Below are 72,089 nucleotides of genomic sequence, written 5' to 3'. Positions count from 1 at the left end.
ACGTACAGTAGTATGTAGAGAAGAGTAAACTATTCTACACACTGTCTAGACTTAGACCTGCGATGAAGTTCATTTGACCAAAACGCTTCTTCAATACATTTAGCTGTAAGTAGTCTCTCATAGCCAGACAACGATTCCACAATCTCTGAATGCAAATACGGTAGTCTGTAACTACACCTCCAAGGAAATATATTTTATATTATATATAATATATTTATTTATTTCTTGTTTCCATTTCTGCTAAGCAGCAAGGTACATGCTTAGATGATTTCGATTTATATTAGGATAAATTTGCGTAACTGTAAAGCCAAAGGAGAGGCTTCACTTCCGCTTTTGTGCTTGCTCATGATCAGATTGTTGAGGCAACAGTCTGGCCACGTGAGACTAAGCTGTAAGTGAAGTTTTGGCTGTTCATTCCTTCCTACTAAGGTGTGCAAAAATACTTTATTTACTTAGGATAAGGGTACAGAATAGAAATATGGCTAGAATGAAGGTATTAATGGATAGAAAGAAAGTATTTGATAAAGATTTCTATGAGGGGTTGTTCTCATTCTGTGGAACTGACTCACTGGCTCAAGTACAAACATGACTCATGTTGGTAGTTGGTGACATTTCTGAAGAGTCACCTGCTTAGTTTATGGTGAGAGAACCATGATACCCATATGTCTTTTCTTATCTGTCACTGATGCAGTGTAATGACATGTGTATGGGACAACCCATTTAGAAGGAAGAAAAGAGAGAGAAATGTCTTCTTGTCTTCTTCCAAATAAGGTAGTACCGGTAAATGAAAAAAAGGCTTATTTACTTGTCAGTCATGTCCCATAAATGTCCCACTGATTTAGGGGTTTCACAGAGGCTCAGTGGTTAGCACTATTGCCTCACCAACTCATAAGATTTATGTATTGTTTATTTAGACTACGCCTATTCAATTGGGTAATTGATTTAAATCTGTTGTTACCACTGTAAGATCAGGACACAGACTCACATCTCGTGTGTGTGACTGTGTGTGCGTGTGTGTGTGAAATCATAGCATGGCTTTGTATCGAGCTTGCGCATTCAAATCTAACTTTCACAGCAGATGTTTACAAGTGGCTCCTGTGTGAGGATGCATGGCATGCTAAACCCTGTAAACCAAATGACAGCTCAGCTCTGTACTTAAGACCATTTTAGGACTGTTGAGTTTTCCCTCGCTCGCTAGAAAATTTGCAGGAATGGAACTGTTGTTGATGTTTTATTGTGTGTTGTGTGTGTGTGTGTGTGTGTGTGTGTGTGTGTGTGTGTGTGTGTGTGTGTGTGTGTGTGTGTGTGTGTGTGTGTGTGTGTGATGCAAGGAATGTGTTGTGCGATCATAAATTGGACAGCCATTTGCTACAATATCTATGAAACAGTAGTCCCACAAAGATTGTACATTCAAAGAATGTTTTCAAAAGACTCCATTCCTGCCCATTTAAAGTAAAATACAATGGCGGAGATTTCACAGCAAAATGGGGTTAGCAGTGCTTTGAAATATTTTAGGTGCTCAAAAGTAAAAAACACCAGGGTAGCATGGATGCTGCGTTTGAAAATAGCTTAGTGTGGATGTAGGCCAGGAAGGACCTAGGCCTTTTTATGTGGGGTTCCTGCTACCACAATAGACAAGCATGTTGGGAACCTACATCTGCCAGTGTCAAGTAATAGTTAGGATGGGCCAACGACATGTATCCTACCGTCCTGTCGCAACAAGATGTCAGCTTGAAGATCAGCTATTTTTTGTGACTTTAGTGGTGTAGACTGGGGGAAAAGGAGCCGTTCTGCTATAGATCCTTGGGGGGACACCGCTCAACAAAGTGTATATATAGTTTAAGTCATTTGTAAATGCAGAATAAGTGAGAATTTAGAATCAAATTTGATTGAATGTAGAGATAAGCAGGTGTGCAGAATGTGGACAAGATGTGTAGTATGAGCCTGATTGAATGGACTGATGTGAAGCTACAGCAGGGACGTGTGGAGAGTGTTAGTGAGGCAGGGGCTGAAATTCCGTAAGAGGGCACTTTTGGAAGAAAATGGCTGATCTACAAGCTCTCAACGCGTCGCAGCATGACTCGTTGAGAGCTTGTAGATCAGCTATTTTCTTCCAAAAGCGACCCCGCACTCGTTGGCTACTGGAAATGCGGCGATGACATGGATTTCTAAACAAATTCTTTCAATGCAAAATGCTGCGTTCAAGATCAGGAGAGTTCAGAAAAAAGCAATTCTTGGGTATGGTATGGCATGGAAAGGAGAGGAGGGTATTTGCATTTCTTTCACCGACGGGTAAAAGGGCAGGGGCTGAAGCCCCCTTTGATGTCTATGTGTGCACGTGCCTGAGCTACAGTATGGATGCCATAGTTATACAGTCTGTATAACAGTCATTTAAATAAATGGATGCAATGGAATATGAAAATGCTACACAAATTGATGTAATGGTAGAATTTATATCTATATTACCGGTACTTTAAATTGCTGTACGAATCTGTACTCTCAGAACAATCCAAATCGCATTTATATTACATTTATTCAGTACAATGTGGATGGAATGTTGATGTAACACAGATGTTTTGGCTTTAAACCCTTTCTTCGGTATACTCTTTGTGTTAAAATATCATTAAGACCGCTTAAATCCTATATACTTATTTGATTTTAATGTTCACTTATGACCCAGAATAGGGACGCTACGCTTCATTTTATTAACTCTTCTGGTATTATTTGCGTCTTTCACAACAAGACACAAGCCCTGCCGTGTTGGTTGTGATGAGACAGGTCAAAGCACACTCCCGTGGATTTAATCTTGGAGTTGAAATACCATCAAGAGTGGGAAATTTCAGTAACATGCCAGAAAAACCCACTGACTAACTGCAGTACTGTGACATATTGTTCATTTTGCTAGTCTTCGTCTGTTTGGTCTATCCACCTGAAAGCAGAATCATGATTTTCAGTGACTAGCCTCTGACGTTATGCAGTGAGTAGGCATTCCATGGAATGGAATTGATGGAGATGGAATTCCCAGGAAAAACATGGAGGATTTTGTTAGACCTGCCAGTTGTTTCACTACGAGCAGCGGTTGTGATTCGTTTCTGTCATTCCGCCCTGAAGTGATCCCAGTCTCTCTCTCCACCCCTGACTCCACAAAACCTGTTGGTCTGGTTTCAGCAGCTCGGGTTTCACAAACGAGGACTGTAGTCATCGTCATGATAGTCTTCAACACTCAACACTGATTAATACTAACAATGATCTCTTGTCCTGTATTCTGAATACGTCAGGCCCATCCTTTAGATGTTGCTGGTTGAATGAAAGCCTATCTAGTCTGGAGAAAAAGGAAGAAAGACTTTTAACCATTCATTGGTTCAGTTAGCCATTAACAAGCCTGAGTGGTGTTAGGAATGTGATTCAATGGAACAGGCCAAAGGCACAGCAGTGACCCCAGATGTCGGTCTCTGTAAATTTGCACCTAAATACATTGCTTACGTGTAAATTTTAGGGGCTTGAGGCTACATGGAACCCAACAGGTCCATGCTTAATGAATGAGAGGCATCTCTTTATTTCAGTGGAAGTCGACTAGACTTCCACTGAAATAAAGAAGTCATATCAGCCCTATTACTCGATACTTTGTCGAGTGTTATTTGAAATCTCATAGTGATTTTACTGTGTAGCTGCCACATCTTGTATCGAATCGAATGAGCAGATCGATTCGATCTGCTCCTTCTAGCTTTTATAGTCAACATTTTTGTTTTAATGCTGCACTATGCAAGATTTTAAAACAAACTAATTCCTTTTTCTTTTTTTAAATCACCCATTGTTAAAATTCTGTACATTTATTGCAATGAGCTTCAGTGGTCATGTGCTGACCAGTGGCACATTACCGGTATGTCAAAACGGATAACTCCCTCTGCCACTTGGGGTCGCCAACAACATACAGTACCCAAACTGTGAAAAATACAGTGTAGCTTTGAGGTTGTTTTTACTATTTTCATTATCATGAACTGGCTCGGATGAAACACAACAGTGCTGCTTCCCAACATGGTGCATCAACAACGGCCACATCATGGAAGAATAACTGGTTCATCTAATCTATAAACATGTCAGTGTTGCTCAAGAGACACCACTTCCTTGAGACACCACCCATGTGTGTCTGTCACCACGCCAGGACAAACTGAAGTGCCACAACGCCGGGGGGTACACACACACACACACACACACACACACACACACACACACACACACACACACACACACACACATCTATCAAACATTAGACAGATCTATTTATGGACTACTCAAAAGTAGGCAGGTTTCTAAATTTATTTTGTATTTTTTAGCACAGTATAAAAACAGTACAATAAACAACAAATATAGAAAAGGGAAAGTGCTAGGATGAGGCAAAAAGCCCAAGGGGCTTATAAAACATCCATAACATGATTGTAAACAAGAAATATAGAATTTCCAAAATACATGATTGCCGTAAATATGAAACAAAACAAAAAATTAAGTGATCTGTTCAACTAAATAGGTTCTAAGCTTGTGTTTGAAATGATTATTTTAAGTAAAATTTGATGAGCTTGCTTTATAGATCTTTCATAGCTGGGTCCCCCTGGATCTGATAGAGAACTGACTAGTATAGATCCCTGGGGGACCCCACATGTTAAAGTGGCACTCTCAACCTACCATTAATGATGACAAATTGTTGACTGTTATGAATACAATTAAAAGATAAGTCAAGGAAAATTCTCAAAGCATATTCATGAATTCATTATGAATTGTATCAACAAAGGTGCCTTTGGGCTCATGTTATGGTAAAATATGATTTTTAGAACCAGCTAAATTATTATTAATGTGTAGGACGGGTCACAATAATCAGTTTTGTTTGCAGCGATAGGTTTACTCGAGTACGATATCTAGCCTAAAGTATATGTGGTTCTGTCTGCTAAAAGGGAATAAAACGAATTAATGTATTCTTTTTTTCTGTATGTATTTTAGCGGTTTACCCATTTGAAGTCACAGTTCACACTACTAATTACTTAAGACTACTCTTTGAAAACAAAACCCCTGAAAAGACTAAAAAGTAAATTAGAGATAAGTGTATTGGTGAGACTGTCGCTAAACTCCCAGACTTAAATGCAAGATTTTTGATGACGGTGTGATATGTACGAGATCATCATATACACTTTAATATGGTCCAGCGTAAATGTAAATGTCATGTTGTTCATCCCATCATCAGACCACTGTATGGCTCCCAAGAAGTCTGGACCATGTCGCGGTTCCTTCCCTCGGTGGCACTACAACGCTGCCTCAGAGCAGTGTGAACAGTTCAAGTTTGGAGGCTGCAGACCAAACAACAACAACTACCTGTCCAGCCAAGAGTGTGTCACTGCCTGCTCTGGCTCCGGTAGGTCATCAGCTCGTCGTCTTATACTGGACTTTGTTATGGTTTTCAAGTATTTCTTTGAGAAAAATCTGTTGGATTTGTACTATTTATCCACCATAAATAATCCACAGAGCATTCAGGCTAATCTTCTACAGTATATTTTATTATTTTCCATTTGTATGAATCATGCTTACGTTCTCATTCAGATATAATCAATGTAGCTGTAGTAGTATCTTAAAATCACTATTACAGTGAATCAACCAATAGCTGGATCAAAATTCACTGCAGTATATTCTTGTTTTATAGAATATATATACACTCATAATGGAGTCAGCAAATTAGAACTGCAGAAAACGTTGGATGTTGTGCTGTGTCCATTTCAGAAAAAGGAGGTGAAAAAACCGGAAGAGGATTGGTACCTGGCAAAAGTAGGTGATTTCTGTTAAGTAAATGATGATTGCATACAAATGTGTGTGAACATGAGATGGAATCAGAGGACCCGGATCCAACTAGTCTGGCTCCAGCCCCTGAGTCACTAGCCATGCCCATTAAAAAAACATTTAAAAAAAAAAAAGTGTTCTTGCGATTCAGGGTCTAGTGACTGTCTATGGCTATGTTAGCCTCGGTTGAAAATCTGCGGTTTACGGCCAATCAGCACCGTTTCAACTTGATGACGTCAACAACAGCGCTGGACCATACATAAACAGACATGGCAGTAAATTGCGACCGTATCAATCTGACTATTAAATCGCCTTATGTTAAAACATTTATTTTTTACAAAACGACCCAGCTGGTCCCTGGCTGCCTGGTTTGGTTCCCTGCTGGCGGGACCTTTTGATGAATTATCATTCCCCTACTCTCTTGATGCATTTCCTGTCTCTCTCCACTTAATGCAGGCTTCTAAATGTGCCCACCTCCAACCCCTTTACATTACATTTATTGACATTGTAACAGATACCACAGTCTAAATTTCTCAATGGAAGAGTAGAGCGGAGACGGGCTGCTTTACTAGTTATATTGTATTATCATGCAATATTTAGTTATTGGTTAAAATGCTTTATTTATTTAGTGTGAATGGAACTGACAAAAACCCGCCTTGTAGGGCTGCAAGCAACTATGATCTTTTTAAAGATTATTCGATTAACCATAAAAGTAATTGAAAGAATAATCTGTATTAAGTTAAGTACTTAATGTTATTTTATACTTTGTCGCACAAGTGTTGTGCAACAATAGTGAAAATAACAGCTTTATAAGCTTGTAGTTTATTTCACTATTATATAATTTTCTTTTTCAACTTAAAAAAAAATGACACAATACGGATAGATTATTAATCCATTGTTGCCCCTAATCATAACCATTCACAACAACACTGTTTCTGTGTTACAGAAGAACTATGTGGGACTCCATGCACTGATGAACAGTTCACCTGCGCCAATGGCTGTTGTCTGGTCAAGGGTTTGGAGTGTGACCAGGAACAACAATGCAGTGACGGTTCAGACGAGGCAAAGTGCCAAGACTGTGAGTGGTGTCTATGCAAACTATAAGATTAATTTTCATACTGGTTCACTGCTAACGTAAATGCAGCGATGGTTTTTGATAGCAATGGAAATGTTTTCTTCGAAAGACTTGTCTAACCTAACTTCTGTTTCTCATGCCTTCATCAGTGGACAAGAATTTTAGAATTCTGCTGCAAATCCCAGTCGACGAGCAAAAAGGTGAATTTGAAAATGTTCTTTAAGATTGAAATGTTTGTTTCACAGCTGCTGAAGTGATTGTCTATCACTGACAGAAAAGAGAAAACTGGTTCTAAAGGAAATTAGAAATGCAAAATCTTTGGATAGATATAAAGTCCAAACCTATGGTATTTATTATCCTTAGCATTATTTTGGCCGTATCATCCCCTATGCTTCTTTAACATGTATTTATGTACAGCGTATGAATGTACATTTTAGTGTTGTGTGACACTTCCTTTTTGTTATTTTTTTGTCTTTTAGCCATTACAAAGATATTTTACTTAATTGCTATATAAATAAGAAATTAACATAACCACTTAAGTCTGACATCATATGACGAAAATAGCAGATCTACGAGCTCACAACACGCTGCAAATGTGTTGTGAGCTTATGATCTGCTATTTTTGCTGTGCAACACTGGTTTACAACACATGTATAACGTATAAGCATAGGCTACTGAGAATTGTCACCTATAATGATATGCCCAAAATAGGGACACCAGTTTTAAGTAGTTAAATGTTTCTCTTCCCCACAGTTCGCTGCACAGATCCGCCCCACACAGGTAGCTGCAGGGACAGTGTGACGAAGTGGTACTACAACCCCATTCATCTGGATTGCTTCCGCTTCAACTACGGAGGCTGCAGAGGCAACGAGAACCGCTTCGACGATGAGGCGTTATGTTTGAAAACCTGCAGAGGAGTAACACGTGGGTTGACCTCTATAATATAACAAGGAAAATCTAACAAGACAAAAACGGTAAAATTACATTTTTGAGGGGCGCTAGCCCCTCCTATATCCAGCTTTGAGGGTCTGTGTAAACACAAACATTGAAGACAAAAGTGTGTAAACACAAACATTGAAGACAAAAGTAAGGACTCAAATTGTGATTGGCAAGAATTAGATGATGTATGATGATAAGAGTGCCCCTCACTTCAGACGGGTGTGAGTTTTTAAATTGTTTTAACTGATGTTGAAATAACTGAATCCAATATGTTTTATCTCTGACTTTTAGAAAAGGACATATTTGCAAGAAAGGAAGAGTTTGAACGGCGAGAGGGTAACGGCGAGATGGGTGAGTAATTTCATGACACCATAACTCTGGAAAATGAGGCTATTGTCTCTGTAGAATGGTTTTCTTTAAGTGACATCCTAACAATGACTCTTTTAAAAGTCATTTTCTGCTCCATGAGATTTTACGTGCTGTGGGCCATTGTTGGTCAGAGGTACTGCTATGGAAGTTTGGAACCAGGTCTCCCTTTTCACATTGAGGCACTGAATGCAGCAGATGGTATACTATATTGATCTGTAGTTGTCCATCTAAACTTGACATTTTTCGCTAACCAAAACACTAGTTAAAGTTTTTACTAAACATACATACTTCATGACACAATTACTCTGTCTAACTTTTTGTTTTGATGTTGACAATAACTTTTAGTTGGCCTTAGGTGGAGTTTCATCTATAAAATAAACCTTTATCACGTATCTTCCTTATTTGACCTTAGTAAAGACTGAACAGTGAGGGTTATAACTGATTGGTATGAAAAAAACATTTTCTATTTAATTTTACCCAGGTATCTAACTACATGTCTGGCATTTGTAACAAACCAAACAGCTTGATAATAAAGTAGTTACACAAATACAAACTCAAGGTTGAGAACTCAGCATTATACATGTTGATCAAAATGTTTTTCCATTGTTTTTGTGACCAAATAATTTTATGGGTATATGAAAAACAACGTATCCCTGTGATACACCTGCCCTTGGTTACACCTGCCATTGGTTGGATAACCTCCTCGTGCACAATGTATATTTTCACTCTCTCCGTCAGGTATCATAATTGCAGCCGCTGTCCTGGGACTGGCCATCCTCATCCTGCTCTGTGTTTTGGCCTACTGCTGCCTGAAGGGAAAGAAGAGGCAGCCGCAGCGCCAGCGAGTGGCCATGAACGGCTCCCAGGTCACCACCATGGAGGACACAGAGCGCCTGGTCTACAACAGCACCACCAAGCCCATCTGACCACCTCCCTCCCAAACCCTCCATGGAGGACACAGAGCGCCTGGTCTACAACAGCACCACCAAGCCCATCTGACCACCTCCCTCCCAAACCCTCCATGGAGGACACAGAGCGCCTGGTCTACAACAGCACCACCAAGCCCATCTGACCACCTCCCTCCCACCATGGAGGACACAGAGCGCCTGGTCTACAACAGCACCACCAAGCCCATCTGACCACCTCCCTCCCAAACCCTCCATGGAGGACACAGAGCGCCTGGTCTACAACAGCACCACCAAGCCCATCTGACCACCTCCCTCCCAAACCCTCCATGGCCCTTAACCCCTGACCTCTCAACGCTCTCAGTTAAGGGTGTCGTATGAACTCAATATCTCAGTAACGCATTCAAACTTCAAAGGGAGGGGGAAAAGACAACAACGTTCACCTCTCATATTTGAAGGTTAAGCGAGTTAGCTAAAGGGGAAAGATGGTCTGTTTTTATTTTATTTTGCATACGTTCTAATCTGCTTTATCGTTTTTTAACATGAAGCATGTTTTTAAACCAGTGTATGCTTTTGGAATCCTCAAACTGTGGAATGGCACTGATCTCATCACAGTGGTCTGTCAGAAGTGGTCAATAACTCAATACTCAGGCAACGGCATGTATGTGAAGTGACCATTCCATCCTTTTTGACAATTGGGTCCTTTGTCACATTTTCCTTATTGTAATCTGATGCTTCTAAAAACATAAACACACTTACCACACCTCAAAATAACTACTCTGATGTTGGTGTTACCACTTTTGTAAATTGGGTCCATTCTGCCATATGCCACATGTCAAAAAGAATGATGTGGTCATTTCCTATAACTACTTTAACCCTGGCTTCCCTATGTTGGGGTCATTGTAGCCGAACATAAAATATCGTTTTTGAAAATTGCTAGATCTATAAGCTTACAGTGTGTCGCATCGCAACGCATTGTGTGAGCACGTAGACCCACTATTTCTCTAAGCTAAGGAAAAAAAAGTGAAGAAAAAAAGATTTTAAAAATGATTTGAACATGTTTTATTTTTTTGTTTATTTTTAAGTGCTTAAGTGTGATTACAGTGAAATGCCACTGGATGTCACATATTATATATCAGAATTTGAGTTTGTATTTGTGAACATAACTACTTTATTATTTCAGTTGCCTTATGTGTACATATAAGAGAGTTGATCAGTGTATTTTCAGCTTCAGAGCAGAATCACACCACAACGGGTTATGTGTTCTACACAGTAAAATACTGAGTGTTAGTTTAAGTTTAGTTTAACACTAGGGAGTTGTAAATGCTACAGAATATCTACTGGTATTTGACCTCAAAGTCAAATTTTCACATTTTTACTAAAGGAAAAAAAAGTGTTTGAATACTTAAATTGAAGGTTGCTCAGTTTTAACTTCCCAATGTCTTGCTACTGTCACTTTTTCACACAGTTTGTTTCTTTCACATTTTATTACACATTGTAGTGTGGCTTGTTGGAGCATGTACATAGTGTTTGAATTTTGAGGAAGTTGTGTTATTTTAGTTTATTTTTAATGTGTTTTGAACAGTTTGACTCTCAAACATACAGGTGTAAATGATTCCTTAATTAAGATCGTCATCTTAACATTTGAAACATTTATACCTTTGTACATAGTGTTTTTATGTTCCATGAGGACTGCTAAATAAAAAGAATACTGACAGAATGTGTGTTTTTCCATCAGGTGATATTTTGTGCTTAGTTCCTAGTACAATATGTGATACTATAGATATCTGGCTAGTAGTGAGTTTGCCCTGGGCACAGTATTTATGTTTAACAGTGCACGGTCGGTAGTAGCCTGGCTAATAAGCCAGACCGAATTATTAGCCAGGCTAGATCGGTAGTGCTAGTAGGTCCTGGGTTCGATTCCCTCTGTGGGCGTGTTCCTTCCTCTGATGTGTCATCAGTGCCCATACCCGAGGCAGGGTTGGCAAAAGGGCCTTTATGTGTGGAGTTTGCATTTTTTCCCTGTGTCCCCTAGGGCAGCGGTTCCCAAAGTGGGGTCCGCGGACCCCTAGGGGTACGCGACGCATAGCCAGGGGGTACCCCAAGCCCCCTCAAAAAAAAAAAAAAATGAATGAATCATGGTGTGTGTGTGATATGAAATGTCCAGTACCTCCCCAGTGCCTCCCCAAGTGCCACCCCAGTGTCTGCCCTGCAGTGTCTGCCCAGTGCCTCCCCAGTGTCCGCCATGGTGCCTCCCCAGTGTCTGCCCAGTGGCTCCCCAGTGCCTCCCCAGTGTCCCCTCAGTGCTGCCCCAGTGCCTCCCCAGTGTCCCCCTGAGTGCCTCCCCAGTGTCCCCCCAGTGTCCCCTCAGTGTCCCCCTGAGTGCCTGCCCAGTGTCTCCCCAATGTCTCCCCAGTGGCTGCAGTTTCTCCCCAGTGCCTTCCCAGTGACTCCCCAGTGTCCCCCTGAGTGCCTCCCCAATGTCTCCCCAGTGGCTGCAGTTTCTCCCCAGTGCCTCCCCAGTGCCTTCCCAGTGCCTCCCCAGTGTCCCCTCAGTGCCTCCCCAGTGCCTTCCCAGTGCCTCCCCAGTGTCCCCTCAGTGTCCCCCTGAGTGCCTGCCCAGTGTCTCCCCAGTGTCTCCCCAGTGTCTCCCCAATGTCTCCCCAGTGGCTGCAGTTTCTCCTCAGTGCCTTCCCAGTGCCTCCCCAGTGCCTTCCCAGTGCCTCCCCAGTGTCCCCTCAGTGCCTCCCCAGTGTCCCCCTCAGTGCCTCCCCAGTGTCCCCCCAGTGTCTCCCCAGTGCCTCCCCAGTGTCTCCCCAGTGTCCCCTCAGTGCCTTCCCAGTGCCTCCCCAGTGTCCCCTCAGTGCCTTCCCAGTGCCTCCCCAGTGTCTCCCCAGTGTTCCCTCAGTGCCTTCCCAGTGCCTCCCCAGTGTCCCCTCAGACCCTTCCCAGTGCCTCCCCAGTGTCCCCCTGAGTGCCTCCCCAGTGCCTCCCCAGTGCCCAGCCGAGTGCCTCCCCAGTGTCCCCCTGAGTGCCTCCCCAGTGCCTCCCCAGTGTCCCCCTGAGTGCCTCCCCATGCTCCCCAGTGTCTCCCCAGTATCTCCCCAGTGCCTCCCCAGTGCCTGCCCAGTGTCCCTCAGTGTCCCCCCAGTGTCTCCAATAGCAATACAAGAGCAATAATACAAATTAATTAATTATTGAATCAAATTAATTAATTAATCAAAATGTTCGACGCAAGAAGCCCCCCCTGCGGCCTGCGCCCAGCACCATGCCAAAGCTTTTTCCTGCAGGAAACACTGCGTGTGGTTGTAAATATATTGTTATCTGTGTTGCGAGGATGAGGGGGTACCTGGAAAAATATCTACCCCAAAAGGGGTACCTGGTCCAAAAAAGTTTGGGAACCCCTGCCCTAGGGTAGGTACCCTCACAAATGCATACCCTGGTCAGCCTGATGGAGGGGAAAATAACTGGTTGGAATAACGTGTTCCTTCCACGCGCTGTCCGCCCAGGGAAATTCCCCCCTGTCAGGTGAAAAGAAGCAGCTTGGACTCCTCATGCATAGAAGGCAGCATGAGGTCAGTCCGCTGCCCCCCCAGGTTGGCAGAGGAAGTGTAGCGCCCAGGATTACATTGGATAATTGACACTGGGTGAAAAAATGGGTTGCAAAATCGTGGGATAAAAAGAAAAAAAACGCAAGACCTGTCCAAGTTTATCACCATAGACATTGATTAGCTTGGCATCAATATACTGTATGAAGAATGCAACACCTGCTCTGATTAAAAATTTAATCAATTTGTTTGGAAAAATAACATAATGAATATGATATTTCTCAGAAAAAAAAATCAATGGACCAGTAACCGAGTAACGGTATCAGACAAGTCTTCATTCATTGTCACCAACCAAATGAAAACAAGGGAACATTGACATTCCCATTTGTCACCAGCAGATGGTGACATGGGTTCACTACCTCTGCACTAGAAGCGCATGCGGCCGCATGACCGAAATGGACCAAATGGAATTCAGGGCTGTAGATTTTTTTTGTTGAGTTTGTTCTCTTAAACTCATATTTCAGTAAAACGATTGATATGGCACACATCTGTGATATATGTCTATTTTGAATTTTCTGTGTTTTAGGTGCAGCCTAGCAGAGCAGTCTTTCAGACCTCAACACTCGCATGCATAATTCCACCAAACAGACTATAGCATATTGTTCTCTCCATCACTTGAGATGATCACAAAAGACAGCGGCACGGCGTGGAGCAAAGGCATCCTTTCCTATTCAATCAGCAAGTCATAAATTAGCATCAACCCAATTGATTCACTCGAGCTTTTTGTGAGTTGCCCTTTTAACTGACCTGCCCCTCATAAATGTACAATTGGTAGAATGATAATTTGTTACTTTGGTTCACAAGCCTGTCCGATTTTGAAGCCTATGCTCAAAGGAGGAGAGCATGTTAAATAAAAAAATAAAATAAACAAGTTTAGGATAATGTATAGCCTACCCATGTAAACTTGGTTTACTGAATGTCAGAAAAACAGGACATATATGGCAAACTTTGCAAAGCAATTGTACTGGAGAATTAAAGTAAACTAATGACTGACACAATTTGATTGAAATTGAATCAAGATTAATAAAATCACAATGGAGTTTGCTGGTGATTTGACGATTGTCAGTCTCCTCCAGGACAAATGGTGAGCCATCAATCATAATTATGGTCCAATATCGACCATCACCATGTCATAAAATAGTGTGATCGATGACTGATGAGACGAGTCATAGTTGTGTGCTGTCTAAAACAAAACAAACCAATAGACTTTAGCCTTAATAACATACCTGTGGGGGGAAAGAAAGACATTGATCCTGGATGACAAAATCACTTTTTATGCCAACACAATCCATCTGCAGATATTATTTATTTAACACATTTATTTTAACACAAAGCTCTGACTGTAGGTCTACTATATTTGCTGTACTAAATTTCAGAGGCAAATGTTATACTACTTATACAAGTTTGTAGATGTGCAATTTTCAATCATTTTAGTACTTTTACTCTTGGTACTTTAAGTACATTTTGATGCCAATTATTTTGTACTTTTTACTCGAGTAACATTTTGAACACAGGCCTTTTAATTACTTTTTTTTAAAACTGTAATTGATGATTTCCGGTTTTTCATATAAGTGTTTTTTTTTTAACGTCTTTTACTTTAAAGGAGCATTCAGTGATTTGTGTGATTGCCAGGCTTACTTATCTGCAAGGCCAACAAACAGCACACACACCAAGGCCCGCCCCCGCTCGATCATGATTGGCGGAAGGCCCCTCTCTATCCTGATTGGATGAAGGCTGGGCCACCTAGCCAAAAACGAATTATGGTTTTTTTGACCCCCAGCTGGGTTAACTGGGGACAGGAAGGAACTCCTTATATGGTCAGCACACTCTAAGTAGGGATGATTATCACAACAAAACAAAAAAAAGGCAGAGGTGAAATCACTGAATATACCTTTAAATGTTCTGATGAATTGAAAATGGAGGTCCCTGATGTAAACGATTCCTGGTTTCATCCTCGTAGCAGTTTTTGTATTGACTTGTGCTTTCGTTTGAAATTAGCTCTGGTCCATAGCTCTAATGCCTTCTTTAATGCAACGGCAGCCAGAGCAGTAAGAAGGCTATGGACCAGAGCTAGTTTGAAATGTAGTTACTAGATAGCCCTGATCCATAGCTCTAATGCGTTGCATTTAGTTTATAAATGAAACGCATTAGAGCTATGGACCAGAGCTAGTTACTAGAGTACATTACATTCTACATACTAGAATACATAATGTAGGCCTACATTACATTACATTACATTAGGTCTAGTACATTATGTATTCTACTGTGAATACAAATTTCAATCAATCAATCAATCAATCAATCAATCTATATTGTGGTATTGCAAAAAAAAGAAAACTGAATTACAGTAGGCTACTTCTTCTACCACTGACAGTGGCCATTGGATTTAACTAGCCTAAGATTAAGACTCTCGTAGAGGTATTTTTCGATTCTGACGTCTACTCTCTACAGATGTCAGAATCGAAAACTACCTCTACGAGTGTCTAAATCTTAGCCTAGGATTTAACTATCCAATCCAATCTAATAGCAAAGTCTACGTTGGCTCTCTGCGCACAGGGCTGTGCGTTCCAGAAGTAGGCGGTCTTTGTCCATCACTTGTCTCACTCAACCTAAGCAAGCCCAGGCGTTGCGTGCGTGTGTGCCTGTGTGGGACTGTGGATGTTTTGGGACGCTAGTACGAGCTGATGATATTCCGTGAGATGATTCTCGGAGACTTTACAACTATGTGAAATGAAGCAACTAACGGAGTAAACCTCAATCTTTTTGACGAGACCTACAGGAAGAAGAAAAAACTACTGTGTGTGTGTGTGTGCGAGATCTTGGGAACTAAACGGGACGGGACTTGGGAATTTTGGTAAGTGCGCTTCTGCTTTGAACTGAAGAAAGTGAATTTATACTACGATGATGTTTTGGCGTTTTCTTAGTTCCAGGTATAGACTTTTTTTGTTTTGTTTTTTGTTTTTACCACATAATGTACTTAACTTGGTTATCTATCTCACTTTGCACAGTTCTCGATTTAACGCGCGTGTTGATTTGTTACTCGTGAAATCAGTTGAATTGACCCACTCCACATTTTGGACCCACTCACATGTCAAGAAAACAACACACTGAAAGAAAACATCTGTGATGGATAGAGTTTTAAAGATGTCACATGGTGCATCTCGATTTCAAATGACATTGTCATTGAGCCCATGGGACTCTTTACAGAGTTCCCATTCTTGTGCGTTCTTCTCATTTCCCCGGGGACCACCTCATTCCCAGGACCACGGCTCTGCCTCTTCAACAGCGTTGTGTTCATTTGCATTGCATGCCTGACTGGTACCTTGAGTGCAAATTTCAGATGTCCTTTTTGAAGAAAAAATAAATAACCCTGCACATTCCCTCTCTCATAGTAGAGTCATCACCGGGGGTAAAGAATCTCTGGCAGGGCCATGAGTTTCAGGCTGATAAGTGTTGTTTGTTCTTTGAAAGAAAACAACTCTCTGCTGGGTGAACTTTGATCAGCTGCACTGGCATCTGCTGACTTTAGACACAAGTTTTCCTGGTTTAGGTTGGAGAGCAGAGTAGACTATACTGTACAGTGTACAAACTGTACATGCAAGACATAAATAAACCTGTGATGTTTTGACACTGATGCAGCTTGAATCATTTATCTATTTCCCATTTTGGATACATGTGCCATCTTCTTCCAGCATACTTCACATAACAGACCTATATGTTTATTTTCTGATGACTCTGAGCATACCTGCTAGATCGGGTAATGCTCTAAATTTAGGCCGTTCCTTGGTCAGTGAATTTCCCAATCTATTGGGAAACAATGGTGCTGTTGGTGCAGTCAGGCAACTGCTAATTTCATCATTTGACCCGTCAGACAATAACACCCAAGTCCATAATTTGACCCTTCGGACAATAACTCTAAGCCCATCACTTTGACCTTTCATCAGTTGACATTTCAGACCATAACATCTTAAGTGCAGTCCAGTCAAACCTTCCCAGATGGAACACAACTCTCTTCCAGGTGGTCTGGGTGGGGAGGAAGCTGCTCTTGGCTCTCTGAGAAGCGAGAGACGCAGAGTTGGCACACTTACTGCTTCACACTACACAGTCAAATCCTGAGTGTTAACTTAACGCTGAAACAGGGTCCATTTGTAGACCCTCGGAGTTAAACAAACGCATGCTTTTTTCAGTGTAGTCTTTGGTATGTACCGGTTTGTATGTTTGTAACTCCACTGCCAGTCTGCTCCCAGTCTCACTGTAGTTGTTGATGAGCAGATAGAACTCTGCTGCAGACAGCATGGAGTGTCCCAAGCACTTGAATTCAATAATTGCACCTGCAAATACATCCAGAAAAGTGTTATCTTTAGAATGGCAACTGGCCCAAATTGCCAGTATTTAACCCATTAAGACCGGAGGCTGATTCTACAAATGCCTTCTAAATCTGTTGTTCAGTTTTCTCAGACTTTCAAAAATGTTAAAAAATTGCAGATATACAAGGTCACAGCGCAGCTTATATGCTATTTTTGAATACGCAAAAGCAAACATCTTAAATGACACGGTTTTCATGCTTTCACGGTTTTAATGGGTTAAAAGAATAGTTGCAAATTGTTAGTTTGCGCTTAATTGTATATGAAGGAATAATGTAATGTGATATAATGCTGTTCAGAATACATCATGCCATTTTTATTGACTCCAACGTCAAAGCACAGCAATCCCAGAATCCACCAATGTGTAACAAAAAAAGAGTCATGTGACTTTGCACACATGACCCTGAAGTTTCAACTTTTACAGCTAGGATTACACTGGCAAGGTTGGAGGTCAACTTCAAAGGTAAACAAAGCTGGAAAACATTGGTTTAGTTTGAGTTTGTGCTTTAATGTGTACACACTTTCAACCGTGTCCCTATTTTGGGCATGTCATCATTATGGGAAAAAAAAACTTCAATAATGTTCAAAAACATCCAAAATAGCTGATCTACAAGCTCACAACATGTCACACTGTGACACGTGAGACACCTGTGACACGTGTATATCGGGTATTTTTACAATTGTGGAAAAAATGTGGTTTAAGGGGTTATGTTTGTGCACTCTGGAGACTAGAGACTGGAGGTTAGAGTGAGTGTTTGTTCCTCCAACACATTGTTGACAGATGAGCCTTCAAACTTGACATGAAGGCAAACGCCACGTAATGCACCTTTAAGTGGGCACGCGCCAGATCTATTTCTGAAAACTTGCCCTCTAATTTTAAACCAGCCACCATCTCCTCTCCCCTCCTCACATTTCAGCAGATAATGGAGGACCACTCAGACACTCGTTCTGTACCACGCACACTCTATTGGACGGTGAAGTCTTCACTTGTCGTTACTCAATTATGGTGGCGATTTTCACTTGCCAGGTATGCATTTCCAACATGCCTTTAGTCTTATATGGTTGCAGGTCGTTGGTGGTGAGGTGAAAATTACCCTGCGTTCTCTGCCACAGCGGGAAATAATTATACCGCCATTAGGGCCATTTTGGCTGTGGTGCTTGTACGCGCGCACTGTGCGGGTACAGCTCTTTGTTTGTCTTCACAGCTCTCTGGTAATCCAGAGGAAAGGACTGCTTAAGATCAACCCAGCTAGGCAGCAAAATGCAATTGTGAGGATAAAAAGACTAAACTCATATGTTGTTGTCTTGTCTTGTGGGAAGTGTCACAGGTTTTGAGCCGTGCTATTCTAGGGGCCGTTTGGATTTGATTGAAGCGGAGGGAGAGCGTCTGGTTTATTGTATTCCCGAGTGAATGAGAAGCTGTTAGTCACTTAAACTAAAGGCCCCAATGTCAGGGACAAACTGCAGGAGTAATGTGGGAAAGAAGGCACCAAGAGAAAGGCTGTTTGTCAGAGTATTTTCTACTGGGGTAGTTCAGGGGTAAGAGGGTACGAAGGAGGTCATGCAGTATAAACATGGCCCCCAATGTTGAAATAATAAAGGCTCTCTGTCTCCAGCCCCTCGGACCTCTGCCTGCCATTCGCATGTTGGCTTTTTATTTTCACTTTCAGAGGGTCCCTGCTGACTGATGGGGTCTGGACGAAATGCCACACCATCATGTTGGAAGACGTCCCACAAGGCTTTGGTCGCATTTCCACCGAATCACCCCACCGGGTCTTGTTGGGGGTAGACGGTGCATGCATGCATGGGCAAAGACAATGTCGTGTGGTGTGTGTGTGACTGTGTGTGTGTGTGAGAGAGATGGAGAGCACAATTTCTCTTGAGTATTTTTAACTCCTATTTAACGGTTCATCAGCTGCTTCCACTCAAGTTAACGTTGGCAATTTGCGTGTGTGTTTGTGTGATGCTCACTAAAAGTGTCGTTGACTTATAGAGTCGGCTAGAACCGGGGTTCCTAAACCTTTCCATGCCAAGGTCCCCCAAATAGCCATAGCCTCTAGCTAAAATATTAATAATATATTGTTTTATTTTATTTTTTTAAGCACTTTCACAGACACCAGCACGAGAATAAAAATGTTCATGGTTCAAATCCAGATAATGTTGATTGGCAGCAGACTTGTATATGGCCATAATGAGGTCATATCCTTCCTGTCCTGTCTGTGACCCCTCTATCCCTTCCTGGAGAGACAGAGACAGAGTGGCATGATGTCTGCCCAGCCCAGGAGCACAACTCCTCTCACTTTCTGCTGTCTGCATGGAGCAGTGAGTGAGGACCCACTTCATGGTTTCACTTCCTTGATGGACTGCCAAGTTAACGGTGAAAAACAATCCAGATAAGTCATCACTCCCAGAGGAACAGGGTGTGTGTGTGTGTGTGTGTGTGCGCACATTACTACAAGCTCGCTCGCCTGTGGCGCGCTCACGTCTAATGCCACACATCTATGGGTGAAACACACACAAACCGTACAACAAAGGACTGACAGCGATTTATCTTTGGCCACTGACAACGCAGAGTTAAAGGCGGTGACGTATCACGACCACCAAGCACAGGCGTAAACGCCACCTCCACATAAGTCACAGTCTATGTCGTGGCCAACCAAACCGTGCACAAAGTGTGCTCTTCTCAATTGTGTATATTTATAGATACTTGTAAGGGTCAAATGTCCCCACGGGTAAAAAAAAGATTAGTATTAGGCATTTAGAGGTTAGGGTTGGAGATACACCTGATTTATGATTACTTGTGTACCAATGTCAAGCACCAAAAATGGAAGATCTGTAAACTAACAATATGTCGCAGATGCGACGTGTTGTGAGCTTGAAGATCTGCTATAACTCCACTAAGTAGAACTCTCGCTTTATGCTGGGTTAGGGTAAAAAATAGCCTTTATACAATTGCCGTCCTAAAATCTTGATGTCCTCACAAGTATAGTAATATGTGTGTGCATGACTGCACGCGTGTGTGTATCAGGTGGGTGATACTTTCTTTTCACACATTTGTGGTGGCGATGACTCAACCTTGAATTTCCTCAGCGTTTTCATGAGTCCGATATCTTGACCAACATCTGTCTTCCTTAATCGTCTGCTTGTTGTTGTTTTGAAACAAAAGCTCTCTGACGGAATTCCCGGTTCAGAGACGTCGCCTGGATCAGCTTTAATCCAGACGGTTTAGAGGAACAAGGAAAAGTTGTATCTCTCCATCTGATAGGGACACAGGAGAAGTGATCCATTGCAGTCTTTAGTTTAGCAGCCAGAAGATTGGCTCTTGTAACATCTGTCATCTATTAAGGAGGTCCATTCCCATACGGGAGGTTCATGTTGCGGCTAACGTAATCATCAGCTGTGGTGGGAAACAAATGCTCTCCATTTGGGTGGAAAGGGCTGCTGGCTCCAGCACAGGTGGCTGACTAGACTACTCCACATGAATGTCAGCCTGTATCGCAGTGTTTTCCTTAGGACTTTGAACATAACCTTGCTGCTTCACTCTCCTCCTTAGGAAAACACAGATTTTTGGAATTGCCATTGCTCAGCAAACTGGACATGAGGGATAATGAGTTAGAATGGTTGAAGTCTGTCCATATGTTGAAAGTTACTCTGCTTTATACTGGGTCCTTGCAGTGAGACATTTTCACAAATCTTTAACCACTTTAAACCTGGCATCCCTAATGTTGGGCATGTCATGATAGGTGAAAATAAGCAGATCTACAAGCTCGCAGCGTAACAAGATGTGTCACATTGTGAGCTTGTAAATTGGCTATTTTTGCTATTCGTCGTGCGATGAACTGTTTAGCTGCCTGCCATAGCTGAATGGGTAGAGAGGCCGTCAGGGAAACAGAGGGTCTCGCGGCCTGGCTCCTGGTCCTTGTTGAAGTGTCCCTGAGCAAAACACTTAACCCTTTATTGCTCCCCGGATGCTACCCCCGTAGCACGGCGCCCACTGCTCCTAATTGCTAGAATGGGTTAAATTTCCCAAAGGAGCGGGGAATATTATTATATTATTAGTAGGACTTAAAGGACAACTTTAGTTTTTTTTCAACCAAGGTTCATGTTTTAGGTTGTCATTAGAGAAAGTAAAAGATGAGTGTTAATTTTCTTTTCTTTTTTTAGGGATTTTAGCTGTTTTTGACAGGGGGGCGGGGGCATTTTATTATTTACTATAGTCCTACTAGACCCCAAGAAATTATATCTGGCCAGAAAAGATCACGGGATCTACTGAATGTGTCAAACTGGCATATTGAGCCCCATGTTCGAAAATATATACATTTACATCTACAATAACAATTCAGAGCAGAGCGACCTACAATTTGCAAGGTCTGAGTAAGGGGCATTTGTTAACCAACAACAATAACATCAGCAGTGATTGAGGAACTGTCGACCTTTTGAGAACCCTTGTTTTTCAGCCTGGCCACTCACTGTCCAGAAAGATAATGGCATAGTTCTGGTCTGGGTATTCAGCAGGGATAGTTGTGGGGATTTGACTAGTTCAAAGCATGCCCTTTGACCTCAACACCCTCCCCACTGTGTGTACAGGCTCTCCGCAAACCACTTGGAAATCAATGGGCCTCACTTGGAGAATGAGCGTCAGGGAAGGCTTCACTGTGTAAGAATGTCATTCTAGTAGTTCTTCATTGACAGAGCCCAAGAAAGACTCTGGCTCAGTTGGCTCACAACATAATTTTCCTTTCACGGTAAAATTCAGAGTGTTAAATCGCTGAGAGTGTAAATGCTCTCGGCGTTAAATTAATGCCCTGGATTTCACAGTGTATTTTCTTTTGACGTTGCATTGAGAAAACCGATGGTGCCTCACAAGTTATGCCCTTGTTTAAGATGGATAAATGATAATAACTGTGTTCCTTGGCTACTTGAGCCTCCTGACTTAGCACACATCCTTTCCTCTGGTGCGGTCCACAGCTGCAGGCAACCAGCTCAGTGATCACGATGTGCACATCCATCCAACCCTGTGAGTGTCTGTCTGTCTCCCCCCCACCCCAGCTCGCTCTTCCTGTTCATCTTAATTGACAAACCTGCCCTTGGCAGCGAGCTTTGCTTGGCCTGGAGTCCGGGACCAGAAGAAGTACACTACTCAGATTTACTTAAGTACAACAGTAGCGGTGTGAGAATATACTAAAGTCTTAATTAGTAAAAACCTTTTTACATCGTGACGCGACGCATTGTGAGCTTGTACATTGTCTATTTTCCAAATCTAAATCTGCAAGGTGACTTGTCGTGGAGTAAAAAGTACAATACATTTGCCTCTGAGATGTAGTAGAGAAGAAGTAATAAAGAAAAAAAAATGGGAATACTCAAGTAAAGTAAAAGTACCTCAATATCTTACTCAAGTACAGCACTTGAGTAACAAATATACTTAATTACTTTCCACCACTGTCCAGGACGACTGGGTTGGCTGTCAGCTCGGGACAGTGGCCACTGGCCAGCGGTGCACTCGGGAACAATGCCCGTCTTAATCCGCCAAGAATTCCCGCTCCTCTGATGTGCCTGGCCCGAGTATGGGACTGTTTGAAAGGCTGCAGGCTCACTTGGAATCACAGGAGACAAGTTCTCAGGCACAGTCCTCTGTGTTCATTTGCTGTAAAGAGGCCAGAGAGGGAGAAAAAAAACGTGACGGACTGTGTGAGCGCTTTGGTTTGCTCTGCTGTGACACTCGCTGGACGTGGAGATATTAAAGAAGCCGTGCCAGGCAGCCGATGAGCATGAACGTTTCAGCCTCATCTGACATATCGATGATGGGAAAGTTCCGTCAAAGTAACGCAAAATGAACTACTGAAAGTGCTTGTTACATAATACATGTTCTTATCTTTTTCAGAATCAAGCCTTTCTTTCTCGTATATTATTTTAGCGGACCTTGTATTGTACTGTATTGCCCTGTGTTTGTATTCAATCAATCTATATTTGATTTAGTCTTATGGAATCCGTTTTCTTTTTTTAAATTATATGCCAAGCATTTTTATAAAGCACAGGTTATTTCATCTATTTGTTGTGCGAAGTTGCATGGATTCTTTTGGATTCATTTACCCTGTGAGGACAGCTGTTTCAGTAAAGGTCTGGGTTTCCGAGGCTACTGTTTCAGTGACTTTAAGCTTTTTGTAGTACGACAAAAGTGAAAATAGCGGATCTACAACCTCACAACGTGTCGCGTTGCAACACATTGTTACCTTTCAGATCTACAATTATTTTCTATAGAGACACAGTGTAATAATGGTTTGATCAGTCTCAAACGCCTGCCGTCTATGGCCCCAGGGTCCTATATGTCGGCATGTGTCTGGCTGGCAGCACAAGCTAGCGAGTAGCTATGCAAGCAGTGGAATGAGAAGAATTTCCCATTTCAATACAGATAAGACCTGGATAGTTTTAACTTCACTTCAGCAAAGTGGGCTTTGCGGAAAGTATTCGACTTTTAAGGCGACCTCCAAAACGTATGACGCACAAGACATGAGAACTATGACTCGCCTAATAAGAGGTTTTATTATTAACTAACGGCATTGTTTCTGTGACTGCGTTTTCACAACTCTTATGTGTGAAAGATCAATATTGCTGCAATGTATGTACAGTAAACTCTGATATGGAGTGTTTTTCAACACTTAATGTTTGTTTTTTGTCCCGTCAGCTCCAGAGGCCAGAGTGCCATGCCAGAGGAGTCGCACCGTGCTCTCCACCAGCGCCCAATGGGGGAAGGTAAGACCCTTATCTTAGAGATTAAGAACACAGTCATGCCTCTCACTGCAGTCCTTTACTAAGTACACCTGAGAAATGGCCAGACGTGCATTAACACATTATCTTTGGTGAGTTCTTTCTCATGGATGGAACTGTGCTCTCTTGCTTGAACGTGTATGTGGTGCTATAAAGTGGTCAACATGTTGATTCCAGCAGCTGAAGTGCAGCAGAGGTAAGTGGAAACGTGCTGGAAGTGAGAGTACAGAGGAAATCCAGCGTTTCTTTAAGGGTAAGAAGCGGTGAGCAGTGGAACGTCCCTCCTACGTCTTCTAGGCTGGTAGAGAGGCTCTTTGTGTGGCTATGGAAGTGGGCCAGTCCCCGCCCCCCCCTCCTTTAAACAGCTGAAAACTCAGTGTACCCAGACATAAAAACCGAAAAGTGTTGAAATCCCCAACAAATCCATCGTGCAACAACTCCCTGTACGCTGGGGGGCACTCGCTCAAATTACATATTATTTCACTGTTCATTATCTTCAGCATCAGAGGTCCACTGCAGCATTGACACAGTGCCTCTTTGTATCTGCATGTCCACATTGTGCCTCTCCACCCCCACCACCGCCCCTTCCTATCCCTCTCTCTCTCTCTCTCTGGCCCTTCTCTCTCTACTGAACACATTTGGCGCTTGACTTCCACTTTGGCTGGAGAATACCGATGTGTCAATGGTTCCCTTTTTCCTTTTCCGCCCGTCCCTTTGATTCAGCCGTGGCCAAAAGAGGCCGCTGGCTGGGGGGAAAACGTGTGCCGCCCTCGTGAAGATTTGTGTTTCTCCGTCCGTCAAAAGGTCGCATAGCTTCTCAGGGTGCATGTTCTCACAGCTCGTTTCCAAACTCCAAGCTCGCCTGACATCTTTACTCAAGACATTTTTGGATTGCTTTGTTTGTGGACCAGTTGGAGTTGGGTCAGTGTTGGTTAAATCTGTAAGATTCATGTCCTACCCGCGATTCAAATCCGGGTATCCTGTGCAAGTGCAGAAATGTAAACCACTGAGCTCATAGAGCATGTCTGATTGCTCAGGAGAGAGAATGCATTTTTTTGCCCCCGGGAAGTTCCACATCAGAATTTCTCAATATAAGAGCAGGCCAGGGAGACCAAATTCATGTACAACCACAGTGATTGTACATGCTCTACCATGCAGATTAGGCAAAGTAAAGTTTTATTCACTAAAAAATGTTATGGAATGCAGCTTTAAACTCTCAGTCAGGGCAGCTGGAATGCTGTGTCCACATGAGGTGGTGAGTTGATGTAGTTTAAAGAGGCAGGAGGAATGCATGCGTTAAGGGGAAGCCTCAGCTCTGTGTCAAGGTAAACAATTAAAGAGACTATCTAGTTCCACCTCACCTCAGGGAGTCACAAGAGCCAGAGGGTTTGTGAAGTGACCGCGCCATTGAAACAGAACCCAGGGGGCATTCTCGATGCGTGTAATGTCACTGTGGTAGGCATGATGTAAACATTTTAGCGCTGCTACATGACGCACCCACCTCACCTAGGTTGTAATGTAGAATCATACATGAGTGATTCTAGTTAAGAGTTTAAGTTTTTTCCCTATTCATGCCTACTTCATTGTCATTGAAAGCCTAAAATGTCCTTAGCCTTTTCATTTTAACTTTACTCAAATGTGAGTCTGCTGTATTGTCAATAAAACGTTTGTTTTGTTGTGCATGGCCACTCCTTGGCAAACCAGTACGACTGTAATCATCCTCTGAAACCCCAAACTATGAGACATGTCCATGTCAAAAGCTGACGTCCATCCCGGTCCCAGTCTGTCAGCTCAAGAGAGCTGACTTCACCCATTCACCATGCAGCCAACCTGAGGCGGGCCGGGCACCGCGCTGCTCACATAAACACACGGCAGATAGATAAGGGCTCCCTCTGACCTACTTAACCCTGGGCATGGAATGTGTCTGTGTCTGCAGAATGTACAGCTTTAAAGAGGGTCCTGTGGGATGGATGGATCATCCCCATTGACTGCAGCTTTTCCAGACCAGTGGGCATAGGGGTTGTGGATTCAGGGATGGTTGCACCCCTGAGTGAGCTTGTTAACCGGAGCTCCCCCCACCACACACACACACATACACACACACACACACACACACACACTGCAACGCCTCCACTGCTTAATGGGCTGTAGCAGTGCTTCCTAAATGGTGGGCACAACACATGTCCAGATGTCCTGTGAGACACATTATCATTAATGATTATACTATGTACCGTAATAATTGTTTTAATTTACTTAACCCATTTTGACCTGGGAACGATTCTATAAATGTTTTCTAAATCCTGACAGTTTTCTGAAAAAGCTATGTTTCTGTCAGTCGTTCTTCGATTTTTCTGCTATTTTTCAATAGCTAAAGCATAACATAATGCTTACACCAAAAGGGGTTCCCGCCCAAAATGGGTTACTCAGTATTTGTGCGCACTTATTCCCCCCCCCCCCCACACACACACACACACACACACACACACACTTTAACCACTTTGAATCTGGCATCCCTATTTTGGGTGAATTTTTTTTCTTCTTCACAAATTAATTAATTGTGAGCCTGTAGTCTTGTAGATCTGCTATTTTAATGAATTCATTGTGAGCCTGTAGATCTGCTATTTTAATGAATTCATTGTGAGCCTGTAGATCTGCTATTTTAATGAATTCATTGTGAGCCTGTAGATCTGTAGATCTGCTATCTGCGCTGTGAATACTGAGGAGCGACTTGAGATTTTTGACTTGCCCATTGGTGTGCCTTAATTGTGCACAAAAGATTTGAAAAGAACCACTTCTGGGTAACATTAGTCACTTGCTGCTTTAAGGAGATGCTGTAGCAGAAAAACCTGAACGACTAGGGTTGGACATTTGCACCACCAGCATACCGGGTTCTGCATCTATATTTAAGTAGATCTGTGTATTGTGATATTGTGGAATTTGTACAGAACTACAGTCGCTGTATTTAATTTCATTGTTCGGCCCGTCGACTCCTGCACTCCCCACAAAACCCATTTATTTCAATGTAAATTATTTTATTGCCTTGTACAATAGCATTCCTCCCATTGAAGTCTTCCAGTGGATTAAACACATTAGTTACAGGCTGCTGTCAGATGGCCTCTCAGAATCTCATTTGAGTCTGTAAAACTCATTCCTAGCCTGTTGCGTAACTGTTTACGTGCAGTCAAGTGTTATGCAATGTTTTAACACAATTTACCATGATGGTAATCATGGTATGGTATGCACCAAACATATGTTATAGGAGCTTAAACCTCTGCATTGCGGTGTATGCTCAAGTGTTGGGGCACATAATGAACAACGCATGTGACACCGTCTCCTCTGACAAAGTGTCTGAACACTCTTCTGCATGATGATGCTGGTGAGATTCAATATTAAAAGTTTCTAAGCTGTTTATTTGTCACTCACATGACAAGTTCAAACAACTAAATGACAGTGTATGCTCTGCTTTGAGCAAACATAACTCAGTTTTGACCTTGCTGCTTTGTCTTGTCTTTGTCCAGGGTTCTGATAGGGGGGGGGACACATCACAGGCACTTGTTTGTCCGCATTGAATAAAGCGCTCCATTGATGGTGTGATATTTATCCTTCAAAGTCCTTTTAGCTCTGCTCAACACTATTGTATTAAAAGGATTTATAAAGTTGGTTAAAAGAAGGTAGGCTGGACTCTGGAGTTGTATCTCTTCCTCCTCCTATCACAGTAAACATGAATGTTCATGTGCGCTGATGGCAGTGTCCCTTAGTTGTGGCATCTGCCCTCCACACAGCTGTCAGTGCATGTGGACCCTCCAGAGAGGTGCTAACAGGAATGTAGCATGGCTGTGGACTGTTGGCCTGGTGGTAAAGTCTACAATGGACTCACACCTCAGGACTACATCAGGCCCCAGATGTGTGGGTGTGTTTGTGTGTGTACGTGACATGTGTGAGTTAGAGCCCAACCTATCTGTCACGCCACGTCATTATTTGACTTTTGTGACGACAGTATCAGCAGTTACGCACCTGATTTGTCCCGTTTTTTCTTTTTTTTTTACCACTTTCAACCTTTCAGTCCATATATTTTGGTCATGTAATTGCTCATGTAAGAGCTGTTAACTGGGCAAGTGTTTAAATATATTCTAGATGTTCTCAAAAGGAAACTAAACAAATTAGTTTAGATTTTTTTCAAATTGATTAGAAAATGTTGCACTTTTTGACAACATATCGGTCAAAATAATAATAATAATCGGTGGTCTAGGACTCTCCAAAATCGAAAAATTCTGGCATCGGACGGGCTCTAGTGAGTGTGTGTGTGGGTGTGTGTGTGTGTGTGTGTTGTCCTGAGGAATAGAGTATGCGTGTGACATCATCGTCAAACCAGGAAGTTATGCAGGAACGCTTACTGAGTGGCAAAAAACTACTTTCTGGCCTTGACAGCCCATACATCCACACAGAAAAGTCATATCTGATTGCATTAAACAACATTAAACAATGTTAAACTCACTTTGCATGTTGCTTTGCCACTCGATTTGCCACTCGATGTGCCATTCACTTTAAGCATGCAAGCTATACACTATTGCGAGTGTGGACCGGCCCCAGGTCTGACAGGGGGCCTCTTGGTGGGGTATAGGCGTGTTGAATGGCGGACCTTCCTTAAGTGGATCATCACATGCCTATGGACTGAGGTCAGTGGGCACTGCGGGAAGCTTTAAGATCCGGAGGCCGAGAGCACAAGAGAAGTTCACAGGATTAAACGTGAGCCTTTTGAGTTAGCTTTATCTTTACAGGTACTTTGGAGAGATCCCCAGCCTGTCTTTATTGCAGTGATTGACTCAGCCTCTTTGAAAGGTGTCAGCAAACCTTTTTCAAATCTCGACTTTTATTGGTGTAAATTACAAGTTTGAGTCCTACAATCTTCCTGGCGCTTAAGCATATTCTGTCGTGCCTATGTTTTATGATAAGATTACAGTTCAGCAGCCACTATAGCAATAGTAATTCACAGGGAAATCTTTTAGGTCACGGCTTCTGAATCTGAACAGATAACCAATTTCGACACGCTCCAGCCTCCAATCCTGGGAGTTACAGGGAGTTAACTTACAGGTCACACTATCTCATTGAGCTCCCAGACACTTACCCTGACCTTAACACACCAAACCAAACAATCATTTTAGCATTAGAACAACATTTGGGTTTATTTCCACTTTGGCTGATCATGCAATAATAATGATTTTTAAATGAGTCTGTGATGTACAGTAAATGGTTCAGTTTTCAGTTTTTATGACCCAGATAAAATAAAATAAAAATTCCTTTGTGGTTGTTTCACCAAATGCAATAATTTGAGTTGCAATTTCAACCCACATCAATCACACAGTACTTTCACTTTTGAACAGAGGAATTTCCCCCCAAACTTCCCAACACAATATTTTTACCGTGTCTGTCTGTAGAATGCAAGTCCAACATGTATGTATGTGTGCCTAGTCCCTGTTTGTCCACAGTGGTTTATTTACTGACCTTCATGTTAACTATTAACCACTTAAACCACCGGAGTCCCCCAGGGCTCTAAACTTGATCATCCAATTTCTTCCCTCTACAATCTATCAATCTCTTTGCCAAAAATAGCCAATCTACAAGTGTTGTGAGCTTGTAGACTCGCTATTTTTGGTGAATATCTGCCCCAGAATAAGGTTGTAAGGGATCACGGTATGTAAAGGTCCTCGCAAGGTCACAGAGGGAGGCGTTGATAAAACAAAATCCAGTCGGAAGCAGAAACTTTCAAAATGCCTCAAACTCCACTGCCTGTAGGGTCGGTGGGGGGGGCATCAGTTGTTATTGTCATTATTGTTGTGTTTCCCGCTGCGTGATAATGGTCTGCAGAGACTCGAACCCTAATCCTCTGTCACCCTCTGTGCATGAGCCCCCTGCACTCCTGCCATTCACCGTTGTCAGGTGGGGAGGAGCCTTTCACAAGGGGATAAACTACAAACTACCCCTGGCCCACCTCTCTCTCTCTCTCTCTCCATCTCTCTCTCTCTGCCCTCTCTCTCTCTCTCTCTCTCTTCTATCTATTCAATTCAAATTCAGTTGAATTTGGATCTCCCCACAGACCCCACTTCTCTCTCCATCCTAAATCAACCTCCGTGGGTGGGAGGTGTAGAGAGCCAGTGGGGGGCGGGCGACTGTATCTTGAGGAAATCGGAAAAGCTTTATTGAGATGTGGTGCAAAACATGATTCCTTCTGTATCCCCAAGGAAAACAGTTTAACGTGATAACATGATTCCTTCTGTATCCCCAAGGAAAACAGTTTAACGTGATAACATGATTCCTTCTGTATCCCCAAGGAAAACAGTTTAACGCCGGGTCCCCTCGCCTCTGAGATGATGAGTGAGCTGATTAACGCCTGCTTTTATAAGCTGTGAGAAGCCCCCCCCCCCATCCCCCTCTTGGTCTACTACGTAAATGGCGTAGTAGACACAAGAAAGGGCCATTTAGCATGAGCAGCTAGAGCCAATTCTTGTTTGCATTAATGCATCATTTACAGTACGACGTGGCAGTGTGTTGCTAGTTTAGTTTAGATCGGCTATTGCTATTTCATCCATGCTTCACCGTCATACATAGTATAAATTATAAATCAGGCTTTAATGTGGAAGGCGAAAGTTGTGTTTATGACCGACTGACTGGTGGTGGGGAATCTCCACAATATGGTGACTCTGTGAGAGAGCACACTGTAAGGAGAACCAGATGCACGGACGTCAGGAATGTCCCGGTGACGTGATTTTATTTTATTTTATTGTATTTCTTTTTGTCGGGACCGTGTGGACTAGAGAGTGCTTTTATTGGAGACATAAATCCTGATGAAGAGACTAGTGTTTGTGTTGTAGACCCATCATTCCCAGACTAATCATGTCTTGTAGAATGGTTTTGTGTCTGAAGTGAACAGCAGTGGGTTATCAGGGAGGCTTTTGCGTGCCATGCACTGCCATGATGCATCGCCTCTCTGTTTACCCAATTTTATTAATGTTGTGAGTCAACAAGGTGTAAGCACCTTTTATTGTTTTTCCAGGCATATTCATCATTATTGTAACATGATCAAGCCAGTGTCTGCCTGGTGGGCAGGACGCAACACAGTGGTTTCGTCTTAGCTGTGACTCACTGTGAGCTCGAGTCGGCGTGAATAGGTGAACATGTACCCTGAAGCCAGGGTTAAAGTGCAAGGCAGGTAAAGGCATGTGTCGTTGCTGTAGGGTTAGGTCTCCCCCTCCTCCGAGTCCCTACAAGCTGCGGTTGTTTATCGTTGTGGTTCGTGTCCACACTGGAAAAGGAATTGTGACACTGACGCAAATGCACATGTTCAGAAGGGCAGTTGTGTGTGTGTGTGTGTGTGTGTGTGTTTGTGTGTGTTTGTGTGTGTGTGTGTGTGTGTGTGTGTGTCAAGTCTAATTTATGCTTCGGCGTCACACGACTGTGTCGCACGGTGAAAACTACGAGCTCACAACGTGTCACATCCATGACACGTTTTGAGGTTGTAAGTCTCCTATTTCCGTGCGATAAAGTGTGAATCGAGCTTCAGAGTGGCCTCTCCTATCTGGCACCGGTTGCTCGTTGAAGAAACGATTTTCAAATCCTTTTAAGCACTTATAAAGCACTAGACAGCCTGAGCCTAGCCCGGCTCTACATCTCACTGCATCCACTTGCCAATGTGAGATCTTTCCCAAAAACACTTTAGACTCAAAACTAAGGGTGATCAACTCTCTGAAACCATCTGACCTTAGTTTTTCTTTCTATGTGGTTTATAATGGGTTTTATATTGTTTAGTTATTTTTATTCATCATTATTTGTTATTATTATTATTATGTATATTATTATATGTATTGTGATATTTGCACCTTGTAACTATTTTTTTAAAAGTGCTTTCTGATTAAAGTTTACGTATACTTCTCTGACAAAACCACAAGCCACAACTGTAGCTACAGCATGACGTTCACTGTGGGTTGCAATTTGCAACACACATGTTGTTAACTTGTTGCTACGAATAAAGTCTAACTGATCATCATCAGTTCATGCAAAGTAGATTCAGATCCTGATGCAAACTACTCCACATGTCTGCCCAGCTGAAGTAGCTGCTGGCATGGGACAGTTTTATTGCCACACTCTACATAAAAATGATGGCATAATAAAGTAGATTCAAACAAAATACCAAGTTAGATTTAGTGATAAGAAACAAGGTGTATTGGTAACAATAATATCACAAGTCACGTTCAAAAACGGTATAGGAATGGTTTAAAAGACTCACTGAGTATAATAAAAATGCTTATGCTATGATCAGTCTGGCAGCCCAAATTAAAAATTTGGCCAATCCAGATTTGAATCGGGCTGATTGTAAGTCTGATCAGCGTAAAACGTGGAAACGGATATTTGTAAATTAACTGCATAAAACCAACCTGACTCCAATGTTCAATCTGATGAGTGAATCAGATTTGAGCAGGATTTAGTCAGCCAGTCTGAACAAGGCCTGATATATGAATTACCGACTGCGATGATGAAACTCTTCCACCTTGTTAAGAAGCTTGATAGAACATGAGGTGAGAACTTCCAGTCAACCTCCTCTCTGAACTCATCAATGTTGTTCAACTCATCTCCAATCTTGCCAACCTCTGTGATTCAGTGTTTAATAATGATGAGAAAGCACCAGTAGATGACCTGTCCTCATAACTAGTACGAGACACACCCGTATGACTCCTCTACCTGCAGTTACTAGTTGGCACCCGATCTCACACTTGTGCTCATGCATCAGCAACAATACATTTCTAAACTAGAAAAAGTGCCCTTCTGGGCACAGGTCTCCACCAGGTTATCCACAGATCCGTGCAGTTAGAGGTAAAAACACTTTTCGGCCAGTTATAGCGCCACCTTGAGGCTGAGTTGAAATTGTTCATGTGGCATTTCGTCCTCGGCCTAGTGGGAATGTGGGTGCACAATTTCACGGAAATCACGCGATGTGTTCATGATTTGCAGCATTTTGTTTGAAACTGAGCACTCCTGTGAAATTTGGAAGCCAATCTTAACCAATCAGGATGGAGTCTGAGAAATCTGAAAGACCGGTTTCGTTGAATGGCTCTAGAGAGACTGTACCAATTTGCGTGATGTTTGGACAAAATCTGTAGGTGTGCTGTGCAAAAACTTGTTTTGCACAAAGCGGCCTCCTGGTGGCGCTATAACAGGCCGTTCTGGAAAGTTTGGGGCAGAGGTTCATCGTTGGCATCCAGGGAGTGTGTGTGCAAAATGTGGCATCGACCGGGTTAACGGTGGCCGAGATTAGCTGGTCACGGACGGACACACACACACACACACACACACACACACGGACGGACGGACGGAGTGCAAAACATACTCTCTCCCCATGCCTTCGGCCTGGTGGAGACAACTATACACAGCATGAATGGGATAAAATCTGGAATTGATGCTTCACCATCAACAGCATCTGTTTGCCACAGTGATAACAACTATATGTTTGACTTGGATCAGAGTTGGACTTTTGTTTTTGTCCCAGTCAAAAAGTTAATGTCACAAAAGTCTAACCACCTTTAACCTGACATCCCAATTTGTCAGGCAAAAACAATATTTCACAAATTGTGCAAACTTCTAAACATTCCGAAACAGCGAAAATAGCAGATCTGATGATCTATGATTATACAGAGCGCGTGGCTTGGGTGCAGCATCTCTAGTGTTACTGAGGGTCCTTTGATTTCCAAGCAAATAAGGGTCAAGGTCGAGGCACCAACGACGCCTACGACAACATCTACCATGCAAAGCTCCGGTGGTACATACACATGGAGTAGGGGTGTACATTATTTCCTCTCACCACTAGGCGAGTGACAGCCTTGTAGAGCAGCTAACACTGGCGTAATATGTGACCTATGTTGTGTAGCCCAGTGCTTCTCAAAGTGGGGTCTGGGGGTCTGTGAACGAATGCATGCCAAACTGGTTGTCCATGATATTATAAAGTTTGACCATTGTAGCCTATTTTTTACAGTAAGAGTCCAGCATTATTGGACTAACAACTCTGTGGTAAAAAGTGCATTGCAGTGGTTGGAACACTTACGTCTTTTTGCATTCCGAAGAACACGACAGTGGAGGAGCATAGTAACATATTTGCTACTCTCCTGTCATTGCCTAAGACGTGCAAATATCGTCATTACATGGGTTATAAATTTTTTCCATAATACAGGCAGGTAGTCTTTTGTATCCGTGACATAAAGGCCTGGCTAATAAGACAGTCTATGATAGACAAATCACTGTCATTTACAAGGAGCTGTTGCCTCCCAGAGAGAGACTAATAAGTAGGTGCTGCTGAGAGGTGTTCATTTCAGAGCCTCCGTTTCTATACCTCTGCCACTGCCTTATTAGGGAACACACTGCATATAACCATGAGGTCATCGTCAAACGAATATATTGGCCGGCTGTGTTGTCGGTTGTCGGATAACTCGAGCCTGGAATGGAAACAATCCTAGACTTTATACATCTGTTTCTAGACAAGTTACTCATCAAGCACCCCGTGCCCCCCCCCCCCCTCCCCCCTGTACAGTACTCTGTGGGTGAACGTCTTACCTGCCGTCGGCTATGAAAACACAGCTTTATCCTTCTACCCTGAGACTGAAGCGTTCACACTAAATCAGCCAGGCTATTCCTCACGCTGACATGTTTCCCCATTGAGGGAATATGCTTCCAGACTTTGGGCTTTAATAAATCAGACTGTTTCGTTTGGACTGGTTCTACACTCCATTGATCGCTCGGTTTACTGACATGTATGCTGTGCAGTAGCCCGATTTGGTGTCTCCCTGGCCCGGGACCCAACTTTACAAAAAATCATCATGAATTATTAACCACAAAGCATTTGCAATTCTTTTCATTTCACAGAACGCTTCTAATTGAATTTATATAAATCTCTCTCTATCTCTATCTCTATCTCTATATATATCCACAATAAAAAAAATCATATATATATATATATATATTAAAAAATATTGTGTAAATAATGATAAAATAAATGTAGGAAACATTACTTGCGACCCATAAAAGCGAGTCTGTGGCCCAAAACTGGGTCCCGTCCCATTGTTTGGGAGTCACTGCAGTAGCCTATAGCAACGCTCCATTAAAGCCAACCACTTGCCAGGGGCTCGTGGATTCGGGGAAGCAACAAAGAGAAGAAGCAGAGCTCCTGCTTGTAGCGTTAACATGCCTTTGTCTGTAATGTTAACCTGTGCTTAACAGGCGGCAAACTGGAATTTGAAGAATTGTAATGAGGGGTTAAGAGGGAATACTGTCTGGAATTTCTAAAAAAAAGCAACAACATTCATACAATATGAAGCTTATCCTATAAGCATCTAAGCTGTTACACAAAAAAAGGTTGACTTCCAAAGCTTTGTCATTGAGTTATTGAGGTTAATGTGATGTCTGTCTCTAAATACTATACTATCTCCCTCACCTTGACTTTGTTAATGGTTATGTCTTTAAGTTAATGATTACATGCCAGGTTGAAACAAATAGGGGCTTTGTCTTGTGTTTGGCCTGAAATTGTGGTTTGTCGATATTTGAGTCCACAACTTGGCTATGGATGATATTTTAGTATTTCGGAACATGTACTTAGTATAGTAGCTCTCATGAACATTTCCTTTCCAAACTCTCATGCAGCACAGCACACATGGTGATAGACCGGCTGGGAAGGAAGGACCAGGAGCTATTCATAAAAAATGCAAATATTCTTGCAAATCCACACTTCCAAAGGATTATGGAAAGTTTGGAAAATCACCCACTCCTAGGTGACATGCAAGAACATTTTGCAACTTTGTCCTCTCTGCCATTGTAACAAGGCATAGATGCATTGGATCACCATCTGTCCTCAAATCTACTGGTCCTGCCTACACATGTCCCATCTGTATGGAGATAAAACCATAAGCCCTCTTATCAGTCGTGGAAAGTAACTAAGTACATTTACTGAGAATTTTGAGGTACATTCACATTCACAAAAATCAGAGGCCAATTTTTCCTTTTATGTAATTATGATTATATCATATTGTTTTTCTCATGATTGGCTGATGGCCGATACCGATCTTGTGCGTAAGGGGAAAATTTGAATATTTCCAAAATGATGAACTGTGAAAACCTAGTCTAATAAGGTATAATGACATAGTTCATTGTTTCAATGATGTTTAAAATGAGTGCCCTATTTTATACTTCAGCTATTTGAAAGTAGTTAATCTGCAAGTTAACAGTATTTTCATGTTTTGGTATTGCTACTTTTACTTGCGTAAAAAGGAGTACTTCTATCTATCCTGTACATCGGCTGTCTGCTTTGCCTTCGGTGCTTAGCAACTGATCTGTGTGGCAATTGTATCTACCATTTAAAGTGTTAAAAAGTACCGATTATGCGGTTGACACACGGTTATCACCCTTTTGAAACCTGTGAGATGAAATGGTAGGGTGTGTGTGTGTGTGTGACCCTGAAGCACGCTAAGAATGTGTGCACCTGTGAGGAGATGTTCTGTTTTGACTATGAGCAAGAGATCTGTACAAAACACATGTATTGGCTTGAAGTCGTTTGTTCTCTCTTTCCTAAGCTGGTAAAAAAAGACAGCGGATCAGCTGTTCTTTATGCTTATTGGCAAAAACCCATGGCATCAGTAGAATGGGTGAGAGATGACTGCTCTCTCTAATGGAACTGGGTCCTTCAAATTCAAAATGTTGTTATTGTTATTATTTTTTACCACTTTCAACCTGCCATCCCCATTAGGAGAAATAGGTGAACATGATTTAACATTAACACAAGATTTGCAGAATTTGCTAAAATACCAGATCTACAAGATCACAACATATCGCGATGCGTGTAAATCGGCTATTTCCGCTTCGACACCACCGTATCACAAAGTATAATATGGGTCTTTTAAGATGATTTGATGGTGGATATAGTCAGGAAAGAGAGTAAAGGAATGACATGCAGCAAACAGTCTGATGGTGGATATAGTCAGGAAAGAGAGTAAAGGAATGACATGCAGCAAACCGTCTGAGCAGCCAGGAATCCAACCAGAGACTGGCTGCTTGGAGCATTTACTTCCATGTGGGATGTGGCCTAACCGCTCAGCTAGTGGGGTGTCCTGATTATTACTAATTAATCCAATTTAAAACGTGTTGTCAGTAAATGGAATGTTGTTTGAGCGTGGCAGAGTGTTATGCTTGTGTTTAGAGCCCATTGGGGGGTGGGGGTAATGAACAGGGTAGTGCCAGTGGTGGATCCCTCGGGGATGGATCAGGGATAACTGTTGGCAGATGCTGACATCGCTAAGTGGCACCGGGCAGAACATCTGTTTGTTGTCTGATTGGAATGTGTTCCACAACATCAATCCATCCAGAGTTTTAACTAAAACTAAGATGAGAGAACATATTGCTCCAGTTTTAGCTTCATTGCATTGGCTTTCGGTTGTTTTTGGGATTGATTTTTAAATTCTTTCACTTGTTTATAAAGTTCTCAATGGTCTTGCACCTTCCTACGTACATGTCAGGGCGGTGGTGGCTCAGGGGCAGAGTGGCTGGATGGCAACCGCAAGGTTGCCAGCTTGAACCCGGGTTGGTGTCAAAGTGTGCTTGAGCAAAACACTGAACCCCTAATTGCACCTGATGTGCTGTGTATGAATGTGTGTGTGTGAAGGGGTGAATGTAATGCACAATCTATGTAAGGCGCCTTGGATAAAGGTGCTATATAAATGCACCATTTACCATTTACACGTCTGCCTGCCTAGATATATCCCAAACCACCCCCCCCCCCCCCCCTGATCGATGTGGAACAAACTCCCAATATACCTTCGACAGGCAGCCTCTGTAGACACTTTATACACACATCTTGTATGGCAGTCCCTGGCACAAAATCTTTTCAGATGGGGGTCTGTGGACAAATGCATATTAATTTGGCGGTCCTTGACATGAAAATGTTTGAGAACCACTGGTTTAAACAACATTAGGTAGAATGCCCAAATAAGCAAACAAACTGCCAAAACTGTAACCAGCTACTATCAATATTTACAAGTGACTTTACAAAAACACAATGGAATGGCAACACTGATTCAGACTTGGAGCTGATCATGAGGTCCACCCTCTTTGTCCTGATGAAGTGCAGCAGGATGGAAACACTTGGCCCTGCAGCGCAGTGGGCCAGCTAGCCCTCCGCTTATCAGCCACCCACATGTTTACAAGGTCATTTGCATTCCTCCACAATGCCTGTTTCAACAAAGTCACTCAGTGGACTGGTACAGCGCTGCACTCACAGCCTCACACTAGTGGTGTGTGTGTGTGTATGTGTGTGTGGTGCACTCAGACTATCGGGGTGACATTCTCACCTGAGCAAGTGACAAATTATGAGTATAGGGGACGACATCACGACGATGGGATGTGGGTTAATGGGCCATGTAGACTCAACATTGAAAACAAGTCAATGTTGGCATTAAAAACATTGAAAACAAGTTTGACATGCTGACAAAAGCGTGCTTGGGCAAAATACGCATTTTGGTGCATGTCGTATGAGGCCGGGTGTCCGTCTGTATAGAACTGGGACTCAAAACTCCAATCTGGTACTTAATTTATAAAACATCTTAATTAACCATCTGTATAGTTTGTTAATACAACTATATTACATCTGCAGCGGTTGGAGGTGGACAAACTCCTCTGTTCGATTGAGACATTTTGACTTTGGTGTTGACTGTTGACACCTACTGGCTGTAGGTGTCAACAGTCAACACCAAGTAGTACTGCCAGAAGCTCAAGCACAATATACTGTATCTATATCCCCATGGCCAAGCAGGGAAGCACAATATATCCCCATGGCCAAGCAGCTAAGCACAATGTATCCCCATGGCCAAGCAGCTAAGCACAATGTATCCCCATGGCCAAGCAGCTAAGCACAATGTATGTATCCCCATGGCCAAGCAGGGAAGCACAATGTATCCCCATGGCCAAGCAGGGAAGCACAATGTATCCCCATGGCCAAGCAGGGAAGCACAATGTATCCCCATGGCCAAGCAGGGAAGCACAATGTATCCCCATGGCCAAGCAGCTAAGCACAATATATCCCCATGGCCAAGCAGGGAAGCACAATATATCCCCATGGCCAAGCAGGGAAGCACAATATATCCCCATGGCCAAGCAGGGAAGCACAATGTATCCCCATGGACAAGCAGCTAAGCACAATGTATCCCCATGGCCAAGCAGGGAAGCACAATGTATCCCCATGGACAAGCAGCTAAGCACAATGTATCCCCATGGCCAAGCAGGGAAGCACAATATATCCCCATGGCCAAGCAGGGAAGCACAATATATCCCCATGGCCAAGCAGGGAAGCACAATATATCCCCATGGCCAAGCAGGGAAGCACAATGTATCCCCATGGCCAAGCAGCTAAGCACAATATATCCCCATGGCCAAGCAGGGAAGCACAATGTATCCCCATGGACAAGCAGGGAAGCACAATATATCCCCATGGCCAAGCAGGGAAGCACAATATATCCCCATGGCCAAGCAGGGAAGCACAATATATCCCCATGGCCAAGCAGGGAAGCACAATATATCCCCATGGCCAAGCAGGGAAGCACAATATATCCCCATGGCCAAGCAGGGAAGCACAATATATCCCCATGGCCAAGCAGGGAAGCACAATATATCCCCATGGACAAGCAGCTAAGCACAATATATCCCCATGGACAAGCAGGGAAGCACAATATATCCCCATGGACAAGCAGGGAAGCACAATATATCCCCATGGACAAGCAGGGAAGCACAATATATCCCCATGGACAAGCAGGGAAGCACAATATATCCCCTTGCCAAGCAGGGAGGCACAATATATCTGCATGGCCAAGCGGGGAAGCACAATATATCCCCTTGCCAAGCAGGGATTTTGTCCTGGCAGAGCGACAGAATCGCTAGAGATCTGGTGATTCTGGTTCATATGCCAGGTAGGACATAAAACGTAGGGATTCTGGCTTGAAGTGGCAGAGCTGCTGCTGTGGCTTACTGTGAAAGTTTACTGTTATAGTAAGTCATGCGTACATCTGGATAAGGCATGGTTTCCAACAGTGTTCGTGCTTTAGCACGGGGCAGTTTGTTTGTTATGTCTGGTCTTGTCTTGAGCTGGGACCACGCAGCTACTATCAGCTGGTAGGTCAAGATTCAAGAAGAATGTTGTGCACAGTGAAATGTTGGTCTGACATGCTCTGCCAGACTGTGCTAACAGTAATAAAAACAATAAATAAGATGTAAAAAAAACCCAGGCGTAATAAAGTTGAAATCTAGCAGTAATAAAATATAAAGTTTATTCAGTATGGCAGTGTGTACAGTAGTAGACAATTCAGAATAATCTTATAGGTGCTCTGTAGGCCAGACAAACTGTCTGTCTAAAACACTTCAAGCTCAAACCGACAGTTGTGAACCGGTGCGCTCAGACTGAAACTTGGCTAACGTGACTCTGGTTACAGCTGCTGAGTCGCCCATGGTCTTTTAGTGCTATACCCACAGCATCTTTTTTGAGTGGAGCTGGAGGAGGAGTGGGAGGAATAGCGCGAAGGAGCTTCGAAATGGCTGACTCAGAACAACTCAAAACCAAAAGTAAAGACAAGACGGGAGTAGTAGTGAGGGAAAACAGCGTCCTCATTCTAACTCCCGCAGTGAGTACAGCCGCTTCCCACTACACTCCCTTCCTGCTGGCCCCAGGCCAAACCCACGGCTTGTCATGGAGCTTTAACCCTGCGTTTCTCAAGTGGTCACTCGGCCTGCCAGCTCATCCGCTGTCCTCCGAGAGGCTTGGCATGGGAACGCTGTTGATGCCGATCACACTGGATTGTTGTGTACTGTGGGCCAAGCGGTACAGAATGCAGTGAGCTCAGTACTGACTCATGGAAAGTTTAAAGATGCCGGGAGGGAAGTGTGTGCGTGCGGCCATAAATAGAGAGGAAGTTCGATTCTGTTTATTTCTCTATTAGAAATGTGCAAAGACATTTTCTTTCCCCATATCCTGGAAAGTTTGGTTCATTATTTACATTAGATGATATACGATATGTTATGTTGTCCGATGAAGATCATATGCTTCCTAAGGCGCTGTGTCCTTGCTTATCTCTGCAGCAACAGGCCTGTGTTGTTGCTGTTGCTTGCCTGCCAGTGACGTACATAACTACCGCCTTAATCATTAAGTCTACAATTTGTCATCACTGCTACACTGTGCTGTAAGAACCTGTTCCAAACATGCCCATGATGACATAGTCTGTCTGCAGGCCACAGCCTGATTCATACCTCATCGTACGACCGCGGCTCGCATCAGAAATAGCAGATCTAAGCTGAAAATATCAGACCTACAAGCTCACAACACGTTGCGGTGCGCTGTGAGTTTGAAGGTCTGCTATTTCCGACTTCTCACACAGCATTGTGTAACGGAGCATAAATTAGGCTTATCAACCCGTTTTCTCCACATCGCAGACTTGACTTAAGCAACAAAAAACTAAAAAAGATACATTTATTAGTCTAAAGTCAAATTGCACAACAAAAAGTCCTTTTTCTTTAGACTTTGTAAAATGGCTTTGACCCGTAGACCTTTCAAATATTTAAGGAAATCGAGTGCTATGCACAGTGGCCACCGACCGCTCCGATGTCATACCGCAATGACTTCATATATTTGGGGAACGTTTATGCGGGAAGAATTTCCCATCTGGCCAGGAAGGATGTGAAATTGTATATGGATTCCATTTCTCTTGATTTCAGACGTTGGCCAATAAAAAGACATATAAACAAAGGCCCTGGTCCCCCTGCCCTCTTTTTTTCTCATCAGCTCCCCTCCCTCTGTTTTTCTAAGGTTAAGCCTTCACCAGTCAGTGGAGCGAGAGGAAATGGCTGGGTTTTCCACAGAATGTGCAGCGTCGTAATTAGGCAATGTCAGTAATGATTTGAACAAGGCCTTTTACAGTAAACTACTGGCTGCGCTCTACAGCTGGGAGTCAGTGTAGTAACTCAACTGAATTACTATGTTTGAATGAATTATATTGATCTGAAGTCGTCCCCGGACAACGTCTCCGTTGTTTCCAATTTAGACATTTTTAAGCCTATTCTCCCAGTGAGTATCGAATTCATTCTAAGTCTGACTTGCCACTTACCTCCGCCAGTGATTCTCAAAGTGGGGCCCGGGGACGCTATGGGATCCTTAAAGGGTCTCACGGGATCCCCTGGCTCAACTATTGTTAGTCAGGAGCCAAATTGACCCTTACACATCTGTAACTCTTAGCACTTGCAAATACACGTTCTCTGAGTTATGAGGGGCAGTGGCCTAATGCATCCCAAACTGGAAGTCCATAACATCCTAACGTCCTTAACATTTTAAGGTTTGAGAAACACTGACCTCCCCATTTCTTTTCTCCCCTATTCTTCTCTCCCTCCTCCAGAATCTCCTCGGCTGTGCTCTCCCCTCTCCACCAGTGAACATGACCAGGCAGGTGTGGACCTGCTAGGACCCGACTGTTATGGCCGGCTGTGCGCGGAGCCCCCCGGTGGAAGCGGCGGGGGCGAATGCGAGCGTCCGGTGAGCCTCGTGTCCACGCTGTCCTCCGACTCGTCCAGGGACGGACACAGCCTCTTTGGCAGCACGGCGGCTTTCCCCTCCTCGTCCACCCCGCCCATACCCAGCGAGGACGACATAGACCTGGAGCTGAGCCCGGCCGAAGATCAGCTGGAGCCCAGGGTGATACGCTTGCAGTGGAACAACAACAGCGCTGGGTCGCCTGTCATTGCAGACGCCATGGCGCCCAACCCAAATCTGACGTACTTGGACCGGGTCGTCATGGAGATCATAGAGACGGAGCGCATGTACGTGCGGGACCTTCGCAGCATCGTGGAGGTGAGTTGGATTGTGATGTTTTATGACAGCTGAAGCTTAACATGAAGTTTCCATTCCAACAAATGCATTTCAGGGCCTTCACCTTTAGCCAAGTATTCACTCTGAGCCAGACGCCTGATGCTGCAGAAAGTGCAACTTTACGGGATTTCCAAGTGTGTTTCACTTGGATTGGTATGAAACTATGACTTCATGTCTGCGCTGAAAGACTTTTTTTGTTAGGTGATTTACTGGATTTTCTCAGCTAGGAGACGAAAAAAGGAACGGGTCTTAACGGTTGTTGAGATTCAAATAGTCTACTGTGTTCCTAGAGAGTGTTTGTGGCCATAAATGTGCCCTGCACCCGTAAAATACCCATTTGATTGTTTTTCCAGAATCCGGTTTGATTTCCTGTGTTCTACATCAGAAATGTGTGTCCAATATTTGACAGTTTGTTATGTATGGTTTTGTTGTTGTTTCAGATCACGTTTTTATGGTCTGACTGTGATGTTGTGTATAAATCATTCTGTATATTTACTTTACAGTTAAAGCTACATCTTAGAGAGCCTGGAGGAATCTTGGCCTCTCTGCTAAAGTCTGGAGTTCAAACATAGTCAGAACCCAGACACAGAGCAGGTCTTTGAACGCGGCAATCTTGGGCTCTGTGATCTTTGCTTAAAGATAGCAAAAACCTCTGTGCATCTCTGAGCCGTGAGCTACAGCAGTGCGCGACATGGGCAGGGGGATGGATTCCCCAGTGCGGCAGCTCGCTGATCTATCATCGCATCTCCCAGCTTTTTGTAGTCTCTCTAAAGTACTTCCAGAGGGAGCGATCTCTCAGCTTTCCTCCGTATCTGGACATTCATCTTCCATGTCCTTTCTTCACAGAGAAACAGGAGCACTCCACTTTCCTACAGCCTCCTCTATTGATGTTAATGTCTTAAACACGTGAGGCAGCTTTGTGGCAGACTGGCGTGGTATGCTAGCCAGCACCTGTCCTCACCTTGTCTCTGTGATTGACTGCGCTGGCGCCCGGGAGGTCGGCATGGGGGGGCAGTGCCCTCACTGTAGTCTGGGTAACTAACGACGTGCTCCTGACGCGGACACTCCCAGGACTTCCTCGGGACTTCAAACCATGTCAGTAACAGGAGCAGGAGCCCCCTGCCCAGTCTGGTTGTGGCTCTATAGGTCCCAGACCAGCTTGATCCTTCTGGGTCTCTCACCGGCCAACACAAACACGTCCATCTTGACGCCAACTGGAGAAATGGCACATAGCAACTGTTTTTTCCATACACTACAGTGTGGGAATATAAGTCCAGTAGCCTCTATAAAATATGTCCAACTAGTAATTGACTCAAATGGATTCCATATGTTTCATTAATTCAGACTAGGATTTAAATTGGTCAAAGATGCGTGAAACTGGACTCTTTTTGGTGTTGTCCTCCAGCAAATGGATGTGCCGTGCTGCAGTGAACTGACCTGCAAAAGTTAAGATGGCATAAATACCTATTTATCAGCTACCCCCCCCCCCCCACACACACACACACACACACACACAAATGTAAGAACCCAAATCTTTGGTATGGGTGGTCTCTTGCACAATATAAAATATATTTTCAGGTAGGAGCCTAGGAGGTCTGGGGGTTCTTGACTTGATCAGAAAGTTAGAAAACCACTGCCTTTTGGATGCACTGTGTCACGCCTGGCGTTTGTCTTGTCTCCTTGTCTATTGATCACGGGTCGTTGAGCCAAGAACAGCTGTGTGACTCAGCTGGTCCCTCGAGGCTACATCCACCTCAACACCTGTCCTGGACACACCCAGGGTGTCCATACCCCACATTCTAGGAATAGGAATGTAGGGAGGCGCTCTGTGCGTCCAGAGATGATCCCCCGTAGCGTAACATTCCTTGGATGATTTGGAACGCAACTGTTTTTTATTCTTCTTGTTGCAGTGATGGAAAAAGTACTCACATTTTGTTTAAGTAAAAGTGTACTGCAATGTAGACATACAAGTAAAAGTCCCGTAATCAAAACGGTACAAAAGTAGTGTCATCAAAATATAGTACCAAAAGTACCAGTAGGACACCCTGAGGGCGCCCCTAAACAACAGAACCTTTTAATATGGCACAGTTGAGAAGCAGGAGTTAAACTATTAATCTGGTGTCAGGTGTGGAGGTTAGATGTAGAGTTGCTGGTCGGTTCCATATATGCAGATCTAGTATGTCAAACCATGTATGGATATCCAGGGTTTGATGAGGTCAGTGTCGTGATCTTCATATATGGAGATCCAGATGATGATAGTCAGCTCCACATATGGAGAGCCATGTGTTGTACCAACTTGGTTCATTTGCAAGTGTGACACGAGACTGTCACAATTTGGCCATATATTGACATTCCCATATATGGGCTTAATATCGATAACATCGGGGATGTCCATATATGGGCATAACCGGGATTGTATTAGGCCATCGGCTGGGAATGCCCATATAATGGACCTATTTTTTTTTGTTTCTTTTTTTCTTGACGTTTTCACATATGGATATGTTATATTTCCGTCCCGAAAATATTCACGTTTTCGGGCCAGGTAGGGCAGAAAATGTGTGCTAATTAGAAAGGCCAGACGGGGCCTCGGGCCACCCCAGTAGCCCAGGCCGGGCCTTAATTTTCGGCCCTGTTGAATGAGAACGCTATTCGAGCCTGGTAGGCTTGTGACGGCGTCCTACGTGAAGCGGTGGCGCCGCTGCTGCTCTCTGCTCAGGCGGCGCCGGCTCGCGATGGCGTCCTCCGTGAGACTCTGGCGGTGGCGCCGAGTCCATTTGTTCCATGGCCTAACTCACTGATTTATCGGATACCACCACACAATGGAACGTTTCCACTGCACTGGCTGTCATTCATGAAAGCAGCAGCCAGTGAGTGTGTATCAGGGCTTCAATGGCGGTGCGTGCGTGTACGGTATTAACCCTATAGAGGACTGTGACTACAGGAGCCTATGAGACGCCCTGCTGAATGCCAGTCAGCATTGCTGTCACTACAGTGGAATGCTTTTTGTTCAGTGTATGGTGTGTGTGTGTGTGTGTGTGTGTGTGTGTGTGTGTGTGAGAGCGCGTCAGTATCGCTGTCTGTTTGCCTTATGTATACCACATCACTGGGAGTCTGGGTGTGTGTACACAGTTGTTTACTGGTGCTGAATGTTTAGTCTCTGCCTGTGTGTTTGTCCCCTGTCATTTTGCTCCTCTGAGTATCTGGTTAAACTTATTTGTATGGCACATGAGTGTGTAATTGGATAAAGGGGCTGGGTGGGCGGGTGGGTGGGGCGGGGAGGGTCTTCTCAATAGTGGCATGTATCTGGCCAGAATGGCCACAGTGTGCCTGTGTTGTATTTGTTCTTCCCTTCTTCAGAATAGCCCTCTGGTCCATAGGGAGTTGGGGTTTTGGAAGCGGGGCAGACTGTGGTTAATGTTTTTAGTCTGCATTCAACAGAGGCACTGCCAGACTCCCAGTCAATGGAAAAATCCTTAAAAGGATCACATTAGTTTGAAGATCACATCCCCAATAGATTAGCGATTGCTTTTAACGAAGAATTCACAGAATTCCGGACAAGGAAACAAAACAAAGCTAAGGACCTTTTCATGAGCTGCACATCTCTCAGCATGAACTGCAGTCTCTCCAGTGCCATGGCTGGCTGTACAAACACAATGTCATGTGATAGGTATGTGATATTTTGAACAGATCTCACACCAAAGCATTAACAGGGGAGCGAGCCATAGTTGTGGGTTCCACAATACATGCACTCCCTCTGCTGGCAAGAATTTCAAGTCAGAGTGTTGTTTCAAAAGTATTTGTTACATTACATCTCATAATATTATGAATTGTAACAAATACTTTGGTTTTGGTTCCTCAACATTGTAGCAGAAATAACAACTGGCAGCATCGAAATTCAGGAACATTTTGACATTTATCTAAATCCATACTTTGTGTTTTCCCATCAGGACTACTTGGCTCACATCATTGATGTGGGGAATCTTCCCATACAGCCAGAGCAGGTGTGTGCCTTATTTGGAAACATAGAAGACATCTATGAATTTAACAGGTACGTGCACATGAACATACACAAACATATTGCATCATGTTTTACATAGTAGCTCCTGTTACAGTTAGAATAACTCCTACTAACAGCAACTATAATTAACCACTTAAACCCTATTTTAAACTTATGACAGTGTCACGCAAAAACATTGCCTATCTACAAGCTCACAGTGTGTTACGATGTTGAGCTTGTACATCTGCCATTGTTTTGTAAATCCTTAATCGTGAAAGTGGTTAAGTAAAGTGGTGTGCATTTCTATAGTGCCTTTATCCAAAGCACTTTGCAACGTGCGTTACATTCACACACCTCCCTTACACACCGACGCAAAGCCGGCAACCATGCAAGGCACCAACCTTGGGGTTCAGTGAATTGCCCAAGGACACTTTGACATGAACGAAGCCAGGACGCTGGGGATCAAGGCGAAAACCTTCCGTTTGCAAGATGGTGTTTACTTTCTACCACCTGATACTATTCACACTAGTGCTACAAAAAAGCTACAAGCTACAAAACCATGCGTTTTGTAGCTGGCCAGCTACATTGCACAATTGAGGTGTTGTGGTGTTCAGTTCGAGCCACACTGTACGAAAAGGATAGCATTAAATTGCCCAGGCAACTGATTTTAATGGAAAGAATGAGCTCTTTTTCCTTTTACAGAACAGAGCAGGGAATTGTGTGGAGAGAAGAGGGGAGTGGAAATGATGAAACAAAAGCATATGATTGATTGACGCTACACTGTGTCATTGGAGTGCTGCAACACAGTTGAAGTCGGCTCAGCGACACCTGTCATGTGTTGTGCGTCAGCGCTGGCAAAAAGATTGAAGCTTGCTCAACTTCACCTGTGTCTGTTTGTTTGAATGATTGACTCATGAGTACTTTATTAGTCGGAAATGTAAACGGCACGATTCAGACATTTAGGCTAAAAGGGTAACACAAAAAAGTCCCGGCGACTTGTTTGTAAGTTCACGTCACTGGCTTGAAAATGACTTCACCACCACGAGTGTCAACACAGCATGAGGCACTACCAACTGTTTCAGATTAATGCTATTCCTGTAGTGTATAATATGTTTTATACTGTATAGCTGCTACAGTCAAACCAGGTATTGCATAGTCATTGAGTAGATATGACTTTTGTCAATATGACCTTTTTAATTAACATGACCTTGTAGTGTAGGTAGGCTCTGTTTTGCCTGACAATCAGACCGACCGACATGGCCTTCCAAAGTCCTGAGCTACTAAAATTAAACACAAATAATTACACCCTTTAAAGCAGCAGAGTAGCAATATAACTAATATTAACTAATATAACACACTGGGATCACTAAACAAATTAGTCGCATATTATTAGTCACATTATTATAATGGCTCAGTTCAGATCCTGAAATCTGGCATCTGCAGTATAGCTCTGTCTCTCATGACGGTGTTCACAGTATTCAGTTGTGTATTTCTGTGGGTGTACATTATTCTAACTGGGGCATATTATGAAGAATGGCCCATGTCACAGTAAGCATTTGCAAATAAACCGTATATATAATATATGTTCGATAACATTTTGGATTGGGTCTTTAATGTGATGTACTGTATGAGATTTGTGAGATGAAGAGAAATATTAGTCAAATCAATATTGGTACAGAGCAGCAAGCTTTGCCTTTAGTTGTCCTGTGTTATGTCTGCGAGTGCTAATTACTGGCCAAGCACCTTGCCAAAGTGCACATAACATTCCTCTCTCTTCGCGGTAAGAAGCCTCCCTCACAGTGCCAAGGCCAGTCCTAAACTCCAAGTATGAAAGATATGACTGTTGCCTTAATGAGATGATAACTCACTAAGTGGGATATATGGAGTTTGAAACACAGAGCCGTGCCATTTAGTCCTTATCGGAGAGTTCCAAGTTTGTGGTCTTGGCTCTGCAGCAGAATGGCATCATATTATTACATTGCAAAGTACAGTCGTATTGTCTTTTTGTGAATACACTCAAACATAACAACAAGACACACACCACAAAACTGTGAAACACACCCACGAAACACAGCGAAACACGCAAGCACAGCCAAGCAACAAATAGGGAGTCTGTTTAATTGCATTGTGTGGGTGCCTTTTGGTTTTTGCAGTCTGGGACGGTGTGCCAGTACTTCACATGTCTGCCAAACGGCAACTTAGGCATGGCAATTTTGCAGGAAGTTACCCTGGGGGAGCCAAATTACTGGCGTGCAGGAGACATTTGTTCTCCGACAGTGAAGGGGGAAAAGCACAACACTGATTCGTACTCCACAGGTGATCAGAGAACCGATGCAGTCTAGCAGAACTGATACAAAGCTCTAAATGGCATATTAGCAAATTGAAATGGCATTTATCCTTCTGTTGTTTATTTGGGAAGGATAAGTTAAAAGGCAGACCGTTTGAAATTGAGTTAATAGACGGAATGTCCTTCAATCTGTTTGCGTTATTTGTAAACATCTTTTAACCTGGTCACCCCATTCTTTCTCATTCCTCTGGGAGACACTGACATGAAAAGAGAACGTACAACATTTGTCAAATAATGTCAAACCCCCTTTTCGGTTCCCAGAGACTGAAATAACATTTTGGTTCAACCTGGACATTTTATCTCTGCCGTTATCATTTGTAAAGCTCACCCAGGCCACATGCCCACCCACCATCCACAATTACTCACGAAGCAATCATACTCCCTAAGAAAAGATGAATTTTCAATCCGAAATTAATCTCATTTTCATTGCATCATGGGCATGTTGAAACGTTTGTCCTGTTGTCAGTCAAGCCACGCAAACATAGTATTGATGTTGGCAATGGAATGTACCATGATATATGTTTTGTCTCTTACTGTTGGATCAGTAATGGTTACATTTTATATGCAGCCTTTGTTCCACAGTACAGTAGGCTATGTTATGTTTGATTAACCAGATTGAAAGTGCTTAACTCTGTCCGTGGATTTTTACGGATATTTAACCAATGAAAAGTATTACGTAAATAAAAAGAAATAAATGAGAACAAGAGCATTTCCTGAAAAGCTATTGTTATGGACATAAAAGTGTTCCGCCCGACAGCAATGATGCACTTTATTATAGTTAACTGCCTCCCTGCCCTGAGGCTCCAGGAAGTCTACCCTAAACAAACAACAGCCATTGTTCATTTAGTGATGCATATTACTGTGAGGATGAGCAACACATAAATGTTCTAATGTCCGACAATGCTCTTGCCGGGTGGCTGCCCTCAATACGACTAACCTTTAAAAGTGCAATCCGGAACTTATTTTAGTGAATAAAACTTTATTTTAACCAATCTGTATAGCAGAGATGTTTAACTTAATACAATATGACTAGTACATCTGCAGTTAGACCCTGACAAGTAGCTACTAGTACTGCCTACAAGTGCAATCCTGGGTATGAAGACATTCCTTGACATTCTCATCATGCCTCATTTGAATTCAATCTCCCCTGAGTTGTATTTTCTAGAATGTGTCACTTGGGAACATGGCCATGTCTAAATGGTTATGTCGCCCTCTAGTGGTAAACTTCCTGATGGGGAGGGAAAAGCCAAATGACATTGAATAGTGAATGTACTCCACAGACTGTTCAGCCCTCGTTCTCCATCGATCCTTCATGTGTGTTTACTTCTCACCCTCCCTGCTGTCTCAGTGAGCTGCTGCAGTCGCTGGACATGTGTGAGAACGACCCCGTGGCCGTGGCGCGCTGCTTCGTGGACAAGGTGAATGTTCTCTCCCTCATACTGATTCACAGCGCCGTCTGCTCTGCCAGGAAGTACACTATTGAACTATTGATCCGTCTTGTCTTGCCTTTTGTCTCTCCCAGAGTCATTACTTTGAGATCTACACCCAGTACTGCACCAACTATCCCAAGTGAGTAGTCGCAGGAAAACGCCAACCGTTATCTCGTTTGTCGTTCTTTTTCCTTATTATTCTTTCTTCATCACTCATGACTACGCACTGCAGGGGTGGGGAACCTTTTCCAGCACATCACCACTTAGCCTATTTACAAGGTGTAATGTGCTCACCCAGTGCCTGAAACTACCCTTGCTTTGACGTCTTATTATTAGGCTGCTAATTAGAATAATGTAAGTTAATATAATATACAAACATAAAATAAGTCAAGTTTATAATGAAACCTAACACAGATCTACCAGCTCAAAACACATCACAATGTGTTGCTTGTTTTAGTTTTTTATCTATGAGGACTATGGATAGAAATTAGCATTCTTGCTAAATCCTGTATATTTACATTATCTCATGTATGTATTGTTCATTAATATGGACTGTCCCATCCAAATAAACAAATAATAGTCAAGTGACACATTGTGAGCAATTCTTTATCTTGTTGAAAAACCAAAAAGCTTTACTTTACTAACAAAGAAATCGAACAACAACCAATGGAACACGGGTTCGGTTTCTTTTCTTTTCTCCATTTCTTGAAAAGTAATGGTTATTAATATTATGGGCATGCAAGGTTTCTGGCCCACAGCGAGGATATTATATGTGTTTTATAGTATGTGTGAATAGTCTTGCAAGTGAAAATGGATTTTGTTCTATGCGAGACAAAGTCTCTGACTTGTATCTGTGGCTCCTGTGTTCTTCCTGCAGCTCTGTGGCGGCCTTGACCGACTGCATGAGGAGCAAAACGCTGGCCAAGTTTTTCAGGGACAGGCAGGCCTCTCTGAAGCGCTCCCTCCCTCTGGGCTCCTACCTGCTCAAACCGGTCCAGAGGATCCTTAAATACCACCTGCTGCTTCAGGTACGCCTCCAGTACAGTTGCTTCTCAAAGTGGGGTCTGGGGACCCGCCAGACGATCCTTGAGGGCCTTCCAGAGGGTCCCCAGCTAAATGAGTAAATGTAAAATGAGAAGAAGAGGTAGCGCATCGATAGTGCAGTGCTAGCCCCGTAATCCAGTGTACATACTGTATCAAAAACAGGAATTTAATTGACTTTATTTTTGTTTTTGTTTAGTTTTTTTCTCTTCATGTCTGGTGTTTGTTGATGTTGTATTTGTATGTTAAAAACGGGAAAATCCTAAAGTACCAATCATAAAAGAAATACAAAAAAGGAATTGAAAATAATCTAATCCTTCGTCAGAGCATGCTTTGATGAAGTCTCTTAGCCGAAATGCGTAAGCGTTCAATTATTGGTGTGTGCCACTACAGTGGAAATGTGAGTACTTTGTTCTCCATTGATTTGAAATTCTGGACTTTTCATAATAGTTGAACATTATAAAAAATATGCAAACATTCCGAATAAAGGGGCAACCATTCGGGCGACAATAGCAACACGATGCGTTGTGCACTTATAGATCAGCTGTTATGAGCGAAATTGTGTGTAGAGTGAAAAAAGGAGGGGAACAACTGTAGTTCCCTGGCAGATCTCGGTCAACAAAGCATATAGGGTTTACTTCATCATAGACAAATGGTGAAAATAGCAGATCTACCCACCGTGAGCTTGTGAATCTACTATTAATGTCAGGAGCTTAATAGGTATACTGTGTTCACTGCAACTGGTACAGTAGTTCTCCTGGTTCATTATACAAGAGTGCATCTGTTCTCGTCCAGCAATAAGCCGTCTTGTGTGCCAAAACTAAGCGTGCCCCATTGAGCCCTAGTTTCTGTTGTCCTGCAGGAAATCGCCAAGCACTTTGACCCCGAAGAGGAGGGCTATGACGTGCTTCAGGAGGCCATCGACACCATGACGGGGGTGGCTTGGTACATCAACGATATGAAGAGGAAACACGAGCATGCTGTCAGAGTACAGGTCCGTTAGTGTAACACACACACACACAGATTCTACACACACACATAGTCTCTATGTGGGGACCAGGTGCTGTACAGCTTTGACAGATTCATAACGAGATTACAATCACAGATAATCTGTGCAAGTATCACATAGTATAATACTAATAATAGTTTGTCATATTTTTCACTCATGAACATAAAACATATCTCTCTCTCTCTCTCTCTCTCTCTCTCTCTCTCAGGAGATCCAGTCTCTTCTGATCAACTGGAAAGGTCCTGATCTGACCACCTATGGAGAGCTGGTGCTGGAGGGAACGTTTCATGTCCAGCGGGCCAAGAACACGCGGACACTCTTCCTGTTCGACAAGATGCTGCTCATTACCAAGAAGAGAGGCGAACACTACGTGTACAAGACCCACATCTCGGTACGGCCTGGACCACATATAGCGTCACAATCATTTTAACCATATTTTATAATTTGGCTATTCAAAAATAACAAATATACAAGCTCATCAAATCTGAAAATCTTTGAATATATATTTTTGTGAAGTGAACATTTTTGAGTGGTGCAACCACTCCTACAACCAGCAATGTCCGTGTCTACCTATGTGTCATGAGCACGAGTATATGACTTATTAGTACCAGTAGGGGGCGCCAGAAACAGAGAGAGAGAGAGAGAGAGAGAGAGATGTGGGGGGGGATTGCACCACTCAGTTCACACGGGTGTGATTTTTTTACTCAAATCTTTGCTTCTGGAGATACCCTGGCACACAAAATATATTGGATATTGGATGTTCACACTGGTATCTCAAATCTTAGTTTTGGCATCATGTAGATTGGTGTCTGGCTTTCCTGTTCTTTCTCTCTATTCTTTTGACTGAACAGCAAAACAAATATTTATTTATTTATTATTACAGTATGGACAGTCAGTCCTAAAGATCAGATTAACAAAGCCTAAATATTGGCTGGAGGAGGATGATGTTCCAAACAGTTAAAATAAACAAAGAAAGATGTGTAACAAATTATTTAAAACTAAGAAAAATCAACCGGCAGCACTGGATTACTTTGTTTTAATGTCAAACAGTCATAATTGGTTTAAAACTGTTGGTGGACAGATTTGCAGAGTTGCATTAAAACCACTTAAACCCTCTTTCCATAGAGAAACTGACTTGAGTTAAAACTACTTGGCCTTAGTTTCTTTTTCTACACCAAATTTCTTCGCCACAAATATGTGTTGTGAGCTTGTACATCTGCTATTTCTGGCGAATGTTCCCCCCAGAATGGTGGGCCATTTGGGTTCAAGTGAATAAAATGTTAATTCAAAAAAAATCTAATTGCAGTGCTCCACCCTCATGCTGCTTGACGGTGCAAAGGACCCCCTGTTGTTCAGCGTCCTCCACTTCAAACACCCCAAGCAACCACACACTGTGCAGGTAAATGTCATCTCTGGTTCCACCACCTATCTGCCTGTTTTAATAGCCATGCCTAAACTAGAAAAACATTTTAAGTGCAGGTGGGTGACATAGATTGTATAATCTTGTTGACATACAAGCAAACCTACAGGAACCCACACAGCAAAGAGACATTGATAAGCAATGTATCATTCTCTGTAAGCATGCAGCATGCATGCTGTGTAACTAAGGGACTATTTCTAGCAGACAAATCCTTTTTGTTGCAGGCCAAGTCCGTTGAAGAGAAGCGTCTCTGGGCCCATCACATTAAAAGACTCATTCTGGAGAACCATCACACCCGCGCTCCACAGAAGGTAAACAGTGGCCTCCTTACAGGAATTAGATCATTAGATGTACAAATCTCTGTATTATTGTATTATTACTCTATTCTGTTTCTTATTCTATTCTTTTTTTTCTTTTAGGAAAAAGAATCCATCCTGGAAATGAATTCTGTCTGTGAGTATTCCAAGTTAACCTTTGGACAAATTTAACTGCTGTCTCCACAGCAACCAAAAAATATGCAGTCATTGAATTGAATACTATTTCCACTACTTGTAGATTGGCTGGGTCCTGGCTGGGGATACAAATCCCAAATTTCTCTTTTGGGTCTCGAGCTAAAACGTTTGGGAACCATAGTAGATAAAATGATTTTGTTATTACTGTTCTGAGTGAAATGCTGTGTCGCCTCGCTGTCCAGATGCAGGGAAGTTTCGCTGCAGTCCAGAGGGGCTGAAGAAAGCGGAGGAAGACTTTCGTCTGGCGGGCCGAAATGGCCGGAGGAGATCAGGTAAGAGACACCCCCAGTCAGTTACCAAAGCACTGATCACAATGAAGTTTTAACCGCTTACGTTTTGTAAATTGCAGAAAACATCAGGTCAAAAGGTATTATTTGTAGTCCAGCTTTGAGGGTTTGTTTAAACACAAACATTGAAGACAAAAGTGTGTAAACGCAAATTGTGATTGGCCAGAATGAGATGATGTATGATGATAAGAGCGCCCTCACTTGGGGGTGATTGTTTTTTTTTTTTTTACAATGCAGCTATAATCAGATGGCCAAATTAGAGATGAGATTGAAAGTGGTACTGCCAAAAGAGAATACTCCACCTACTGGCAAAACAAAGTTTGGAGCCATGATCTTTGCCATAGAATTATATTATATTATTATATTTATTATAATTATATTATATTATATTTGTGACTTATTTGCGTATCTTTTGATTCTTTCCCCAACTTTTTTTAGAACCAACGAAGCAGATCACAAGGCCTACAAAACGTGAGTACTGTACATACAAAGTTTTCCCACATTATTGGATTTATAATTGTAGGACAATATTGTCAGAGGGAAGTCAGGGAACCCTAAATTGATATTGTCCAGTTTTATTGTAAATTTTCAATGTACAGTGTACTGTACACTTGTACAGTATACTTGTGTACTGGAAGTGAGTTGGTAGTGTACTTATAGTGTACTGCCTGGTAGAGTACTGGTAGTGTATTTTAGTGTACTGCCTGGTAGAGTATTGGTAGTGTATTTTAGTGTACTGCCTGGTAGAGTACTGGTAGTGTATTTTAGTGTACTGGTTGTGTACTGCCTAGTAGTCTACTGGTAGTTACACTACTAGGCTATTGGTTGTACTGGTATTGCTGGGGTCTAGTATGCCTAGTTTCCCCCTCCGCCCCTTACTCAGTCTCCAATGCAATTCTCCTTTGTTCTGCCTCAAGGACTCCTAAAAAAAGGATCAAAAGACACACGTACACATACACACTTATGTAGCCTCCTCCATAATGAAGTGACTGATATATCGCAAGGCACATGATGCAAGGCACATTCAATCCATCTCATTCTGCCTCCTTGTCAGATCATCCCGCCCCCCTCTCCTATCATCTAATTAATTGACTCTCAACCTTTTTGAATTTCAAGCACCGTTTGATATGCATTAGGCCACGGACCCTTTAAATCTCTGAGACCACAATATGCACTGTAAAATCCTCAAGCCTCATGGAACCAAATGGACCCATCTGTACACTCTCAGATTTACAGACCTGTAAGTGTCCATTTGGACTCCTGGGGGTCCCCGGGCCGACGTTGAGAACCAACCCAATTTTAACCCATAATAATGAAGATTTAATTTTCTTCTGACAAATCCTTCCCCTCCCCTCCGCCCACTCGCCCATCCTGACGGGGGGAGTCGGTCATTGAGTCCCGGCTAATCGCATCACGGCCAGCTCGACAGAAGGATGTTCCTCTTTTTGTTATTTATCTTATCGGAAGAACTTCCTCTTGACGTGCGCCAGATAAAAGGCTGCTACACCGATCACTGCCTGTGGCGATGCAGAGAGAGAGAGGGAGAGATAGACAGACAGACAGACAGACGGTTAAAGCGAGACAGCACTGGCCACGATAACAGAACGCAAGTTCATGGAACGTCCATGTGCTTTATTGATGTGGTGGGGTCCCCCAGGGCTCAATCCTTGGCCCATGCCGTTTTTCCTCTCAACACCAAATTCCTTTGTGGAACATTGCCGCCCTACAAGCTCACAGCACGTCACATTTGCCACAGGTTGATCTTGTAGATCGGTTATTTTTGCCGAATGTTCTTCCATTATGACATTCCCACTTGCCCAGAATAGGGATGCTAATAATAAGGTTCAAGTTATTAATTAATCACTTATTTGTGTTGTTGTCTTCCGTGAAATGGGACATGACGACATTCTCTTTTCATTTCTCTCCCCCTCTTCTCATCATGCAGGCATTTTACAGGTAAGCGTCCCTTTGTGTGTGTGTGTGTGTGTGTGTCCTCATGTGCTGCAAAGCACTGATTGCATTCAGCATGTTGTGGAAACATGCAGCTCAACCAGGTTTGACTCAGCAGTTCAAACTTCATTTATTTTCGCAAAAAGAAAGTGCAAAGCTAAGCTTCACTAGAACAGCGCTTTGTGTTTTCCCCTGAACCGGAGGAGTTTTCAGGTGTGAATGGAGATGTGATTTGTTTGTCGCAAAATGGGCACATCACGGAATGACCTGATTTTAAGATTTTTCACATATCACGCAAAGTCAGCTTTTTAGTGATTCTATCTGTCTTCAAAAGCACCGCTCTGGCTATGCCCTCACAATAACCACCACCCCACATCTTTGTGACTTCATGCTACAGCACTCAGACAGTGAGGGTGCACTTCTGGGGGAGAGGCGCTCCCTCCAGCCAGCTTCTAGTGTCAGTACACTGGCCTCCAGTCTAGGCGATCCTGAGGCTTCTGAAAGGCCTTGCATGGAGGAGGAGGAGGAGGAGGAGGAGGAGGATCTACTCGGCTTCAGCAGGGACTCTTCGGCTCAGCTGAGTCCTTGCAACAGTGACCCTAAACTGGGCTCTTTGCCCAGAGAGGGTGGGTTGGAGCTGGAGAAGGAGGCAAAAGAGGAGGAAGAGAGTAACAAGGAGGATTTACTAATGGGAGACGACCAGGTAGCCGACTTTGCCAGCTCCATGCTGGCGGCCATCTCGTGCTGGCACTATAGGGCGAGGGCTTTGCTTTCTGCTCACTTCACAACGGTGAGGCTAGGCTCTCTGCCACACAGCTGGTTTCCCATCTTCTGCTCTCAACTCCTCCGGCTCAACAGTCAGCTCTCCTCTCCAGGGTTCGATTTGTGAAAAGTTCAAACGGCGGGGGGACATTTTCTTAACTACTTAAGTCCTAAATACTTCTTCCTACTACAAATAGCCAATCTACAAGCTGTAGCTGTACAAGTGCTCCATCGCATTTCATTATGAGTATGTAGATCAATTATAAATGTGCCCAAAAAAGATAAAATTTTAATCATTTACATGTATGCAATTGTGATATTATCAGACAGTATACATTTATTTCATTCAGTTTGACCAGAAGAGGGATAAAACCTAACACCACCGGTGATGAGACAATGATCACCCCCCAGCAAATCGAACCCTGCGATGGCCTCTTCTCTCAATGTCATTTTCCTCTCTCGTACTTTCAGCCCATTCTTCCCCTTTCTATGTATCTCTTCCTCTCACTTTTCCTCTTCCTCTCATTTCCCTCTGTCCCTCCTTACAAAAAAACCCCATCCATCAACAACTACCACCGTTTGCTGTGCACGTGGAATGACACACCATAATCAATGCATGGACTGATCACACCATAATCAATGCATGGACTGACGCGCTCCTCCCAGCATCCTAACGACAACCTGCATGTTCATCACGACAACTTCACCATTCCATCCTGGTGCATGTGGAGTTTGGCCACGTCATTTTGCCTCGGTGTTGGATGTTACCATGCAATGCATGCCGTGTTCCCGATGTATGCATGAGTTTTTGTTTTCAACCATGTCCCATTCACAATGCAGCGTATTCCATCATGCAAGTCTGAATTTGATTTGGATCGTGGTGTTGAAATGATGAATGAGAACATTTGCATTAGAACAACTGACTTAATGTTCCCTCAGAAAGTGATATTTGATATCAAGGGTTAATGTAGTCAACTAGCCATCTAATTACACCAACATTGTAACAACCAGTTGCTTTGGTCTTTCATTATCATATTTATCTTTTGAATATTCTTAATCGAGAAGTCTTTGTTTAAGCTGACTGTCATAATTACTTGCGCAAGCAGAGCGCGCAAGTAATAATTTCGCCCAGTCTCTTTCACCGTGACAGCCAACCCGCCATTTGATGTGTATGCAAAAAAAACATCAAATCTGTGCCTGGTTTGCTGGGACCAGATTACACAAATGACCATATTTCTTACGTCATCATTGAGAGCTAGTCATACGTATACTATATACATAATCAGTAAAAATAAAATGGCAAATTGTGCCTGATCTGCTGGGACCAGAGTACGTGGTGTGTGTGTATATGTATGACTAGCTCTCAATGATGACGTAAGAAATATGGTCATTTGTGTAATCTGGTCCCAGCAAACCAGGCACAGATTTGCTGTTTTTCTTGCATAAGCATAAAATGGCGGGTTGGCTGTCACGGTTTTTGGCGCAAAGTAACCACAGTATACCGCTAATCAACTTACAACTACATACTCTATATAGTATGTATATGTATACGTATGTCTTACGTCATCATTTAGAGCTAGTCATACGTATACTATATACATAACCAGTAAAAAATAAAATAGCAAATTGTGCCTGATCTGCTGGGACCAGAGTACGTGGTGTGTATATGTGTATATGTATGACTAGCTCTCAATGATGACGTAAGAAATATGGTCATTTGTGTAATCTGGTCCCAGCAAACCAGGCACAGATTTGCTGTTTTTCTTGCATACGCATAAAATGGCGGGTTGGCTGTCACGTTTTTTGGCGCAAAGTAACCACAGTATACCGCTAATCAACTTACAACTACATACTCTATATAGTATAATTATGTATATGTATACGTATGTCTTACGTCATCATTGAGAGCTAGTCATATGTATACTATATACATAATCAGTCAAAATAAAATAGCAAATTGTGCCTGATCTGCTGGGACCAGAGTACGTGGTGTGTATATGTGTATATGTATGACTAGCTCTCAATGATGACGTAAGAAATATGGTCATTTGTGTAATCTGGTCCCAGCAAACCAGGCACAGATTTGCTGTTTTTCTTGCATAAGCATAAAATGGCGGGTTGGCTGTCACGTTTTTTGGCGCAAAGTAACCACAGTACAATTAACTTACAACTACATACTCTATATAGTATATGTATATGTATACGTATGTCTTACGTCATCATTTAGAGCTAGTCATACGTATACTATATACATAACCAGTAAAAAATAAAATAGCAAATTGTGCCTGATCTGCTTTTTCTTTAAAAAACTAAAAAGGGATCCAGAATATATCTACATCGATAAAACTGTATTTCTTATATAGATAGAAACTTGAACCATACTTCATAATACTAGGTGTTTATATGCATAAAGTAGGTAGGTAGCAAATAGTTACACCTAATGATTATACATTTCAAATGTTCCTTCACAGAGATACTGAGATTTAACAGTTTACAGCGGTCGAAAGTACTTGCGCGCTCTGCTTGCGCACTAGTTGGCCATTTATGGCCTACTAGTGTGCAACAAGCAAGTATGCACTCGACAGAGTGCAGTTCTAGTTTTTACTGTTTGAATATAAACGAATGCATGTCATTTCAACAGAATATTATTGCTGAATATAGTTTACCTCACAGCCTCATAGTACCCATAAGAGCGATGGTTCTCAAACATTTCAAGGACCCCCAGTTTGATGTGGATTAGGCCACGGCCCCCCAGAACTCAGGGAGTTTTTACAAATGGAACCAACCAAATGGACTTGTAAGGGTCCATTTTGGTTCCATTTGTGCACTCAGACCCGTAAGGGTCCATTTAGTTCATAACTATCAATCTTTAAGCTGTAGGACGCCTGGCGGTCCCCAGGCCCCACTTTGAGAATCACTGCCTAAGAGGATAAAAAAGGAGAAGGAAAAACACTGTTTCATCTGGAGACTTGCTCTTTCAGGCTGATCAGAACGGCGATGCTGCAGGACTGAGGACCACCCAGCGAGAGGAGTTGGAAACGTCTCCCCAGGAGGAGCTGCCTGGAGACCAGGCTAAAGAAGAGGCCCCCAACAGCCAGGTATATTCATTAAAACGCCACTGTGCCATTTTTAGACATTGAATTCCACACGGGTGGAGTATTATTGCATTGCATGGTTAAAGTGTTCTCTCCATCTAGAGCAGTGGAAAGACGGACCAGAGTGACGCCTTTGGGGTACTCTGGCTTGCTTGCTCTAGAGCAGGACCAATTTTTTTGTTCAGTGTTCCCAGTGGGAATCGAACCCAGGACCTAGCTGCGGGGACAGGGGACATACACCACTGTCCCCCCAAATCATGCTTTTAATTTTTCATGATTTTCCACGATAAAAAGCTTGCAATGCTTTCACGCTGCCTTGGGAGCTTGTAGATCTGCTATTTCCACTAGTTTGTGACCTGGGCAAAACCTAAATCTAAATTCTCTTTTGGGTCTTGAGCTAAAAGGTTTGGGAACGACTCTGTGCCTCTAGACTAGAGGCACAGAACATTTGAAAAAACTTCACCTGATACGAATAAGAACTTCTGATGTCTAAAAGTGTCTCCTTTTCAAATGTCTACCCTGGTTTAAAGGCTTTGATGTTACGTGTGACATGTGATTACCGCGTCAAAGGACCGCCATCCACCCGCTAATTACAGCATCAGAGGACAGCCATCCGCCCACATGCCCTCAGGTGCATGTGTGTGCGTGTGTGCAATGCATATACTTTATTTAAGACCCAGGGAGATCCATATCACAGATAAAATACATACATCACATTATAAAACACATACAGTACAGTAGAAAAGAAAGAAAAAACTAATATTCGTATTGCTTGTTTGTTATTTATGTCATGTATGCAAGCAGTTACTAGCCTAATGGCCTTGACTACCAAATTCAACACTTTTAAGCCTGGAAATGTCCTACTGAGTAGGTAACCCCGACTACGACCTGGGTATTTATAGCATGGTCTATTTATGTCAAACAGTGCCCGGGGCTCCTGGAAATTAGAATGCTCCCTGGCCCGTGCTGGTGCCCTGTGGGTAGTATACTCCCCTTGAGAAGAGACAGATTTTCTTAGATTTGATGATTTATTTATATTCTAGTACTGCAGGGTGAGACAGAGTTTGCATCCAAATAAAGTATGACAGGTTGTTATTGTCGCTCCCTACGTAGCTGTAGCTTGCAAATAACCTCCTTCAGGGTTACGCACACATGCACAGCAGTTGGAAATTAGGCTAGATTAATGGCAGACCAGAGTTATGTTGGTGACGTCTAAAACTGCCACATTCACCACGATAACGGATATGGGGCCAGGGAGGAATTATTGGCGATCAAACTGGAAATGGGTTCGGAATGCCGTCGTTATGCTTTGATGATGTAATGCATAACAGGACCATAAAATGTAACTGCGGAGGACACCGTAGTAGGCTGTAAAACATGCGTCATAAAACTTGGTCCATTAGCTTTCTTGGGAATGGCGAACGCTCATGATTACCTGATCACTATCATAACATGATTGCCAATTCTGTTCTAGGTCAACGTAGAGGAGCTGATCACTTTCGCAGAGGAAAACGGGCAGATGGAGGAGGACTCCACCCAATGTCCTCAGTCAGCGGTCTCCCCTACTCCGCCCCCTACTCCGCCCCCTACTCCGCCCCCCGAACAGCCAGACGCTGCATCTCCAGGACCGGAGGAGAATTGCTCAAGAGGAACTGGAGAAGAAGTAGAGAGTGAATCTTCTTGTCTGCAAGCAGACGATGGCAGTATCCTGACGAACGGGGGGTTCTCAGAGGAGGATGAGGATGTGGGTTCTAATGGGAAGAGCTTTCTGCCTCCTCCTGTCCCGGACCAGGCCAGTGTGATCACAGAGCACTTTGAAACCAGACTGCTGCGCCTGGAGACTCCAGTGACAGAGGAACAACCCCAACCAGACAGGCAGTCCCCAGACACCGAACCCCCCCACAACATGGAGCTCCAGGAACAGACCCAGGTCAGCCCTTGCCCAGAATCCCAGCAACTCCCAGATGCTACACCCTCAACGTCAGGCCAGGAACCTGGCCCGACACCCCCCACTGATGCGGAGCGCAGGTCTACTCTTTCCAAACTGGAACGCCTGCTCATTCACAAGATCCGGAGTTACTATGAGCATGCTGAGGATCAAGATGCTAATTTCAGCATCAAGCGCAGGGAAAGCCTCTCTTATATTCCAGCCGGTCTTGTGAGGCACCTGAGTAGACAGCTTAATGGTGTTCCTCAGGACCAGCCTGTCCAGGTTCACAGGAAAGGCTCATCTCATTCTCATAACAGACCCACATCCTGGTCTGTGTTTGACCTTCCCGGGTTAGAAAAGCGCCCGACTGAAACTCCTCATAAGCTTGAACCAAAGAGTCCAAAGACTGAACCTCGTCATAGACTTGAACCTCAAAGGCCAGAGGCTAAAGCTCAGACCCAGTGTGTCATTGACACCTCTACGACAGATGAAGTGTTCAGACCATCTTCAGAAATGGTCAAAGTTTGGCAAGTGATGGAGACGGAGATGGAGATAAATGGTAGCCTTGAGGAGAACCAAGAAGTCCAACAGAATGTGGAGGAACAATCAAATGATTCTATGATACGGGTGAGCCAGCAGGGGCCGAACATGTCACATACCTCATATGTGAAGACCAGGGAAGAATCGCTAAGTATTTCGGAAGAGTCCGAAATGGACATTGTTACAGAAGTTTTTTCACCTACTGCACCTTCTCCAGCTAGGGATGAGGAATCCACGCAGGATTCATGGCTGAATAATAAAGGGTCCCAAGAAAGGTTTTCCCGGGCTCCACTACCCAGGATCATTAGCCTTCGATCGGGCATAGAAGAGGAACACATCCTACAGGACATGGGAAAGATGAGGAACAAGGTGTTTCAGCTGGCCCGACAATACAGCCAACGCATCAAAAACAACAGGCCTGTCATCAGACAGAGGAACCGAGAGCGTGAGAATCACCACAGCACCCAAAACATGCCCGCTGTGCATGAAGAGAAGATGCAGTGGAGAGACAAGTGTGAGTGAGTTATGTCCAAAAGGTTTACCTTTTACTGTCTTCTGGTGCCAGTTTTATATCAAGTAATCGAGATCATCAGAAACTTTATCAAATAACATCTTAGTTTGGTTTAGTGAAAAAAGTCTTAACATAAACGATATACAATATCACCAAAATGCTTGTCTTTTTAATATTATAACATGAAATGTGTGTTTTGACTGATGTACAATACGGACAGTATTACACATTTGTGTGTGCGTTAATATAACTTGTGAGCATTTAACATAATTTTTACTTGATTTACCACTCAAATTAATTGCATAGATTAAATGGAGTAATCAAAAAAATATTGACAATTCTGGATGAAATCAATAATGGTAATATAATAATTAGTTGCAGCTATCCAATAGAAACTTGTCCAACCTGTATCTTCCTCTGTGTATAAATGCAGGTAAAGCCAACCTGACACTGCCCTTGAACACTTATGATCAGGTGACCATCCATGAACTACGTTCGCCAAGCCCGGGCCAGACCCCAAGTTCTGGGGCCAGCTCCCGGGTCACCTCCCCCTGTCCCCCCCTGGCTACCAGCCCCCACAGCCCACTTCAGTCAGAGACCTTACATTGGCCAGACGTGCACGAGCTGTGCTTCAAGTACACCCGCCCTAGGCTGGATCCAGGGGCCTCCGACCACTCAAGAGTGGGCTCTAGTTCATCTAACCCAGAGCAGATGCTAGACTGTTGCACTGAGATGCCCAGTAGGTCATTGTGGATCCCTGCTGACTACATATCCAGCTGCAACGGCGTCCCTGACCCCCACACAGTTCTGACGGACCATCCCTACATAGAATCTGGCATGGCGCAGCCACATGGCAGCCATGTGGAACAAGATGGCTCCCAGCCTCCGTTGTGCAGCTGGAGCTCCTTGGATCACATGCTCGGGACTCTGCCTCTGCAGGAGGTGCAGAACCTTCCAGATCCTGTACGGACCTGCAACATGGACGGACAGGCCACTCTGCGTGATGAAAATAAGGTCATCATAGTGGAAAGGGTTTCCGGAGACAAGCAAGGGGATGGAGGGATGCACAGAGAGCAGGAATTAATGTCAAGAGGAAATGTCAAACTGCTCCATGATGGATTAGACTGTGCCGAAAGTTCTGCTGCACTGAATTCAGGAAAGAAAATGGAGAGCAACCTAGTTAGGAACTTACGGGAGAAGTTTCAGAGCTTGAGCTCTGGCTTGTGAACACTTGAATTGTGTAAAATTTATATTTTTTATAATTATCAAATGAATATGAATAATGACCACCATGCCATGATCATGGAGTTCTTTGCCAGTAATACTGGCAACTTTGTATTTTCACATTTCTCCTATCTGCACAATAATTTCCTGTTAATTTAAAGGACACTGGGTGATATAACGCTTTGTCAGTTCAAATGTACTATACAAGGGATATTATGGGTGATCAGTCAAGGCCATGGTGGGAAAGCATGACTCTGAAAATGTGTAAATGCAATATTTGTATATTGGTTTTTTTTTGTCTACACTGTACTATACAATGTTTATTTAGAAATGTATACACATACAGTAGTCTGGACTATTGTGTTCCATACGGCAATATACATTTTGAAGGTATACCTGTATACTATCTATTCTTTACGTAATTATATTTTGTTTTTGTGCACTGCTGTTCCACCCACTGTTAGCGACTTCTTGGTGGACACTGAAATTATATGTAAACTGTCACGTAATTTGGGAGGAAAACAACACGATTGACAGGTAACAAACCTGTGTGTCTCTGCAGTCTTTGTTATTGGGAGGGTGTCACTATTCACAAAAGCTCCTCACAGTTTGAACCATTGACCAAAGAGTTTGTTGCCCCTTGGCTGAATATTAATTGGTGTGTTTAAAGCACTATCTGGCTCCCACATCACGCTGCTTCTTAAGAGGTTTCCATAACGTCACTGGAGCTTTTTCCCCTCAACTTGTTGAATATTTTCTTCAATGTTATTTATGAAATTGTATATTTGAATAGATCGTCTTCATCCCTTATGTTTCCATTCCAGAAAAATAATAGATTATCGTTTCATACTTGAAAGCTGCATTTTCAAATAAAAGCAGAAATGTAAATTATGCCTGCAAGTTCCATTTGTAGCCTGCCACAAATCAATTTAGATCACATCAATATTGGCTTGGTAACTGCACACACGCAGCAGTGCTCTAGCCAATCAGTGACTGAGCAGCATCTGAAAACGCATCAGTACAACTTCCGGAGAACATGAAGAAGAGGAATGAATGATGTGTTGCTATAAAAAGGAGACAATGGTCATGAAAGATCTGATTATTACTGATATGCAATTACTGAGTATATAGTATGTGTTAGGCCAGGAATAGGTTTATGCTGTCATATGGTGCTATGGCATTCCAACAGTAGAACAACTAACAAAACAAGCTATAATAAATTGATTCACGTCATGTAAGAACATATACTTTAGTTTACACCAGTGGTTCTCAATCTTTTCAGGCCATGACCCCCCAATATAATATATGAACTGAGGACCACCCCACCCTGACAAGCACTTTAATTGTAGGAGTTGAGGTATTACATATAATTTGACTCTGTTCCACAGATAAATATTGTGAAAATAGCTGATCTACAAGCTCACAACAAGGCGTTGTGAGCTTGTAAATCATAATTTTTGTCTCTTATATTATTTGTCAATTTGGCCAATGTTTGACCAGTTTGTAAAGTTTGTTGATTACTTTTTTAAAAGGATCTTAAAAGTCCTTAAGTTGACACTTTACTGTCATCTAAATTATGTGGTGAGCTACAGGTTAAGAAACACTCGTTTAGACCACTGTTTACCAAACACTGGGTCGGGACCCATTTGTGGGTCGCAGACTCATTTCAGTGGGTAGTGAATATCCCATTTTTGAGGGGCGCTAGCCCGTCCTATACACAGGTTTAATGTTTGTCTTTAGTTCAATGTTTGTTTTGTAAAGGCCATTGACAATGAAGGGAAGATTTACGTCATAATGTAACTCATTACGTCATATTGTCACTTTATTGTTAATGGTGTTTAATGTTTATGTTGGCACAGTTTGTTTAAATCACCATTTCATCACTTAATTTTTTAGGGTTTCACTAATTTGGGTCCTGTGCAAACATATAATCTCTCTTCTGGGTCTCGACCTGAGATGTTTGTGAACCACTAGTTTAGACAATAGGGCGTCCTGCCTGGAACGTAACACTTATGATGAACAGGGTTTATAACACAATTGAGATTTGGGTTGGAAAGGTTTTTGAAAAGGTATTGTTCTCACATGGATCTTCTGTGTCTTTGTACCACAAGTACAAAGACAAGGGCTTACAAACTGAAGGTTAAGAGTTCAAAACGTAACTAAGGAACATTTTCAAACTACATTCTGAAAGGGGCAGTGTTTGTATTTCCTGAAGAACATTTTCACTGTCCATCTAAATTCTAAAAGGCTGGTTAAATATAAGTTCCCGATTGTACCTTACATGCCAGTGTGTCTCAAGAGATAAACCTGGGGTTTATAAACAGTACCAGAGGTTTAGTGTTCAAACCTCACATTTTCACTGTCCATCTAATTTCTGAAAGGTGGGTTAAGTAAGACGTTCGCCGATACATCAGACATGTCAGTGTGGCGCAAAAGATAAACCTGGAACTTAGAAACCAGAGGTACAGGTTTCAAACCTAACATTTTCACTGTCCATCTAAATTCTCGAATGTGGGTTAAGTATTACATTCCCGATTCTAGCTTACATGCCAGTGTGGCTCAATAGATAAAAACTAGGCTTCATAAACCTAACATCATAGGTTCAAACCACAAACAAAACTCAAATGCCAACTAAAAACAAATCCCCACCAAAAAGAAAAGAAAAAAAAGCCAACTGAAAACAGGAAAGCTAGCATTGCCAGTAGGCTTTATAGGGGAGGGGCTAATCAGTGACTACTTACACCTGGGTAATTGGGGGAAAGGTTAAGTGTATGGTTATCAGAGGCATCTTCCATGCCTTTGTGGCATAAGTATAAAAACAAAGGTATATAAACCAAAAGTGATAGGTTCAAAACTCAAACATGACTCAATATTAAAACTAAAAGAAACAATACCATTGAAGATGTCAAACAACTCCAATTTATGAGTAAAATAATTTTCAACAAAAACGTACTGACTCAAAATTTATGTAATGTTCTCAACTGCATTTCTCATGCATATGTGGCTGAAGAGTAAAATCCAGAGTTCATTTCTGCGACAGAACATTTTCACTGTCCATCTAAATTCTAAAAGGTGGGTTAAATATAAGTCCCAGATTGTACCTTACAGCCCAGCGTGGCTCAAAAGATAAATCTGAGGTTTACAACCCAAAGGTTCCTGGTTCAATACTCAAACAAAACTAATAATCAACAAAAAACTCAAACTAAACTAAAAGAAACTCAAACAAAACTAATAATCAACAAAAAACTCAAACAAAACAAAAAGAAACTCAAACAAAACTAATAATCAACAAAAAACTCAAACAAAACTAAAAGAAACTCAATCAAAACTAATACTCAAACAAAACTAAAAGAAACTCAAACAAAACTAACAATCAACAAAAAACTCAAAAAATATTCAATATAAAAACTGAAACAACAAATCAAACAATTAGAGGTTCAAGCCTCTTGAATAACATTTTCACTGTCCTTCTGAAAGGTGCAGTGTTTGAACCTCCTAAAGTGTGCATTGTTTTTTAACCTCCTAATGGAACTCCTAAAGAACCTCTATATTCTGAAAGGTGGGTTAAGTCAGACATTCTCAACTGCATCACTTATGCCTGTGTGGCTCATGAGTAAAATCCAGTGTTTGTACACCAAAGGTTGCGAGTTCGAACCTGCCACAGGACATTTTCAGTCCATTCTTTATTCTGACAGGCTGGTTAAATATAAGTTCCCGATTGTACCTTACATGCCAATGTGGCGCAGGTGATAAGCCTGGGGTTTATAAACAGAACATTCTGGGTTCAAATCCCCTGAAGAACATTTTCACTGTCCATCTAAATTCTAAAAGGCTGGTTAAATATAAGTTCCCGATTATACCTTACATGCCAGTGTGGCTCAATAGATAAAAACTAGGCTTCATAAACCAAACGTCATAGGTTCAAACCTCAAAGAAAACCAATACTCAACCAAAAGGTCAAACAAAAACAAAAACCAAAAGAAAAAAAAAATCAAACAAAACAGCTGAAATAAAGTGTCATAAAAAAACTCAAATATCTCAATAAAAACTAAAAATAAACTGGTTCAATCAAATTAATGTGAAAAGTACAAAAATCACTTTGCTTAATATGTACATTTCTTAAGCTCCGCCCCCAGGAGGCAGGCTCATAAAGAAAATCCCGCCCCAGAGGCGGGTTCCCAAAAAAGATCCTCCCCCTCCCACCGGAGCCAAAAGAGGGCGTGAGGAGGGAGGCGGCCTGCCTCGGCACTTTGGCCTTAAAAAGCCAGAAAATGAAGGTTTGCTCTGAGCAAGATTCAAACCCACCACCTTCAGCTTGGGAGACCTATGCTTTCCTCTTGCGCCACTAGGCATTTCACACTAATAAGAATTTGGAGGTTGTATTTAAGGTTGAAGGCAGAGGTGACAGGTCAAGGGATGAAAATCCTTTTCAGACACCTCTACCCCTTGCCAGAATGATTTAATCTAAAGGTGATGATCAGGGTTCATGACGACTCAACTGAGATTTAGGTTATTGTTTAAAACCCATCTGTGGGAACATTTTTACTCTGTTTCCCACATTTACTCTTTCATTGAGCAAACAAGATGTTTAGTTTGCCATAATGTAATTACATTGCATACCAGTTATTGTCATCTCTTAGTCTTAGTTTTAGATGACCAAAACTTTTGCACTTTTAATCAACCAGAAATATAATTGTTTTGTTTAATACATTACTTTTGCTGTTCTCACTCCAGACTTTATTTAAACAATTAAGTTGGATATAAAGTTTTCAACTAGTTTCTCAAACAGTGCTGTGACCACAGCACTTCTTTGATAAGCTGAATAAAAAATAAAAAATAAACTACTTTAAAGTGAGAACAAATGCACTATAGCCTGTTTATCAAAACCTAAAGTGTTTGTGATTAGTATATATTTTTTTTACACTTACACATTTTTGTTAAAGAACATTTGCTGTTCTCACTTTAGACTGTTAAACGTCTTTAAAGTTTTCAACTCAAACAGTGCTGTTATGACCACAGCTCATCTTAGAATAGCTTATTTAATTTAAAAAGAAATACCACTTTATACACTCATGGCATGCAGCATGTCAATCAAATCAATTATAGGCTGAGCTCCATACTTGTGAACTGCATTCTGTTTTGAGCTAGTGACTCAAGGATACCTTTTTTAAATTGAATCCAACAAATTCCATTTCATGTATTTATTGCAACAAACACCAAACAATTAAATACAAAAACAAACAACAATTTGGGGTAAGAACAGGACTATGGAAATTGTATACATGTGACCATGGCAGAGTAAGAACAGCTCAGTAAATTCAACTTGATGGTATTCCATCTTGGGAATCCATTAAAAGTGCTAAGGTGACCACACTGTTGATGTGTTCCACAATGGCAAGAGTAGACAAGCCTATAAGTAGAACTCTGTTAGAACCACAATGGCTAGAGTAGACAAGTCTATAAGTAGAACTCTGTTAGAACCACAATATGAAGGTACAGATAAGGCAACATTTCTGCACATTTGGTCATCAACACTGATGTGTAGAGAAGGGAGGCCTGCGAAACATACATTAGGACCACCAAGTCCAAAAAGAATCAATGGCCTAAACTCAAAAAGTGCTAAAGCAATTACAAGCAGTTTCCTACTTTGCTCAGTCAGTGCAAACAAAGAAAGACCAAACAGGAAAGCTAGCATTGCCAGTAGGCTTTATAGGGGAGGGGCTAATCAGTGACTACTTACACCTGGGTAATTGGGGGAAAGGTTAAGTGTATGGTTATCAGAGGCATCTTCCATGCCTTTGTGGCATAAGTATAAAAACAAAGGTATATAAACCAAAAGTGATAGGTTCAAAACTCAAACATGACTCAATATTAAAACTAAAAGAAACAATACCATTGAAGATGTCAAACAACTCCAATTTATGAGTAAAATAATTTTCAACAAAAACGTACTGACTCAAAATTTATGTAATGTTCTCAACTGCATTTCTCATGCATATGTGGCTGAAGAGTAAAATCCAGAGTTCATTTCTGCGACAGAACATTTTCACTGTCCATCTAAATTCTAAAAGGTGGGTTAAATATAAGTCCCAGATTGTACCTTACAGCCCAGCGTGGCTCAAAAGATAAATCTGAGGTTTACAACCCAAAGGTTCCTGGTTCAATACTCAAACAAAACTAATAATCAACAAAAAACTCAAACTAAACTAAAAGAAACTCAAACAAAACTAATAATCAACAAAAAACTCAAACAAAACAAAAAGAAACTCAAACAAAACTAATAATCAACAAAAAACTCAAACAAAACTAAAAGAAACTCAATCAAAACTAATACTCAAACAAAACTAAAAGAAACTCAAACAAAACTAACAATCAACAAAAAACTCAAAAAATATTCAATATAAAAACTGAAACAACAAATCAAACAATTAGAGGTTCAAGCCTCTTGAATAACATTTTCACTGTCCTTCTGAAAGGTGCAGTGTTTGAACCTCCTAAAGTGTGCATTGTTTTTTAACCTCCTAATGGAACTCCTAAAGAACCTCTATATTCTGAAAGGTGGGTTAAGTCAGACATTCTCAACTGCATCACTTATGCCTGTGTGGCTCATGAGTAAAATCCAGTGTTTGTACACCAAAGGTTGCGAGTTCGAACCTGCCACAGGACATTTTCAGTCCATTCTTTATTCTGACAGGCTGGTTAAATATAAGTTCCCGATTGTACCTTACATGCCAATGTGGCGCAGGTGATAAGCCTGGGGTTTATAAACAGAACATTCTGGGTTCAAATCCCCTGAAGAACATTTTCACTGTCCATCTAAATTCTAAAAGGCTGGTTAAATATAAGTTCCCGATTATACCTTACATGCCAGTGTGGCTCAATAGATAAAAACTAGGCTTCATAAACCAAACGTCATAGGTTCAAACCTCAAAGAAAACCAATACTCAACCAAAAGGTCAAACAAAAACAAAAACCAAAAGAAAAAAAAAATCAAACAAAACAGCTGAAATAAAGTGTCATAAAAAAACTCAAATATCTCAATAAAAACTAAAAATAAACTGGTTCAATCAAATTAATGTGAAAAGTACAAAAATCACTTTGCTTAATATGTACATTTCTTAAGCTCCGCCCCCAGGAGGCAGGCTCATAAAGAAAATCCCGCCCCAGAGGCGGGTTCCCAAAAAAGATCCTCCCCCTCCCACCGGAGCCAAAAGAGGGCGTGAGGAGGGAGGCGGCCTGCCTCGGCACTTTGGCCTTAAAAAGC

At 42.5% G+C, this 72,089-nt stretch overlaps 2 protein-coding genes across 2 annotated transcripts in view; both read left to right on the top strand.

The window, feature by feature from the left end:
• spint1a (serine peptidase inhibitor, Kunitz type 1 a) overlaps nt 1-9,133 on the top strand; it is a 12,502-nt gene extending 3,369 nt beyond the window's left edge. Inside the window, exons 5-11 of the mRNA XM_083792239.1 lie at nt 5,234-5,401; nt 5,764-5,808; nt 6,770-6,898; nt 7,045-7,095; nt 7,649-7,819; nt 8,126-8,185; nt 8,942-9,133. Coding sequence (XP_083648365.1) covers nt 5,234-5,401; nt 5,764-5,808; nt 6,770-6,898; nt 7,045-7,095; nt 7,649-7,819; nt 8,126-8,185; nt 8,942-9,129 — 812 coding nt within the window. The 3' untranslated portion in view covers nt 9,130-9,133. The remainder of the gene's footprint in view (nt 1-5,233; nt 5,402-5,763; nt 5,809-6,769; nt 6,899-7,044; nt 7,096-7,648; nt 7,820-8,125; nt 8,186-8,941) is intronic.
• Nucleotides 9,134-17,976: 8,843 nt separating this feature from the next.
• On the top strand, nt 17,977-65,717 carry LOC310877667 (pleckstrin homology domain-containing family G member 3). Its single transcript, XM_083791618.1, has 19 exons — nt 17,977-18,107; nt 23,763-23,830; nt 42,301-42,752; nt 46,718-46,818; nt 50,463-50,532; nt 50,637-50,683; nt 51,422-51,572; nt 52,448-52,579; nt 52,803-52,985; nt 53,901-53,993; nt 54,239-54,325; nt 54,434-54,467; nt 54,709-54,798; nt 55,252-55,284; nt 56,759-56,769; nt 57,098-57,553; nt 60,507-60,623; nt 62,095-63,604; nt 64,035-65,717. Exons 1-19 carry the CDS (start codon nt 18,004-18,006, stop codon nt 64,826-64,828), a joined length of 4,533 nt encoding a protein of 1,510 aa, XP_083647744.1. The 5' UTR covers nt 17,977-18,003; the 3' UTR covers nt 64,829-65,717.
• The last annotated feature ends 6,372 nt before the right edge of the window (nt 65,718-72,089 follow it).

This window comes from Protomyctophum parallelum (assembly GCF_964188405.1).
Source record: "Protomyctophum parallelum genome assembly, chromosome: 20".
Classification (NCBI taxonomy): domain Eukaryota; kingdom Metazoa; phylum Chordata; class Actinopteri; order Myctophiformes; family Myctophidae; genus Protomyctophum; species Protomyctophum parallelum.
This window is presented reverse-complemented; position numbering and strand designations above follow the sequence as displayed.

Bases quoted from the DNA above. Each gene is read 5' to 3' on its own strand.
- LOC310877667 (XM_083791618.1), top strand. From the start codon at position 18,004: ATGGAGGACCACTCAGACACTCGTTCTGTACCACGCACACTCTATTGG. The intron at 50,533-50,636 runs GTGAATGTTCTC...TGTCTCTCCCAG, and splicing joins CGCGCTGCTTCGTGGACAAG to AGTCATTACTTTGAGATCTA. The intron at 54,468-54,708 runs GTGAGTATTCCA...CTCGCTGTCCAG, and splicing joins CCTGGAAATGAATTCTGTCT to ATGCAGGGAAGTTTCGCTGC.